This window comes from Thamnophis sirtalis, unplaced genomic scaffold, assembly GCF_051295495.1.
Source record: "Thamnophis sirtalis isolate CommonGarterSnake01/CBP01778 unplaced genomic scaffold, rThaSir2_p1.2 scaffold_3, whole genome shotgun sequence".
Classification (NCBI taxonomy): Eukaryota; Metazoa; Chordata; class Lepidosauria; order Squamata; family Natricidae; genus Thamnophis; species Thamnophis sirtalis.
Genome location: NW_028261383.1, coordinates 86393827 through 86465915, shown reverse-complemented (window position 1 = coordinate 86465915; position 72089 = coordinate 86393827). Strand labels below are relative to the sequence as shown.

The 72089-nt window shown below is 38.4% G+C and overlaps 1 pseudogene; it reads left to right on the top strand.

The window, feature by feature from the left end:
* The first annotated feature begins 31927 nt into the window (after positions 1–31927).
* Positions 31928–41881, top strand: LOC148048050 (uncharacterized; annotated as a pseudogene).
* Positions 41882–72089: the final 30208 nt, after the last annotated feature.

Genomic DNA, 72089 nt, shown 5'->3' with positions numbered 1-72089 from the left:
TGCATCATTTAATGTTCTCAATATTAATTTTGCTATTATCTTGGTGAAAATCTTGTAGATGACTGAAAAAAGGCTTATTGGACAAGAGTTCTTTAAAGCATCTTGGGGCCCTTTCTTGTGTAGAAGAATCATGTCAGAATTTTTCCATGCATTGGGTATTTTTTCCTCTCTGGGGCATCTTGAGTATAGTTTTGCTAATATTTTGTGTAAACTATGACTGCAGTATTTCAACTGTAATACAGTCATTTCCTGAAGCTTTGCCATTTTTCATTGATTTTATGGCACTTGATACTTCCTCCACTAGGATGTCTGGCATTTCCTCTTTTGTGGGTGTTGTTACTTTTGCATGATCTTGATCTCTGCATAGTTCTGATTAGAATTTTCCAATTATTTCTAACATTTCTAACTATCTTGTTCTAAACACAAAGCCACCTTTGTGTGTAGAATGTTTTGATGTGTTAATGCAAAAACTTTCTTTTTTTATTCATAAGCTTGCATTTTGCTGTAGTAATTCCTTCGTTTTCTTCAATTTCCTTTTTCACAAAATTCATGTTAAACTGAAGCATTTCTTCTTGGATACATTTTCTTAGGGTCTTGCAAAATTTAATATATTCCAGTTTATTAGTGAAACTTCTGGTATTCTTCATTGTCCATCATTTTTTCATTAAATCATCAGAGATTATTTACTGTAAAAAATGTTTTTCCAGTGGTGCTATAGATGTAGCAGATTCAAGGACATTTCTGACTAGGTGAGAACTATGACACTATTTCCTTAACATATCAAAAACTTTACTAGAAATACAGTTATCGAATAAAAGTGGAATCATGAATCAATCTAGTTTAAATGGATCAGGAGATGAAGCGATACTATTCAGGATGGATTATTGTTTCTAGGCAAATGTTCTAGAATATTTGAACTGAAGGCCAAAGTATGAATAGAGGAAACGTCTTGAGGAGAACCATTATTTAATCCAAGAACAGTTGATTAGAAAGCTATGTGACTTTGAGGTGGAAGAGTCTGGAATCCTTCTGAGACACAGAAGTGGACACATATATGAGTTGACTGCCAGAAGTGAAATTTGTGATACAAACTTTGTGACAAAAAGAAAAAAAAATAGACTTCCTGAAATTAGTTGAAACAGAAAATTGGAATAGAGGAGGGCCAAGAAAAACATTAGCTATAAAAACTTCACCAAACCTCAGTCAAGCTGCATGAATTAAATTAACATACATCAGTGTTCCTTAAAGATACTGTGATCCTTTTACCTTGGCATTTGGATTGATTTTATGACTTCTGTTCCCAATTTATCTCTTGATTCCTGCTTTCTCTTAATCTATTCATTTAGTCTTCTGACTTTGACCTTCAAATAAAATTTCTGATTACTGAAATGCCCTTTCTGCATTTGTTGTGAAATTTAAACTTCATGCAGCATACTGTAGAGTCTATCCTTCTTTCTCATCCATGTTCAACAGAGAAAGGAAAAAAATGCCAAACACATTATTTTTCTGTTAACAAAGCTAGAGATTACACTGGTCCAGCTACCAATGAAATCATTGCAAACATCCAAAGTAGGTAATCTATTTCAGATAACTGTCATATTGCACCATGGGATTTTATAGCAAATGCCATCTGGAACTGCTACAGTGTTGAGAAGCTTTCAGAGGAATAAGTGTTTCTCATCATTATATTCTATGAGGATTGAGAAAGGAATTTGCCAGCACTTGCCACCAGATGTCTAGAGTTCACAGGAGCTTTTCCAGCAATCAGAAGCATAAAGGACTAGATTAACTGTGAAATACACAGTAGAGTTTGTATCAAATTATTTCAACCCCTGGTGAAGGATTATTTAAGAGTTGCCCAAGATGGGGAGAATGGTATCTGGAGGTTTGCATAGACCTTAAAAAAAACAGAGTAACTCAGAATATACCAATATAATTTCTTAACAGAAAAGTAATGCAATATAATATACTCATAGAGCTAATCAAAGAGCAATTAAGCCAAACACCCTCCTGTCAATGCAGGTATATAGGAAGCTGTTGTAATAATAGAGGTCTTCACATAGCCCGAGCACAATTTTGCTTAAGCCACAACAAAGAAGCCAAACATTTACATACTTAAATGACTAAGCCAGAGCACAATTAGGGTTGAAACCTAGAAAGTGAAAGACAACCCTACATTTAATCCTGCACAGTGACTATCAGTGTGATATGGAAGTGATCTGGAACCAACAGAGATAGGAACCATAATGTTATTTCATGTAGCACACAAGCAAGTGAGAAACACAGCAGGATTCAACATAGGACTATGTTGCGAGAAAGTTCTTCAAAAGGAAGGGGCTGATGAAAAAGACTGAAAAGAAAGAAGGCTAAGTCATAATACTGCAATTATTTGGGGAAGGGGGCAAAGAGAACTGGTAGTTACTTGTAAAAATGGCACGCCACGACATTTGCTGTATTCCTGACCCTGCTCCTTTGATAATTTTAGCCATTTAGATCTGGCTGGAATCCTGCTAAGTGATAAGGCTAAATAAAAAAGATATCTTAAAAAGGAACTTCACAACGAAGCAGAGGACTTAAAGCTTATATAGACAAATCAATACAGTGGGAGCAGCACTTCCTGTCTCAAGAGGATGCTCAAAAATTATGCACAGTCCTGGGAAAGGTTTAGATTTTGATTCAATAAAAGATAAGCTTAAGCAACTTAAGAAAAGCTAAAAGTCAGCTAGAGATGTGAAAGGATTTGGTGGGTATGGTTGAACAAATTATTAAACAACTGAAATGAATGTCTTATCAAATATCAAAGGTCACTCAGATGACTGGTAAAGCATCTGACACTGCTATGAAAAATGAGCTTGATATTGGAAAACTTCCCCTCAAAATTACAGACATTAAATTAGATTTGATAGATGTCTAGGACCAGAATAGAATAAATAATTTGAGATTTAAAGGCATCCAAAAAAATGCAGAAATTCTGACTTAATTGGATAACTTATCTCCAAGATTAATGCCCTTTGCTTTAGCTTTCAGAGAAAGCTGTGCAACTGGCCTATTGGGCTTTTTCTCCCTAGGTTCGCCCGCAAATGCAAACCCAGAGAAATGACATAATAAGATGTGTGAATCCCCATGTGAGAAAGTGCAAAGAGCTTTTGACATGGAAGAGATAAAGTGGAACAGAGATACAAGACTGTTTTTGTTAGCCCTGTTAAATTATAGGGAAGGAAAGCATGTAAACTTCTTGCCAAAGAATTTTTTTTTAAAAAACAAACCCACAAATATTGCTTGAACGACTAATAAAACACAACCTTGGACTTCTAAAATCTTGTATTTTATAACTCTCCAAAAGATAATAAGATAAAAGATCATTTTGTGACTGGGGAAATATAACAAGATTCAGAAGTCTTACAGAATAAGTGCTCAATGTTAGTTGGGAAATGTGAGGAAAAAAAGAGCTAGGTATTTTATAGAAGGTAATAGAGAAGCACAATTGGCTAGAGCAGTGATGACGAACCTTTTCAGCAGTGAACGCCCAAACTGGAATGTGCATGCATATGCGCGTGCTAGAGCGCTGGAAACCTAAAGAACAGCTGGCTGACGCGCACATGCCTGTTTTTCGGGCTGTTTTTGGCAATTTTTAAGCTGTTTTCCAGCGCTCTGGTGCCTGCAAATATTAGATGGCTGGCCTGCCGGAAAGTAGCTGGTGATGGCGTGTGTGCCCACAGAGAGGGCTCTGCATGCCACTTCTGGCACACGTGCCATAGGTTCTCACAGGGCTAGGGAGTAGGAAGACCTGAGCTCAAGATAGCATCTCTCCTTTTAGACAAAATGGACGATTTATTTAATCCCCTAACTAAAACAATCTGGAATGATTTCCCCAGCCCCAGAGTATGATTGGCTCCAACCTTGTTGGCCTTTATTTTGGGAAGGTGGGGGAGCTTTAAGGCCAGGATGATTGGAGTTCAGAAGTAGATACAAACTGTGGGTCTCTGATTATCTGTTAATGATCGATTGGATTTAGATTGAAATGTGTGTTGGTTTTTGCTTTGTGTTGGATCTATTGTATGCTGCCCAGAGTCATGATGTTTGAGTGGGCAGCCATATTACTTAAATAAAGAAATGAAAATAAGTTAAGAAGTAGTTATTCACACATTGCATAAGGAAATGGTGCAGCAGGGTAGAGAGATGGGTTTGGAAGATGGGATAAGAATAGAGAAGGAATAGTGTTTTGAATGAGGATAGTTAGTCAGAAAATAATCCCTATATTTTTCTATCTGAAACCTATTTGCTTGTATGGAATTTGCTTGTATAGCTAGAATCAAAGAGACTGTGAGTTCTAGTCCCACCTTGGCATGAAAGCCAGATCTCAAAGGATCTAGTAGTGCTTTTTCCAATTAACACATTTTATTAAAAGTGTAAATGTGGTGTAATGGTTAAGGTGCTGAGCTAGAAACCAGGAGACTGTGAATTCTAGTCCTGCTTTAGGCATAAAAACCAGCTAGATGACTTTGGGCCAGTCACTGTCTGTCAGCTCAACCTGTGCGGTGACATAGATTTATTATTGAGGAGGAAGGAGTATTAGATATGCTCACTGTCTTGAGTTATCAATATAAATAATAAAGGCTGGATTTTAAAAAATCTAGATAAAATCTAAGAAATAAATGAAAAATAAAATATTTCTGATAAGCAAGACAGGAAGAAAATATACTATAAAATGGAAGAAGAACAGATGATTGCTTCTTTGAACCCGTGGTTAGCATAAAAACACATTTATTTCAGCTCTTTCAATCCATCTGTAATTATATTACAGGAAATATCTAAGTTAGAAAGGATCAAGAGCAAATAATTTGGATGATAATTTTTTGACGAAAGGACTGATAAGTCGAGAATACTGACCATTTTATTCAAGGCTAACAAAAAAGAGAGAGAGAAAATTCTGAAAGATAGAGAGGAGAAATTTATTTTTATTGAAGTTTTAAAATAAAATTGTAACACTGATTTCTGTAAATGAACCAAACCAGAATTAAACTGAATGCATGCTGAAAGTCATTAAAGATTTGAGTAGATTTGGCAGGAAAAATTAGATTCTAAAGAAATATTTCAACAGTAATGCATTTATATTGTTTTTCATAAAAATAGAAGACAACTTTTAGTATTTGAAAAACTGTAAAGTTTATGCAGATATATAGACTCATTGGTATTTGGGGAGCTATGTATTCCTTAATGAAAGGATTTACATATTACTCAGGCAGGCATCAATCTCATTCAAGGCTGTTTTGTATTTAGGCTTCAAAAAAAATTTCTTTCTGAATAAACTGCAGCAAACAGAAATTGTTCCAATGAATATTTCGGGTCATGCTCCATTGATTTTGGAGTGTTCCTGAAATGAAAGCATCCCATTTTCTCATTTGAATTCCAGCCAAGTGAAACAACATTAAGCTGAGGTTTTGACATTAAAAAAAACAAAAAGAAACAAAAATGCTGGGAAGCAAACATTGTTAACAGCAAGATAGGTCACCATGAAGAAAGTGATGAGTTGAATATATAAGCCAAATGATCAGGATTAAAAAGAATATTTATACAAGTGACAAATGTATTACATTCAGGAACTAAAAGCATATGGGTAGAACGTAACATAACAATATCAGTAAATATACTATATGAAACAATAAAAGGAAAAGAGTTTGGAATTTTAGAAACAGCTAAATTTTCTAGTTTATTTTTTATTTTTAAAGCAAAAATATGAAGTTGATAAGAATTCAGGACTATTAACAAAGAAATTAAAAAGCAAATGACAGAAGGCTTGTAAAGATAGTAAAATTTACTAAATGTAATATTATTTCCATACTAAATATATTAATAAATATTTTCTCACTTTTTTTCAAACATTATATACTGTATGCCTACAAAATCCAACCATGGAAAAAGTGTTTAAAATTTTCTTGGTATGATTGATCAAATTTTTAGTGTTACTAATTATGATTCAGAATGATTCTTAATCTTGAGTGGCATAAGCAGATTGCTCATTATCTCATTTATTGTTTAATCTTGTTACTGAAATATTAGCAGCAGGACACTGTGGCAAAGATTGCAAGAGCGAAAAAGGAGATTATAAATAAATATTTATTAAACCTATTTGCAGACTATGTAGTATTTACTTTTTCTTCTAGCCTTTCAGTCCAATACATTATGAAAGAGTTGAATGAATTGCAGAAATGCCAGGCTTAACTGTAAATTTTTAAAAATCATAGACAAAGTTTTATATAATCCTCCCAAAATAATATTTATGCCCAAATATATTTTACAATTTAGATTCAGAAACATGTATACAGTTTTGAAAATATATCTGAACATAAACATTATGAAAATATTACTAAATTTGTTCACAAATTTATTCCAGTTTGAAGAAAAAAAATGAAAATTTGAAAATAAACATCTGAACATAAATACAGGGTTAGATTGTGGCAGTAAAATGATAGCTCATTCAAATGTGGGCGTTTTTTTTTTAATCAATCTCTTCCAGTAAAAAATCAAAATAAAATATGTGATGATGATGTTATCCATTCAGTCATGTCCAATTTTTGGGGATTCTATGGGCCAGATCACTACAGAACCAGTAGTGATTTGGCGGCCTGGGTCGCTGGACCCTGCAGGCACCCTGGCTTGCCATGCCCCCCAACTGGTTTTCCGGGTGGCACCTATGGCACCAGCATCTTCTTTTTTGCTTCTGCACATGCACAGAGCAATTTTATTGCAGCACATCCATGAGCGAACCAGCAGTAGAGGCTGCCAGAAACCACCACCACCCCCAGGCCAGGTGTCTCCATGTCTTCCAGTCTTACTCTGCTTCTTTGAATTGTTCTATGCTCTGGTGCAGGGGTGTTAAGCTCATCTGGCCCATGGGTACTTAGATCTCTCCTGCAGGGCCGCCCTAGAAACACAAAGGGCTAGTCTGCTGTGCCTAAGCCAGCAAAAACGGAGCTTGGGAGGGCCACGTGCATGATGCCTCCTACAGCCCTCTGCCAGCAAAAACAGGCTCTGTTTTTGGCCACAATGGCCTCTTTCAGCCCTCTGCCACTAAAAACGGGGCCCAAGATCCATTTTCACTAGCAGAGGGTTACAGGAGGCTGTCGCAGCCAAAAACAGAGCCTCAATGAGTGACATTGAGCTGGCCACATCCATCCTGGCCCCCCAAGATCAAGCACAACCCTGATGCAGCCCTCAATAAATTCAAGTTTGACATCCCTGCTCTGGTGACTATCAGGTTTGATGGTGTCCAGCCACTGTGTTCTTTGGCTGTTCTTTTACCACTAACTCCTCCAATCATAATTGCTTTCTGCAATGAATTCCCCCCACATGACATGGACAAAATAAGTGAGATACAGTTTTGTGATAAAATATGCATACTATGGCAAAGAAAAATTAATATCTTTTACTTCTCAAAAATTAAAGGTTAATAGAAATATTCTTTATTTGACTCAGAAACTGGATGAGGGTATCCCAGACTTGCCTGAACTGCGAGGTAAGGGGCAAATCAATTTGATAAATAAATAAATTTTTATATTACCAAACAGCAAATCTGGAATATATTATTATTCCATTTACATGGGAAGATTGCATAAAATAGGGAAAGACACATAGAATACATACAAGGGTTAGATAAAACTATAAGACAAATGAGAGATTCTGCTTTTTCTTCCTAAGGAACTTATTTTAAAAAGTTAATCTAGCGAATAGAATTCCAAAAACTAAGTGTCAGACTTGGAGAAATCAACATCCAGCGTTGATAAAAGATCTCCCCTTCCATCTAAATATTCTTAATGAGATCTCCAGAAATTAATGAGCAATATAGAATTGCCCAAATTGGCATCACGGAGTGATGATAGCCTTTGTAGGAAAAGATGTTTCTATAAGGAAGACAGTGAGTCACATAAACTGTGTGTGGGTTTCTTTAATAAATAAAATAAACAGGATTGTGTTGGTTAACATAGCTCCAACTTAAATCTTTTTTTGAATAAAAAAGACAGTCAACATTTTATTGTCTTTAGACTTTGAAAAGTTAATAATTAGTTACTTCTCACAGCCTAAAGGAGTAATATCAAATGTATGTTTGTGCACAGTATAGTCTTTATTGGCATTGTATTAAAAAAATACAACGAAATTGGTTATGTTTATTATTATTGAAAAATATAAGATCTCCCTGTATATTTAAAAAAGAAAACCTTAGAATACAGACCTATGGAAACAAATCAGTCATATGAAATGGTATTAATTACCAAGGATTGAAAGGATTAGCCAGTTACATCACGCCTGATGGGTCTCCTTTCATGTGCCCAGTATTTTCCCACCAAAGTGGTACCTATTTATCTACATGCATCTGCATGCTTTCAAACTGCTAAGTTGGCAGAAGCTGGAACAAATTGACAGGAGCTCATTCTGTCACACAGCTTGCGCTCTCACATTTTCAATTTCCAAGCTGTTGTGCTTTCAATGGTCTTCTGACTCAGCATCCCAACCACATGAAATCCTGTAGCCTCACATCCAGTGGTGAAATTCAAATTTTTTTATTACTGGTTCTGTTAGTGTTGCTTGGTGGGCCTGGCAGGGGAAGGATATTGCAAAATCTCCATTCCCACCCCACTCTTGGGCCAGTCAGCGGTGGTATTTGCCAGTTCTCCAAAATTTCCGCTACTGGTTCTCCAGAACCTGCTGAATTTCACCCCTGCTCATATCCTGAAATGGTAAACAATAATGAGAAATCAAAAGGCTGTTTATCAACTTCGCTAAACATAGTTTATCAACTACGCAAGAACTGTGATGGAAGAGAGAACAGCCATGGCAGTTAACTCCATCTAGCATAATGCAATTATCTTACAGCTTACAAAATGTTGGAGGGTTGTTAACAGAATGGAACATTTTTTAATATACAATATATAAGAGATATGTGAAAAAGTTGTACCGTTGTGGAAGAAAATACTGGAAGAAGTAAGGGTTATAACTAAGCAAAGAGTAGAATATGTTCCAGAGTTTGAACTATTACATACTTTCAAAGGAATTAATGCTCAATTACATAATAGAGAACTTATCTTTTTTTTACTTCTAGCTGATAAATTAATAACTGCTCAACAGTGAAAATTCCTTGCTAATTTAGGAATTGAAAAAAAAATGCATAGCATACTAAAATATGCTCAATTTCCTTTCTTGAAAAAGCTACTGATAAAATTCTAGTAATAGGTTTATAGAGAGATGAATTACATTTTTATAAGATCTGAAAAGAATGTATGTGTATATGTGTTAATAAGAATAATAGTTCAAATTTGTTGGAGACTGAGATTTATGGTAATTACAGATTTATGGGAGTTATGAATTCATGGGAAGCCTGTGATTTATGGGAACAATGAATGAATTCTGATATGTGCTACTGCTGAATGATAACATTTTACATACATACATGCATGCATACATTTTCCATGCATATATGGAAATTCAGAAGCAGACACAATTAGAAGATCAACATGTTTTCAAGAAAGCCTGGGGACTGAGTTGTGACACACACACACACACAAACACACACACACATCTTTTTGTGATATTTCTTTGGTCCTTTTCCCAACATCAGCTCTTTGTTTACATCCTATTGTTAGATTTCAAACTATTTTTCTAATATACTGTTGTCTGCTGCCCAAGTTGAAAACTAAATTTAAAAGAAATAAATATTTTCTAAAAAAAATAATAACTCTAAAAACCTCGAAGACTAAGGCTAAATTGGAAGGCATTTTATAATGTATGAAAGAATCTACTTGCCTGTTACTAAGGATGTCCAAGCAGTTTTAAAGATTTAAAAGGCTTGTTCACAAAATAGGAAAGCTGTCTTAGTGGGATGAATAAAAAAGAACATGCACTCTTGGAGAAAAATAATGAAGGGTGACAACAAGGAATTTTTTAAAAGAATACAATCTGTCTGTGGCAAAGCATAATTTATTATTATTATTATTATTATTATTACACAATTGTATCACAGCGGCCAGTTGTTTCGCCGGATTTGGCATTGGTTACTAGTCGGGCCCCCACCGATGCTTTTCTCAAAGTCATGTATCTACTTTGCTTCCTTATTGTAGTCCTTTGCATTTTCCCACAATTCTTTCCAGAATTCAACTGTGGCCTGCTTTTTTGGTTTTTCACTTTTGGTGTCACCATTCACATTAAGACTTTGATAAAAACGCCATTGGTCTGATCGAAATTGCTGATTTTGTTTATATTGGATGATTTGTGCCTCATATTTTTCAATTTTTCTAGCTGTTGCTGTAATCTGCTGTTTTACAATCTCTACAGCTTCATTGATGTTTCTTGTATCCAATCTATATCTTCTGATTAGCCGATCTATGATTTTGTTATTTTTAAGCCGTTGCTCATGCAAGTTCTTTAAGTTACTAGCATCTGCCCTTAATTTTTTGACTTTTGTTCTAATCGGATTTTCCACTTTGGCTTTGATGCTTTTTCTGTTGTGTGACTAGGTACTTTGATTTTAATGCCTAGTTCATTAGTGACTATTACAGCTGCGCTGTACATTAACTGGTTCTTTTCCAAGAGGGATCCCGATTCAATTGTTGAAAACACTGCATTAACCATTTTCATGATAAGGGCCAAAATTTTCTTAGGCATAGATTTTAGTGATGGTAAACGTTGCCTTTCCTCATTAAGCAGAAAATGCTCGATGATCTTATCCTTCAAGTCTTTTTGTTTTTGAGTTAGTTCATCAGTTGGTTCAGTGATAACTGGTTCTAGTGGTGGTGGTGTTATTTCCTCCCCGAGAGCTTCTTCTGGGAGTTCTACTATAATGTCTTTAGTTGTGTCTTAAATATCAGTTATTTCCACTTGTGATATTGTTTTTTGGTTTTGCAATTTGCCTGAATTTCCTGAAGTTCAACTTCACTAAACACTTTATTCCATATAATAAATCGCCTTTGATCTGCTAGTCGTTGTTCACTAACATTTGAATCTGAATATTGTTGTTTCCATAATTCATACATTCACTTTAAATCACCTCTTTTTTCTGGCTCTGAGTTGTAGTAACAGGCCATTATGGCACGGTTTTCATCTGCACTATGTTTTTGTCATTTTGTTGGCTGGTCCACTTGTAGCCCCTTGTCGACGGATGTCCAGGGACCCCAACATCCGCCGCGGCCCTTGTTAACCCGCGGGATGACCGATGCAGTATAAAATTTTTATTTCTTTCTTTCACCATATTGCATGGGTTGGCGGGTTTTTTTTTAATGGGGCCAGGTTGCTAACCTGATCCCAACCCTCCTCCTTTCTCATCCAGGCTTGGGACCGGCAACGGCGGAGTATTATTATACAATTGTATCACAGCGGCCAGTTGTTTCGCCGGATTTGGCATTGGTTACTAGTCGGGCCCCACCCAGGGGCCTAGGATGTCGTAACATATTTTCGTAATATGCGTGCAGATCCAAGCAGTGCGGCTTTTTGCATTTGACTGATGGTGATTTTGTCAATTTTTAACTGTTTTAAATGTAATTCCAGTGCTTTTGGTATAGCACCCAGTGTGCCAATTACCACTGGAATTATCACTGCTGGTTTGTGCCATAGTCGTTGAATTTCGATTTTTAAGTCCTGGTATCTTGCGATTTTTTCATGTTCCTTCTCGGCGACCCTGCTATCACCTGGTATTGCGATGTCTATGATTGTGACCTTATTTTTCTCAACCAGTGTGATGTCTGGTGTATTATGCGCCAGTATTTTGTCCGTTTGTATACGGAAATCCCACAAGATCTTGACCATCTGATTTTCGGTGACTTTTTCAGGCTGATGTTCCCACCAGTTTGTTGCTGTTTTAATATTATAATTTTTGCACAAATTCCAATGGATCATTTGTGCTACTGAATTGTGCCGCAATTTATAATCAGTCTGCGTGATTTTTTTACAGCAGCTGAGTATGTGATCAACAGTTTCATCAGCTTCTTTGCAAAGTCTGCATTTGGCATCATCAGAGGATTTTTCGATTTTGGCCTTGATGGCATTTGTGCGGATAGCTTGTTCTTGCGCAGCCAGGATTAGTGACTCTGTTTCTTTCTTTAATGTACCTGTTGTTAACCATAACCAAGTTTGTTCACTGTCCACTTTATCTTTTATTTTTTCCAGTATTGGCCTTTGATCTGCTAGTCGTTGTTCACTAACATTTTAATCTGGATATTGTTGTTTCCATAATTCATACATTCGCTTTAAATAACCTCTTTTTTCTGGCTCTGAGTTGTAGTAACAGGCCATTATGGCACGGTTTTCATCTGCACTATGTTTTTGTCATTTTGTTGGCTGGTCCACTTGTAGCCCACTTGTCGACGGATGTCCAGGGACCCCAACATCCGCCGCGGCCCTTGTTAACCCGCGCGACGACTGATGCGGTATGGAATTCTTATTTGTTTTTTTCACCATATTGTATGGGTTGGCGGGTTTGTTTTTACGGGACCAGACGCCAACCTGACCCCAACCCTCCTCCTTTCTCATCCGGGCTTGGGACCGGCAACGACGGAGTTGTTGTTGTTGTTGTTGTTGTTGTTGTTGTTATTATTATTATTATTTAATCTTTGGTGAGATTCACAGCCTTTGGGGTTGGTTGGTAGCTCAACAGCTCAAGTCCTAACCAAGGACCTAGGAACTGTTAAGGTAACGTAGGAGAATATAAGCTGTTCCAAGTAGGGTGGTTTTTTGTAGAATCAGAATGTTCAAGTCTGATAAATTTAAAATTTCCAAATAGCAAGGTAGCCCTTTAGGTATTGCTCCAAGGGCTCCAATTACAATTGGGACAACACACAATTTCTTTTTCCACAATCACTCAATTTCAATTTGCAGGTCCCGGTACTTTGTGATTTTTTTCTTGCTGTTTATCTTCAATTTGTGCATCTCCAAGTATTGCAGTGTCAATGAACCATACTTATTTCTTTTCAACTATTGTTATGTGAGGTGTGTTGTGGGCCAAATGCCTGTCAGTCTGAATTCTGAAGTCCCCAAGATCTTGATTTTCTCATTCTCTAAAACCTTCTGAACCTGATGTTCCCAGTGGTTTTTGCTGTACTCAAATCCAAGCTTTTGCACAATTTCCAGTGAATGATTTTAGCAAGGCGGTCATGGCATTGTAGGTAGTCAGTTTGTGAAATTTTGCTGCACCCACTGATCAAGTGGTCGACTGTCTCGTCTTTCTCATTACAGAGGCGACATTTGCTGTTGGTGGTAACGTTGAATTTTTGCCTTCATGCAGTTTGTGTCTAAGGCTTGTTCTTGAGTTGCCAAAATAAAGCCTTCTGTTTCTTTTTTCAGTGCTCCTGATCTTAACCAGTTCCAAGTTAGCTTTTGGTCAGCTTTGCCTTCAATACTTTTCAAGTGTTGGCTATGCATAGATTTGTTTTTCCAATTTTCAGCTCACTTCTCAATTACTTCTTTCTTATATTCAGCTTTTGACTTAGTTGTCTTTAAAAGGCCTCCTTTATTTACTTCCTTAATCATTGGTTCTTCACTTTCCTGGATGTAATCATTCAAGCTGTATTTTTCTTCTTCCACAGTTTGTTTTACTTGTAGGAGTCCTTGCCCACCCTCTGCTCTTGGTAAATATAATCAGTCAACATCACTTTTAGGGTGCAAAGCATGATTCATTGTCATAAGCTTCCTTGTTTTTCTGTCCAAATTGTCCAACTCCATCTGGGTCCAGTCAATTATTCCTGCAGAGTATCAAATCACAGGTATAGCCCAGGTATTTATGGTTTTTATGATGTTTCCTCCATTCAATTTGGACTTTAATATCTTGTGAATTCGTCTAATGTACTTGGCTGAGGTTAATTCCTTGACTTTATTATGCATTAAGTCAGTATTATTATTATTATTATTATTAGTAGTAGTAGTAGTAGTAGTAGTAGTAGTAGTATATACTTTATTCATTAAACATGAAACTCAGCCAACTGAACAATTCAAAAATGCATGGTTTGCTGCCAGCGTCCTAGGTATCATCCAAGCAAATTATTATTATTATTATTATTATACAATTGTATCACAGCGGCCAGTTGTTTCGCCGGATTTGGCATTGGTTACTAGTCGGGCCCCACCCAGGGGCCTAGGACGTCGTAACGTATTTTCGTAATATGCGTGCAAATCCAAGCAGTGCGGCTTTTTGCATTTGACTGATGGTGATTTTGTCAATTTTTAACTGTTTTAAATGTAATTCCAGTGCTTTTGGAATAGCACCCAGTGTGCCAATTACCACTGGAATTATCACTGCTGGTTTGTGCCATAGTCGTTGAATTTCGATTTTTAAGTCCTGGTATCTTGCGATTTTTTCATGTTCCTTCTCGGCGACCCTGCTATCACCTGGTATTGCGATGTCTATGATTGTGACCTTATTTTTCTCAACCAGTGTGATGTCTGGTGTATTATGCACCAGTATTTTGTCGGTTTGTATATGGAAATCCCACAAGATCTTGACCATCTTATTTTCGGTGACTTTTTCAGGCTGATGTTCCCACCAGTTTGTTGCTGTTTTAATATTAAAATTTTTGCACAAATTCCAATGGATCATTTGCGCAACTGAATTGTGCCGTAATTTATAATCAGTCTGCGCGATTATTTTACAGCAGCTGAGTATGTGATCAACAGTTTCGTCAGCTTCTTTGCAAAGTCTGCATTTGGCATCATCAGAAGATTTTTCGATTTTGGCCTTAATGGCATTTGTGCGGATAGCTTGTTCTTGCGCAGCCAGGATTAGTGACTCTGTTTCTTTCTTTAATGTACCTGTTGTTAACCATAACCAAGTTTGTTCACTGTCCACTTTATCTTTTATTTTTTCCAGAAATTATTATTATTATTGTTATTATTGATATGCTGTCTGATTCTCAGTGTCTTTGGGCAGTTAAAGAAACTAATTAGCCAAGGGTGTTGTTGGGCTGTTGGTAACAAGGGACTAAAATAAATTATCCAGTAGCATATACAGATTGTTGTGAGCGCCATGGCAAAACCATGCAGCCTGTTATAAAAACATGGAATAAGTGGGAGCTATCCTTCAAACACACACACACACACACACACAGGGATGGAGGGAGGGAGGGAGGAGGGGAGGGAGAGAGGGAAGGAGAGTTTCAAGTCTGACACAGCATATGTGCAGGTAAACAGGCCCAATAAAACCTTGACGTCTTTATAAATAGGACTTGCATTTGATAGCAAGCAATAACTGGCACTCTTTTGTAATGGCTTCATTGGCTGTTCTGCAATAAATCTACTTATTAGATAGAGCTTTCTGTCCTTTCCTGCCTATTTCTAGCCTAACTCTCAAAAGAAGTCTGAAAGAGAAACAGAATGAATTCTTTGCATCTTTTTTCCTTTTACTACTGAAGGTCTAGGAAGATATCTGAGTCTGTATTGATTTTCTAAAGAAGAAATCCAAAAACAAAGCAATTGAGAAAACAACAACAACAACAACAACAACAACAACAACAACAAAGATAATCTAAGACTGGGGTCGCCATTCGCTGGGCTGCAGACCAGTGTCGGTCCATCGCCTGTTAGTCTGCACAAGTGGTGAGCGAGCGAGCAAGCAAACGAGCAAAGTTTAATGGTGGACAGGACCACATGGTTTGAGATCCTGGACGAAAGATAAAGCACATCTGGACATGCACAGGATCTAGTTGCATATGAAACCACACACACACACACACCTGTGGAAGACAATTTTTATTCTGAAACTGGTCCCTGGTGTCAGAAGGATTGAGAACTGCTGCTTTAACATATCTTGAAAGATGACATTTAACAAAACACTGGGTTCTGATGCATCTGCAAAGAGTTTTTAAAGGGCTCTAACATAAAATTGCTGAATTCTTAGTAAAAAAAAAAGATGCAATTTGTCCCTCAGATTAGGCTGAATGCCAGAAGACTAGAATACCAGTTTTTTAAAAAAAGAAAAACCAAGACACATCTAGGAAATTATAGGTTGCTCAGCTTAATTTCTATTCTAAGCAAATTGGTGAAAACAGTGGTAAAGAAGAAGAAAAAAGCCTAAGTACTTAAAGGAACAAAATTTGCAGGAAGAAAACCAGCATGGATTCTTCAATTATGAATTGTGTCTTATCAATCTTCTAGAGTTTTCTGGGTGTCAGCAGGTATGTGGACCAAGGTAATATTGCATATTTGGATTTTCAAAGAACATTTGGTAGTGGTCCCCTGCTAAGCAGCTCTTGAGTAAGCATAAGACAGAGGTATTTATGAGATGGTGTTGGAAGAAATGTCCTTCTGGGTTCAGTTCCAAATGGGGAGAAAAACACTGGAAACATGGGAGATGCTTGGAAAGATGGTTTAAGGGTAGACAGGACCACATAGTTTGAGATCCTGGGCAAAAGAAAAAGGACATGGAGTGAAGAAAGGGATATATTTATACACTCTCTTGGCCCTGGTTTAGAGTTTCCTGTTCCTGTACAAGAAATGTATTCTATTGGGTGTCAGACTCCCAGAGGGCAGGGTCTTAGCCAGAGGTGGGTTTTAAATCCTGGCACTACCAGTTTGCTCATGCTCTCATGCTCGTGTGATGCATGCATAAAAGCATTCGGGTGGGTGAGCGGAGCCTCCCGCCGCCATCACTACCGGTTCGGCTGATCAGAGCTGAACCAGGAACAACCCACCTCTGGTCTTAGCTAACCTTGTAGCCTGTCTGTGTCTCATGCTTGGTTGAGCCCTGCTGGGTGATGTATTCTTCCCAGGTGCCATGTAGTGAGATGGGTAAAGGGCTAATCCTATCATGTCCTGAGGCCCATGTCTTAATCCCATCACCCTGGAGCTGAAGCGGGGGCAGGGGCAGGGAGCTGCTTAGTCTTTAAAAATATGTTTCTCCTTTTCTCATCTAGGGAAATATAATATTCTGCCTTTTTTAATATTTCCCAGAATATTTCATTCTTCTAGGAGTGGGGGTGAGTGCTAACCCGCTACAATGAAAAAATATCTTTTTATGGTTTACTAATTGGTTAGATAACAGCAAGCAAACAAAGGAATAAATTGTTCTTTTTTAATGCAGGGAAGTAAGAAGTGGTCTTTCAAGGATTTGTGTTAGGATTTGTGCTTTTTAACTTGTTCACAAATGATCTTGATAAGCAGGGCAGGGTTAAGTAGATGGATGAAGTCTGAAATCATAGTGAAGATTAGCCCAATTAAGATGTCAATTTCATTTGATGCAGCTATGAAAAAGCTAAATTTGATGGTAGGGGACATTAGGAAAGAGATTGAAAATAAAACTGTCAACATGCCTTATATAAATCATTGCTACTTCCACATCTGGAGCTCTATATTATTCTGATTGCTGCATTTGGAAAAAAAGGGATAGAATAGACCTGAAAAAGCAGAGCAACCAAAATATTCAGGGAACATTAATATCTTCCTTATAAAAAAAGACAAGGGTTTTTTTTTAATCTTAGGCAAAAGACAGCTGTTCAGGGATTTAATCAAGGTGTATAAAACTTGCATGATGCAGAGGCAGCATAGAAGGGGAAGGTTTTCATGTCTACAATACCATTAGTCTAAGAAATACCCAAAAACCTATTTGCTTCACACAATGGCATTCTTCACACAGTGCAACCAATGTAATTAATTGCTACAAAGTGTGTCAGTAGCCACTAACTTGGATGGCTTTAAAAGAAGATGAAAATAAAGCATTTATGGGGCCAGATTTATCAGGAGCTATTAGTCTTGAGACAACATTGTTTCCTATTCATGTGATCAAAATTAAGAGCTTTGACAACTGGTTCATATTTCTGACCATTGCTGTGTCCCAAGATCATGTAATCACCTTTAGTGACCTTCAAGCAAAGTCAGTGGGGAAGCCAGATTCACTGAACAACTGGGTGACTGACTTATCAACTGCAGTGATTCACTTAACAACTGAGGTAAGTAAGATCATAAAATAGGGCAAAATTCATTTAACAAATGTCTCACTTAACAACAGAAATATTGGGCTCAATTGTGGTCATAGGTCGAGGACTACCTGCAATTGGAAAAACTGAGTCCTGAACTGTTCAACTTCAAATGTTTGGATAATTGTCTTATCCAGTCAAAGAAAATACATTAAACTTTGTGCAGCAGATGCCAAAAAAAATATTTATGTTCAGTTTTCCTTCATATTCAAGCCCTTCAAGATATTTTTTTTGAAGACAATTATTTTGGTGCATGGTAGTTTTGGAGGAAAATCAGCATCTTGCTTGACATGAAAACCTGAATAGGATAGGAAAACTGCAATTTTTTACCTCTCTAATTCTAATTTTATTTGTACTAAGATTCCTTAAACTATCTAGCTGCATTTGTGCACTTAGCAGTCAAAACACTGCCCTTCGGTATAATACACAGAGACCAAACCTCTTTAGTTATTGTTTATTTATTCATTGGATGCTGTTAATCACAATTGTTCAGTAGCTAAACGATGTTTTTCCTTGTAATTTGGAATATTGATTTATTTAATTTATGAATGTACTGTCATTTATTTGTTGCCTATTCCCATGACCTTGGTAGCATACAATAAAGACAATGAAACACCCATAAAATACTCATAAAAACAGAGCCAGTTAAAACCAATAAATACTGCTAATAACACTGCCACTGCAGTCTCATGTATTAATAATGATATCACCGAACATCATACAAGAACAAGACAACAAAATAATGTTTAACTATGCATCTTATTTCTCTTATCTAGAATCTAATTTGAATCGGATTTTGGAATAACACTCATAAAGACCAAGAACATTCAAATGGAATGTAAAAGAAAACAAAACGTTAAAATGGAAGTATTTTATAAAGCACTCAAAATGTTGCTTTCACTTCTAAGGGGAAAAAAAATCCTTGTGATACTGTGTCATTGCTGAAAGATTAGAACTGCTGCAATCTCAAATCTACAGATATCTTCCCTGCTGTTATTTTTTTTAAATGCCTTTTTAAAGGATGCTAATTGTTGTTCTTGATAACTGAATCCAAGATTGAATATGTCAAAGTAATTTGAAACAGTGCAGAGGCAGACATTTTCATTACATAAGTCAAGAGTGGAGCATTTATTTTTAGCACTAGAAAAGTGAATTGGTACTTTACGGAATTTTATGGTAAAATATGAGCAGGTTGTCATTTCAGCAGATGAAGAAAGCACAAGGAGTGAAATGGCAGGGAAAATAGATAACAAATCCCTGAAACATATGGCCTGTGCACTCTATCTTTCCACCAGAGACAGCCCAATAAAAGTTGAGGATAGAAAAGGCAAATAAAATTGATAATATTCCCTCCGAGAGAAATTCAAATAAAATGGGTGTGCTAAAAGTAGCAGTCCAATTTATGGTTTCCGTTTCTTTGCTGTTTTATGACTGCTCAAGTTATTCTCGTACATTCAATTCATTCTGTTGCAATTAATTCCATGGTTAAAAAAAATCAAGAGCTGAAACAGATAATGATAACAAAAACAAAATGAACCGATGGCCAGGTCAGTTCCTCCTCCCTCAAAAGTTGTAGGGGGTTAGGCAGGCTGTGACAATGGATCAAACCAATCCTAGTAACAGTCCAGGCTGCCGTGTGCATGCCTGTGTTTGTTTACTATATGTGTGGGTCAGTGGTGGGTTTCCATTTTTTTACTACTGGTTCACTCATGCACGCATGCATGTATGCACAGTCCAGGTGGGTGGGCGGAGCCTCCCACTGCCGCTACTACCGGTTTGCCCGATCCGGCCCGATCCGGGAGCAAGCCACTTCTGGTGTGGGTCTTTATGTGTGATGGATGATAGACAGGCCAACATATGATGATAGATGGATGGATGGATGGATGGATGGATGGATGGATGGATGGATGGATGGATGGATGGATGGATAGATAGATAGATAGATAGATAGATAGATAGATAGATAGATAGATAGATAGATAGACAGACAGACAGACAGACAGACAGACAGACAGACAGACAGACTGTAAAAAAGTACAAAAGTAATAGCTTCTCCCTTTAGCTTGATGAAGAGGAGCCTTTAAATTCTTGTTAGCCATCCTACTTTCCCATGCTTTCTCTATGAAGCTCAGAGTAGTGTCTCTAAATTTTTCTCATTTTTCACTCTCTCTCAAACCTAAAGCTGAGTGGGTTGTATGTGATTTGAGGACATTTATGGAGGAAGTTCTAGTTTCCAGAGAAGACAGCTAAAAGTCTATAACAATGCCATTGTGCACAGTTTGATTCCTATTATATCCTGAACAGGCTCAAATGCAAAGAATTTGGCCAAAAATCACCTCTTCTTATCTGCAATTCTTGTCATTGTGGCTCAATGGACATCCACATTGCAATGACATTTTAGCTTCAGATATCCACCCTCTACCCAGATCCTACATTCAGGATTACTGTGCACTTGGTAGATAGGTAGATAGATGATAGGTAGGTAGGTAGGTAGGTAGGTAGGTAGATAGGTAGGTAGGTAGGTAGATAGATAGATAGATAGATAGATAGATAGATAGATAGATAGATAGATAGATAGATAGATAGATAGATAGATAGATTATAGAGTGTATCTGATCTCTTCAACAAGCTTGAACAAATCTTTTATTTTAAGCTAACATTCTGCCCAAAATGAGTAGCTCATAATATTTGAATAATATTCAATGGCTATCGGGACACTTTTGAATAAACATATATATGTGCTTGGCTGCTTCTCTGAATCATTAATCATAGCTAAAATTTTAATTATAGGTTGGCAATTACCAACCCTCAATGACGACAATGTGCCTGAATCATAATTTTCACTTATCTGGAGATCCTGGACAGCTACAGGAATTTTGCAGATCTCCAAAATTAAGTTGAACTTAGATTCTGGACTGTTAATTTGGAATTGATTTTAACATCCAACTTCAGCATTTGGAATTTTTATTTTTCTTCTTTCCTTGCATTACATTGACTGTTTCTTATGGGAACCTTTAGCTTGTAGTGTCAGTGATCAAATGCTGGAGCCCATTTCAAAAATGAAAGCAAGAATTGCCCCTTTTTCACTGGAAGAAGAGAGACTGGGACCTGCATTGGGTTTTGTTTAACTATTAAAATGGTCCTGTGGTATTTGATTCTAATAGTTCTGTCACTGGTTCCAATTACAGAGTTTTTGTTCCTTTTGAATCTTGGCAACATTTGGTCTGAATGGGAGTCCCCATAGGGGACTTTTAAGGTGTGGTCCTAAGACACCTGAAGGTCCCTCAAGACATTCTCCATGGTCCATAAAATCAAAAGTGACATGATAGCAGTGTTCCAATATCTAAGGGGCTGCCACTAAGAAGAGATATAAAGCCTATTTTCCAAAGCACCTGAAGGAATGGATGGAAACTAATCAAGGAGAGAACCAACATAGAACTAAGGAGAAATTTCCTGACAGTTAGAACAATTAATCAGTGAAACAACTTGCCTCCAGAAGTTGTGAATGCTCCAATACTGGAAGTTTTTAAGAAGAGATTGAACAACCATTTGTCTAAAATGCTATAGGGTTTCCTGCTTGAGCAGGGGATTAGACTAGAAGACATTCAAGGTCCTTCCAACTTTGTTATTCTGTTAAATTTATTTACTAGCCTATGTTGAAATACAATATAATATTAAAATCTAATCAAACAACTGTGAGAAGTGGTAGTGGTAACAGGTGTATCAATTTCAATTTTTGTAGTCAAAGATTCTTTTATTACATTTTCATTTTCCTTTATACAATCACTTAAATACTGTGCAGTTAAAAAAAAGAAGCAATAAACAACTCATAACACTTCTATCCTACATACACCCTTCCTTCTACCCCTCCAACTTTCATTTCTCCCTTCCAACAATCCCCTCTTCTACTTCCCCTCCCTCTCAGCCATTCCTTTCTCCCCTTCCCACCATCTCACCCTCCTTACATTCCCTTCTCACTCCCTCTTAATTTCCCCCTCTTCTTTCCCTCTACACCTCGCTTCGGTGTATTTCTAGTATTCATTGGTCTATTTGTTTTGTACTAAAACAAAAGGAAAATAAAAGGAAAAGAAAGAAGAAAAGAAAAAAAGAAAAAAAAAGCAACAGTATCCAAGTGCATTCATTGTTCTGAAAATTGAGTCTATACTTCCACCCTCCCCCCCACCCACCCCCTGAACCCCCCTCCCTGATCCCCTTCCGACTTCCCAGGTCCCATTCCCGGCATCGTTCTTTATCAAGCAAAGTCTGGAGTATATTGAAACCAAATAGATTAGAAGTTACAAAATAATAAAAAATAATAAAAAATAAAGAACAAAAAAGAAAAGAATAATAAAAAGAAAAAAAAGGGGGGGAACCCCCCCCCAAGAAAGAGAAGTCAATATACTCTCTAACATTAAACTCAGCTTCTCATTATTTTTAAAATCTTAAACAATGTCTTTACCTGCTTCCGCATATAAATTCTATACCTCCCATCCTGCCTTTACCCGTGTCCGCATATATATTTTATCCTCATCCATTGCTCCTCTCATATTTACTCCACCCTCGTGTAGACTCTCCAGATAATCTTTCTTAACCTTGTATTCAAATAACAATTTATACAAAATTCTGGATCAAGATAATCTAATTGAACGTTCACTACCCTTCCATCTACCCCACGCACCCGACTCCATTCATCCCAAACCACAATCCAAGAAAACTATGATCTCCGCTCTCTTCGCCCCAAAGAATAGATCATGCGCAGTTTAAATTAAGATTCAAACAAGTCTTATATAAGTCCCATACAATATATGTCCAAATTCAGCACCGCTTCTTTCAGTCTCAGTATCTCTTCATCGGTATACAGCTTTGTCATTTTATACCAGACAGGAGTCCTGAAATTTTATTCAAATTAAAATTTTAAGTAGTATTTTAAAGGCATAGCTGGATCTTTATTCTTTACTCTTCTGCCCTTCCGGAAAGGGAAAGCAACACCCTCCACCTTGTAGCCACGTGTCCCGCTGCTTATCTTCTCCTTCTCCTTGTCTTTCTCCAAGTCCGGGTGAATCAGGAAGTCCCGCCTTCAGAGTTTTGTAGTAAAAATCTCGGGCTTCGCAAACAGAATTGAGACGATATTTTTGGTTCTCAAATGTGACTGTGATACCAGATGGCACTTCCCATTTATATTGTATCTGAGAATCTCTGAGTTTTTCAGTTAAGAAAGCGTAGTCTCTCCTTGCTCTTAATATTTGAGATGGTATTTCTTTAAAAACAATCAAGTCCTGTCTATCGATTCGCAGCCTGTTGTTGTAGAACTTCTGTATTATCGCATTTCTGGATTCTCTTGTGGTGAAATATATAATTATGTCCCTCGGAAGCTGTCGTTGTTTTGCTACACACGAGTTCTGGCGATAAATTTTTTGACTCTGCCAATCAAAGTTAAATCCCGGACTTCCCACCGAACGTCTGAAAGCTTCAAAAAAGGTCTGTTTCAAATTCTCCTGTTCCTTTTCACGCAATCCTCTGACTCTTATTGCAAACGCAGTCTTATTGTAATTTATCATAACGAGTTGTTTTTGAGCATTTTCAACTTCCTGTTGTAACGTTTGAATTTTAGATGTCAAATTAGAATTAGTTTTTTCCAAAAGTTCCAATTTGTCCTCCATTTCAGAAACATAGCCTGTCATAACAGTCATAACTCTGATCGTATCTTCCCTTGTTTGAGCAATCTTGGCGTCCAGTTTATCATATAAGTCCGATAAAAGTTGTTTAATTTCCTGTCTGAACTCTTTAAGGGTTTCAAAAAGAAATTCTTGCGTTAAGAGATCTCCAGTAGAGGGCGTGGGAGGCAAGGGCAGCGATTTTGTAACAATTTCTTGAGATGTATTATTAAGGAAATGCTTAGACTGCTTCGATTTGGGAGCCATTATAAAAAACGCACAAACAAACAAAGTCTCTGCTCCCCTCGGTTTTAAATGGGATACTATTTATAGACTTTTAACAGTTAATAAGGAGAAGTCTTCAGGAGAATAGAACTGATTGAGTGTGTCATATATCAAACGCAGAAGCTATAAAATCGCCATCTTGTAACGCAGCTGGATAAGAAAGCCTTTTACAAAATTGAAGCTGGTATTTTGAATAGTAATAAGAAAAAAAATTTACAACTTCAAGTTAATATTTGGTTTTGAAGCCATTTCAAAATTTATCTGCCTGCAGTTAATAAAACTCTATTGCCTGAATATGCAGCTTTAAGTAAAGAGGCTGAGTTCCCCTTTTATTTTGAAGTTAAGGCTTGGCAAAACTTTCAGTGAGTAAACATTGTAACAAGACCGTTCAGCAGATTCATCACCATTTAACTTCCAGATAAGCAAAGTTAATGAAGGAGTAACATTCTTGTAGAAATAAAGCTAATTAAAAAGCTTCTGCTGGCCTATTGTGAAACCAAAACATATGATAAGCAATCTCTTTTGTTTTGAATTCTTGTGAATTCTTGTGAGGATTAACAAAAAGTGTTCATTATTACCGGAGAAACCAGCCTGCTCAGCGCCATTTTAAAAGCCTCTAAGTAAATAATTTTTCGGAGGAGAAAAAGAAAAGAAGCTAAAATGTTGATAAACAATTATTGTGCACGGAAATGGATTCAGCTCGTGATAAGATTAAATCAAACAAAACTTTGAACTGAGTGGGGGAGACCTACTTTGTCCTGCACAAGGCAGTTTGAAGTTCCCAGCACGGACAGCCGTTCTGCCTTGGGCTAGCCCCCCTTTCCCTGCAAGCACAAAAGCTGCAAAAATCAAAGAGCATTTGCCAGCAAAACAGTTTCTTCTTTCCTTCTTGCCTGAAGGATAAGAAAACCTGATAAGACGTCAGATGGAAGATCCTCTAAACAGGTACGTAGCCAGGAATTCGGAGGCAGCTGATTTTTTTGCTGCCACCACCAGCAGGCTCCTCCCAGGAAGCTTCCTCAATTTCAATTTTTAATGGAGTAAATACTGATAAATATAACCCATAGAAATAAATGATGATAATCATCATTTTTAAAAGTAGGAAGGAATCTTGAGAGGAAAAAATGTTTATTGATGATTGGTTCATGCAAGTAGCTAGATTTTTTTTAAAATAGTATCTGACCTTTTCAATTAAATTAAACAAATTCTCTTTTTAAGAGAGATTGTGTTCTTGCTCTTAATTTTATTCATTGATGTATCAAATCTGTAAATTAGAGATTGCACTGTGAACTCTTTCTGAGCTACACAGAAAAGATGAAAAACAGAATTCCTGTGGTAGCCACATATGATTATTTACACCAGCATCTGAACAGGATCATTTTATGAAACATCAGCAAAATTATAACATTTGCAATGTGCTGTGTATGTGCTTAATGGAACTTCTATAATTGTCCCATTTCCATTCTTTCGCTCAATCCTATCAATATCTCAGATTTTGTATCATCACTGTGGCTGGGTTCATACCTCAGACCACCATGGTTTTTGTTTGAGCTGATATGTGGAGGAATTAAGCTGATTGTATTTTATTCAATACCATGATTAGCCTGGTTGCGAGGTATCCTCACTGCAGGATAACTACATTTTGATATATTACTTCTAATGAAAAGGAAGCAACCAATGAGCCTCTACTTGTAGCATGAAAACCTGAATATCTTCTTTAAACCCCTGAAACCAAAACCAAAGCCCCTTAAAACTCCAAAGTGGCAGAAGGATTACATGGGCTCAGAGGTGGGTTGCTACCAGTTCACACTGGTTCAGGCAAACCGGTAGTGGATACTGGGACTGAGTCGTCAAAGCAGTAGGGACAGCAGGTTGGCCATACCCCCAAACCAGTTCCCCGATTGCCCATGATGTTGCCAGCATGGTTTTAATTCTTTTTTTAATGTTCTGTGCATGCGCAGAATTATTTAGGGGCAACTGCACACACATGCGCAGCAAACCAGCAGTAATGCATGGGCTCCATCAGACATATGGGGGCCCAGACTAGGTGCAAAGCCAAGTTTTGGGGACTTTGCAAAAGGCCAGCAAAGTTAGAATTGACCTAATTACATGTGGAATGATGTTTCCTAGGACAGGTGCTCCAGCAGAAAGGGTCCTCCTTAGCCAACCTAGAGCATGTTCCTCTTGCCTGATAAGGTAGGACAAGTAGAAACAATTAGAGAGAGAACAGACGCCACAACTGTTATCCATATTATTCCAGGTCTAACTAGGCCCTGATTTACAACAATTTGTTTAATGACAGTTTAAAGTTATGACTGCCGTGGAAGAAATGATTTACCACCTGTCTTCAAAGTTACAACTATCATACCAATCCCACAGTCCCATGATTGTGAATTATAGGTGTGTGTGTGTGTGTGTGTGTGTGTGTGTGTGTTTGTTTGTACATATACATACATACATACACGATCATGGAACTGTGTGGTTGACTATACACTGGTATGTATGTGCGCGCACGTACGCAGTATGTATGTGTATATGTATGTATACCCCAGGTACCTACTTACAGTAATATAGATAGTTTTGCAAACTACGATCTGCAGGAATAATTACTGATATCAAGGAGAGTACTGTAATTAACCCAATTTAGCAGATGAGGAACATCTGTTAAATTTGGAAATAAACACTAGGTATAACTATAAGAGGCAATCAGCCTTGGCTGAACACCAATCTTAAAATATTAATCGAATCCCAAAATAGAGCTAGAGAACATCAGCATCCTAGTATGACGTAACAAGTATTACCCCAGAATGATGAGAGAGGCAATTGAAATGCATAATCCAAATAATTTCAATAAGGAGAAAAGTGATCAGTGGCCATAGCATTTTCCTTCATTGAACACAAGCAATGTAGGGGGATGTGACATCTTTTGCCAAATTCATTTTCAGATCTGTTCTGAAGAAGTTAACACAATGGCAAATCAATCCTCAGGACACACAAATATTCATATTCAGGGCTTCCCACAGCATTACCTGAAAGTCATTGTGCCAACATTTGATTGTTATTCTTGGAAAATATAAGGAGAAATTATTGACACAATGACTTCTGGTGAGGCTAGGAAAATATTAGAATTGAAAAACCAAGATACAAAAGCAATTCTACTGTTGTAAGTAAATAAACAAATGAGCTCTCCATTCCCAGCATCACAAATTTTCTTAAGTGGCTGACTGAATCCTTTATTCAACAGCAGCCTGGAAACCAAGATGTTAATGCAAAGAAATTCCTAAATTAAATGTTGGGAGACACAGACACAGATACATAACAGGCTGCTTAAACTTTCATCCCGTTTTCAGTAACTTTGAAGCAAATTTCATTAAAATAGATACATTTTTTTAAAAAAATACAAACAAAGAAGTGGGAGAAAAGGCTTCAACACACTCATGACCTGCTATTAGTCTGAAGGTACTGGAATTATTTTTCCCAAGAAGTATGCCCAACTTGGCTAATTTTTTTAGAAATGTCTCTGGAAATTACAGGAAATCCTTTGGACTAGATGAATTTGAGCTCTTGCCCAATTGAGAGCATTTTCTATTTGTTTTGTTTTTCTTCACAAATCAGTCTGACCTTCTGTTCCAGTTCTTGAATACTAAGGACAAATGTTGGCGGGGGGGGGGGGGGAAGCATTTCCACTCTGAATATTCAGCTGCTCAAGCTTTCATGTTAGTTGGAACACAACCCTGCCCAGGTTAATGCCTTCTTACACACATTGCTACACCATAATGTATTTTTCAAGTTTAGGTTCTAAACCAGATATTTTCAACGATTTGCCACCTGGAGAAAGCTGGTCCTTCATGAAAGAAGTGGCTCTGTCTGACTTGCTTAGGGACTAGCTCCTCATGGAGTAACACTCCAACCATCCTATGTCTCTCTTTCCCATTTTTTACCACCTGTCTTTCCTGGCTCACTTAATGCATACCCATTAGAAGAAGGACTCTTGCCAAGTCAGAAACCCCAAGTGACATAAATCCTGAGCATGGCAAATTATGCAAAGTGAAGCTGCATGTGCTATAGCAATAATCACATCCTATAATTTTTTTCTCTCTTCAGGAAGATGAAGAATACATTATAAATGAATCTGGATGAGGAGTGTATGTGTGTTGGCGAGCTTAACCAAACTAATGAAACATGCGTGCTCGTGCATCACTAGCATCACAGTTAATTATAATAAGCACTAAAATTTTAGGCTGCCTTGGTAGGTCCCGAGTGTTTGCCAATTAGAATGCAGAGAGAATACAAAGGGTTTCATTAAGGCAGATATAGAATGTGAGGACTGGGAAAGGTCTAAAGAAGCTCTCCCAAAATTAAATGTACTATTTACAGGACTGATTAGATTCACTATTATAATTCAAAACCAGTGAGAAGTGGTTTTTCTCTTGAAAATTAACAATATAACAAGGGACCATGGAGGTCTTCTAAGCCAACTCCCTGCTCAGGCAGGAAACCCTACACATTTCAAACAAATGGTTGTGCAATCTTTTCTTAAAACCTTCCAGTGTTGGGGCATTTACAACTTCTGGAGGCACGTTGTTCCACTGGTTAATTGTTTTAACTGTCAGGAAATTTCTCCTTAGTTCTAGGTTGGTTCTCTCCTTGATTAGTTTCCACCCATTGCTTCTTGTTCTGCCCTCAGGTGCTTTGGAGAATAGTTTGACTCCCTCTTCTTTGTGGCAACCCCTGAGATATTGGAACATTGCTATCATGTCTCCCCTAGTCCTTCTTTCCATTAAACTAGACATACCCAGTTTCTGCAACCGTTCTTCATATGTTTTAGCCTCCAGTCCCCTAATCATCTTTGTTGCTCTTCTCTTCACTTTTTCTAGAGTCTCAACATCCTTTTTACATCATGGTGACCAAAACTGGATGCAGTATTCCAAGTGTGGCCTTACCAAGGCATTGTAAAGTGGTGTTAACACTTCACGTGATCTTGATTCTAGGAGAGTCCTATCTGGCATACTTACCATAATCAAATTACATTTCTTTTCTGGACTGATATTTAGTTTTTGTGGCCTTGGTTTAACTCTTCTTTCCATTCTTCAAGGTTATTCCTACTTCCACCTTACAACTCTATTTTTATAAGCACTATTAAATTCCGGTTCTATTAACAAAATGTCTGCTGTCCAAATTCTAATAGCCACTTGTCATTTACTGCATAACATCTCAATGCCTCAGCCAGTGGCAGCAGATGGCCGGTCTTGTTTGGGGATAGAGGCTAAGGAACATAAGGTGTGACTAGTATTTTGATAGGAGACTACCAGCAGCATAAATTACAAGGCAGGGTGACATAAAAATGATGAAAGCTGTAACATAACATCATCATACAAATGATGTAATTTGTATCCTTACATCAAATACATAATGCAATGATATAACAGTGTCATTTACACAATGATATGATACCAATGCCATCAATTGCCTGCTTCCTGGTAGATGCCAAGGAACACATATATGACATTGACAAGATAATGTCATCACACAGATGCTGCAACTTTTATGTCTTATCATAGTTTATAACCCAGTTTGAGCCTTTGGAGTGAGATGGATTAGAACTCTTATTAATAAATGCTACAGATCCTAGAGTTTTTTGCTTGATATTTTACATCTCCCCCTTTTGCTTACCTTGTTCTCCGAGTTCTTGTTAATTTCTTTTGAACTGTTGGTGATATTTTGGACTTCCTTTGTATTGAAGGTGATGCTATTGTTTTCTTTGCTGATCTTTCCATCTCCCTCAAAGCTTCTCTGGCTGGCTATATCTGGCAACCCGAAAAAGTCAAGGGAAGAATTCCTTCAGAATATATATTATATCTTCCCTGATGAATTAAACTGAAATGATGAATTGAACAAGAAAATTCAGGGAAACTACAGAAAGTTGAAGGAAAAAAATGTACAATGAAAGACACAGTGACCTCTCTAAACTATCTCATAATGAAATACAGTAAGTGCTTTCTACTCATAAAAATGTCACCCAAATCTCTCGTTATTTGAAGAAATGTTTCAAACAAGTTTTCTTTCATCAAACTGAATGAAGATTGGTGTGAAAGTAATGCAGGATTTATCTGCATGTCACTGGTATATAGGTACGTGAAATACATTTTGAGCTCTTGGTCTTTCTGTCTTTCAACTGAAATCATTTTTCCCCCTCAGTTCTTCTGTTCACTTCATATATTTTTCCCTTTGGGCTTTAATTGTGTTCTACACTTTGTGGGTTTCCCAGGATATTTTACATCTCCTCTGTATGGGAGGAACTATTTCATGCTATTCATTTGATAGTTTGTTCCCTGCATCACTAGAATACACTGGATTAATTTCCTCATTATTATTCTGAATAGGGATCGTTTTTAAAATCACAGGGTTTGAATAGGATTCCGTGGTTATGAATTAAATAGGATAAGTAATAGATGGAGTAACTTTCACTTCTTGTATTCTAGGGGTGCATCGGTTGATGTGAAAATCGAACATCCACTTGGCAAGGCACTGGCAAAATAGGTTCATTAAGGAAGATTATTGCTTCAGTATTGGCTGCTATTGGAGAGCAAGCGATAGAAGGATCATTGATCTTGCTTCATGAGGCAATTCATGTGTTCTCTACTAAAGCAATTTACTGTGGCAACAATTAGAATATTGCCCTCAGGAGGAAATAGAGCCAAAGACATCACAAAGTCACTGAAGTCCTAAAGTTTCTGTTATAAACAAGAGCTTTTCAGCGAGCTCAGAGTTTGCAGACGGAGTGTGGGATTGGTTTACAACAATAGCAATAGCAATAGCAGTTAGACTTATATACCGCTTCATAGGGCTTTCAGCCCTCTCTAAGCGGTTTACAGAGTCAGCATATCACCCCCAACAATCTGGGTCCTCATTTTACCCACCTTGGAAGGATGGAAGGCTGAGTCAACCTTGAGCTGGTGAGATTTGAACAGCCGAACTGCCGAACTAGCAGTCAGCTGAAGTAGCCTGCAGTACTGCACTCTAACCAACGGCACTGGATTGTGCTTTCTTTGAATCATAATGTACATGTAGCCCTCGACTTACGGCCACAATTGAGCCCAACATTTTTGTTCCTAAATTAGACATTTGTTAAATGAACTTTGCCCCCATTTTACAATTTTCTTTGACACAGTTGTCAAGCAAATCACTGCCGGTTAAATTAGTAACACAGTTGCTCAGTGAATCTGGCTTCCCCATTGACTTTGCTTGTAAGAAGGTCACCTGACCCTGGATACTGCAACCGTCATAAATAGGAGTCAATTGCCAAGTGTATGAATTTTCATCACATGACCATAGGGATGCTGCAATGGTCACATGTGTGAAAAATGATCATAAGTCACTTTTGTTTAGTACTGTTGTACCTTTGAATGGTCGTTAAATGAACTGTTTAAAGTTGAGAACTACCTGTATTCAATAAGCCACATTGGTTGATTTATGCATCTAGTAAATCACAAATCGTCCTCAAATCCTGCTGAGCTACTTCATGCTGGCAGAGGATAATGGTGGACTATGATTTGGGGAGCATTAAGTGAAGTACAGTAGACTGGACACCAAGAGTTCATCCTCCAAGCAAGGTTAACCCGAGTTATGAGAGTTATCTCAGCTGTCCAGCTAGAGAAGCAGACTGCTGAGTTAGGCCACAGTGATATAGGAAGAAGTTGAAGGTATTGGTGACTTGAGTGGAAACACCAAAGGTGTTGGAAAGCAACGGTAAGCCAATATTGCATTTTATGCCAATAGACAGAAGGTTCTTGTTGTGTGGAGAATAGAAGGTGGGTATATTGCGTGCAGTGCCCTGAACTGTACAAAATAAAGTAGGCATATAATGATAGTGAAAGTAAGACAAAAATGTCCAGATAGTGGATGTGGCAGTACTGGGGAGAGCAGAAGAGAAGAGAAAGAACTAAATACCAAGATTTGCCAATAGAAAAAGAATGACTGTGGCAAAAGAAAGCAAAGGTAGTACCAATAATAATAGGCCCATTGCGTGTGATTCCGAAATAAATGGAGCATCCCTTGAACATTGTCACCATTGACATTGGTCAATTGGAAAAGGTAGCTTTTCTTGGAACAGTTTACATCTTTTGGATGATAACTTTAACACCATCAAACATCAACATCTGCCTGGTCCCAGGTCTTTGGTAAGGATTCAATAGTTAATAAAATGCCAAATCTAGTCTAAACATCTGGTTGACTGTGAGACAAATCATAATAGAAATACCTATAAATGATTCAAGGAAGATAAACAAAGATGGAAAGAGTACACTGAAATCTGTAACCACCAGGCTACAGCGCACTATTGGGGCACAGCCTGTTCAAAACCTGGCCACAGGAGAAATGGGCAAGCATGCACATGTGAAGCTCCACTTGTGAAAGCATTGGGCAAGTGTGCCTATGTGAAGCTCCAGTTGTGCAAGCAGAGGGCATTTGCACTTACGCAGAAAGGTCCACTTGTGCGAGTGGAGGGTGCTTGACCTCATGTACAAAGCTCCCCTTCTGCAAGCAGAGCTTTGCACATGAGCACAAGTGTGCGACATCGCTTGCGTGAGTGGCATGGTGCCTGCCATTCTCACACCAAGTTCCATTTGCGCAAGTGGAGGGCACACACATGCACTGCTCACACGAATGGAGCTGTGCACACATGCATAGTCACACATGAACTGTCACTCACATGTGCACCCCACATCGGGTTGAGCTGCTGGAAAGGTTTGGGACTGCTGCCTTAGATGTTATTCCCCATTTACTAGAGCCTCTAATGCTAGAAGATGAAGCTTGATCAGCCATTACCAAGATGGAAGGCAGAGGAATTGATGGAAATAGATGTAGAGCAAGGAAGAGAAGAAGAATCTGTAAAGTACTGACCAAACTATGAGAGCACATTTTGAGAAAGGCACGGTGGCCAATAGATAGGAAGAGGTAAATCCACATAATAAGGAATCTAAATATCTTTCCAAGTCTTTTGTGGCTGCTCTCCCAAATTACAGTCTGCAACAGACTTTTGACTTCTCCTTTTACTGTTAATGGTTGATCTTAAAAGGCAGAAGCTGTCTACCATTTCATTATCTTCATTGCCAGTTTTAAGGCTGGTTCTTGTAACTCTAGTCATTAGTTTAGTCTTCTTTGTATTTAATTCTAGTCCTATTTTTTCATTGTACTCTTTGACTTTTATTATTAGAGTTTGCAGATACATATATATATATATATATATATATATATATATATATATATATATATATATATATATATATATATATATATATATATATATATATATATATATATATATATATATATATATATATTGCATTTTCAGCTCACAGAGTAATGTCATTAGAATACGGCAGGTTATTGATGTTTCTTCCTCCAATTTTCTAACCGTGCCCATCTTTTCCCAATCCATCTTCCTGTAATTGATTCAGCATATCAATAAGCAAGAGGATACAGCCTTGTCTCATGTCTTTGACAACCTGGGCCCAGTCTTTTTCACCATGTTCTGTCCATACTATGACTTCCTGACCTTTAGTTTCACATGAAGATTATGAGATGTTCTTGAATTCCCATTTCTCTAAGTGCCCAACTCCCTGCCCAGTGCAGAAATCTACTGCTATGTACCCTAGATGGCTGGTCATACAGCCCAGCACCTCCAGTGCAGACACCTGTTCCATTGTCAGAAATCAATTATTTCAAATTTTCTACAATATTCAGGTGAAGACTGTACAGGTAGTACTTCATTTACAAGCACAACTGAGCCCAAAATTTCTTTTGTTAAGTGGGAATTTGTTAAGTATGTTTTGCACACTTTACGACACTTTTGCCACAGTTGTTAGTAGTAGTATAGTCTTTATTGTCATTGTACAAAATAAATACAAATTCGGTTAATACAACGAAATTGGTTAATTGTTAAGTGAATCACTGCAATTGCTAAGTTAGTAACCTGGCTGTTAAGTGAATCTGGCTTCCCCATTGACTTTGCTTGGGAGAAGTTTGCAAAAAGTGATCACCTGACCTCGGGACACAGCAATGGTCATAAGTATGAACCAGTTGCCAAGCATCTGAATTTTGATCACATGACCATGGGGATGCTGCAAAGGTTGTATCTGTGAAAAACGGTCATAAGTAACTTTTTACAGTGCTGTTGAAACTTTGGACAGTCACTAAATGAACTGTTGTAAATCAAGGACTCTCTGTATCTTTGTAATTTAAATCGATTTTTGTCATGTCATCTGGAACATCTCTGAACAATCTGTTTTGTGTTCTACGTGACAGATGTTCCCATGTGGCTATAGGTCTGCACAATAATCTTATGTCTATCTCTTCCAATGTTTTCTATAAGTTTTTCCTTCCAACCCCTTCCAATCTTGGTTGCTCTACTCAGGACACATTTCACTTCGTCAGTGTGATTTGTATAATGTAATGCCCAGAATTGGACACAATATTTTAAATGCTATCTAACCAACGAAGAACAGAGAGGAAGAATATCTTCTCTTGATCTAGAGTGGGGGTAGCGCCAAGGTGGCGCAGTGGTTAAATGCAGCACTGTAGGCTACTTCAACTGACTGTAGTTCTACAGTTCGGCTGTTCAAATCTCACCGGCTCAGGGTTGACTCAGCCTTCCATCCTTCTGAGGTGGGTAAAATGAGGACCCAGATTGTTGTTGGGGACAATATGCTGACTCTGTAAACCGCTTAGAGAGGACTGAAAGCCCTATGAAGCGGTATATAAGTCTAACTGCTATTGCTATTGCTATAGTCAACCTTTTTATACCTACCACCCATTTTTGTATCTCTGTTAGTAGTAAAATTTTCTAACCGCCCACCCGTTCCAGAGTAATGGTGATTTTATGAAAACCTATGAAAATGTTTTTAAATAATGCTATGAATTTTTTTTTAAAAAGTCAATGAAATTTTTAAAAAAGGAAAGTGCTTCAATATCGGACAAAACCCCTACCGCCCACCATGAAAGCTGGAACACCCACTAGTGAGTGGTAGGGACCAGGTTGACTACCACTGATCTAGAGTTCTGTTGATGCAATATAATTACAATAGCACTTAGAATTATATACAGATTTACAGTGCTTTCCAGCCCTGTCTAAGCAGTTTAAAGTCAGCATATTGACCCCAACAATCTGGGTCCTCATTTTACTGACCTCGGAAGGATGGAAGGCTGAGTCAACCCTACGCCTGGTGAGATTCGATCAGTCAGTTGGCAGTCAGCAGAAGTAGCCTGCAGTGCTGCACTCTAACCACTGCGCCAACACGGCTCATAAAATTGCCTTTTCATTAATTATGCAATAATTAATTAATTATGTATTCCTTAGTCTGTCCTGTTTCATATTTTGCCATGACTTCATTCTGACGCTTCACTGAAGGACTATCAGAAACATTTTTCCACATGATTTTCTGATGTCTCAAAAGTATTCTGACAGATTAGTAAAACAGGGCTTACCCTTGCGGAAGTCAGGTTAACGCTTCTTCGGCATGACTTGTCTTCTGATGTGCCTGAAAATCTTAACGTTAGTAACACTTTCTACTGATTTATCTAGATAATCTGACTACCCCCTAATTTCCAGGGGAGCATATAAAAATCCTTTAGATTTTAGTTTTAAGCTAGGAAGATTCAGGGTGACCCAAACAAAGCCTCCTCTACTTATAAAATTACTGAGTGGAAGATACTCTCTTTGGAAACAGATGCCTTTAATGAGCTCCCAGTGGGCCGAATAATGGAAAGGAACACTGAACACTATTATATACACCTAAGTCAGTCCAATTTCTTTTTCTTCACAGGTCTGAATAAGTAATTGAAAACAATTTCCCAAGTACCTTAAATATTGATATGGCAATACAAGGAGGCAGGGAACAGACGGCATACAGTAAGAAAAAGATACCTTGCTCTCATGCAATTACCCATGTCATTTTCTGGACAATTGTGTAGAAATGGTTCGACAGACTTTTCCTTCAGGATATATTTCTTTTATATGTCTGCCTATCCTGCCACTGTCGGATCTCCTGATTGTCACCCATTCAAGTGTTAACCAGGCTTGATCCAAGTGGGCTGCTGCCAAAGCCAACTAGAGATTGCCATCTAGTTAGGGATTTAATTACTGTTGAAAGAAATGCACATCTGGGTTCAGTTGCAAGTGAGGGAAAGACACTGGAAACATGGAGACTGCTTGATAAGATGGTTTAATGGTGGATAGGACCACATGGGTTTTTTGATCCTGGGCAAAGAGAAAAGGGCAGAGATGCTGAGAGTGCCTGGGCTTTAAGCCCTCTCTGGGCTTTCGAGTTTGAGCTTATATTCTAATTGGTTGTCAGACTCCCATGAGGCCATGCAGGGGTAATTTTGTAGGTTGTCTGTGTCCCAGGCTTAGTTGAGCCTTGCTGGATGATGATGTAATGAAGGAGCTTTGGGCATTTCCTCCTATAGCTCTGTTTAAAAGAGGTAGATCTTTGTTATGTAGAATAGACTGGCCCAGGCTTTAATGGCCCATTAACAAAGTTGGGTTGTGGGGGGACTGAGTTTCTGTCTCCCTTTTAGGGGAAATACTCTGTCCTTTTAATATTTCCTAAAATATTTCATTTTTCTAGGAGAGGGGTAGGTGCTAACTTCCCACACTACAAAACATAGATCCCAAATGCAGAGAGATGAAGCTCTGTGGGATGGAGGAGAAAGGAAGGTGTTTTTTTTTAAACCACCTTTTTAAAAGCACATAAAATTCTCCATTAAAGTGCTGTAAGGACAGGATATACAAATGCTTGATTATCATACCAGAGAAAGCTTCAGTCTGGATCAGACTTCACCAGTTGGTTTTTCTACTTTTGTCTGTGGAAAATTAAGCATAGCCTTTGTTTCCCTAGAATTTGGAAGATATTTGGTAACTGGACTCGATTTTGGTATGTGAAGCCAATCTTCTGATATATTGAGCTTCCCTTGTTTCAGGTTTGGCATCCTGCCAAGAGTCACAAAGGGGGCATTTGTACATTTCTATCTCGTTGCTTTGAGTCTCAGCTGGCTCCAGGAAGTGAACTGAAAGCACTTGAATGTAACCTTCTAAACTCTTCACTTTTTAATGCATACTACTTTATTTCCATGCCAAAGCCAACACTTTTTTTAAAATGAAGGATAGGAGGCTGTGGCAACTGTATTATGAAATGAGTATGAAAAAAGGTGCATTATGAAGTTAAAAAAAAACACAGTATGAGTCAAATGCCTTCCTCTCACTAGAATGCAGTATGAATTCACCCATAAACATGATCTTGGTTTTTGCATAATTCAAACACCTTTAAATATTCTGCTAGATATTCCAGCTGCCGTAGGTTACTGCAGCATATTTCCAGATAGATAGATAACTGATTAGCCTTTTTTTTTGCCAGCCTCTGTTAAGCTATGCATCCACTTGCAAATATGCTGCAGTATCCTGGAGAGCAGGAATATATTGCAGAATATGTAAATGTATTTCAGATACTTGCCGTATAGAGATCAGTAAGGATACAGAAAATAATTAATGTTATGTTTTCTCTATCTCTGTAGCAACTTTCTAAAAAAAGGAGTATAAAGTGAAGTACTGAGGGTTTCACCTTTAATTACTGCATCATTATCACCATCAGTATGACATCGTATAGCCATTTCAATCTGCTTTCAAGTTGGAGTCTCTGAGAGAACTACTAAATCTGGTTTACAATAATCTGAACTCAAGAGTTGTATCAGTTAGTTGTATTAGCGGTAGGTAATAAAGAGTGGTGAAAACAAAGTTTAACATACCTCTAATATGATGTAAAATAAATAAATCTTAGAATAATGAATATTATGCCTAGTCCCATAATGTTTTATTTACAGAAGTAAGACAGTGATCCAAAATATATACTTAGAATAGCCTTGTCCTTTGCGTTCAAAAAGAATCCAGTTGTGTTTGAATGTTGAGTAGGACTTTATCTCTTTCCGTGGCATAAATTATTCGTACTTTCATTTGCTCCTCCAGATGACTCATTATGACTTCCTGACTTTCTATTTCTTGTCCTAGGTTCTAACAGGGAGCTTTAGCAATTAAAATATTAATTTAGGAATGGGTAATACTGTTATAATATATTTAATTATCCTTCAGTCCCACGTTAGTTAGATAATATTGAGAAATCCAAAACTCCCTTTAAATTATTACCAGTGAGTTACTACTATTACTTATAATCTAATGGATACCTGTCCTAAAACAGGCCATAATGTTAAGTGGCTTTCCCAAAGGTGCTTTTTCAAGCGGCAACTGACTTTATGGTTTTCTGACCCAGATGATGGACCTGGATGACTGAGAATCTTCGTAGCCATTAAGTGGTTTTATATTTTCTACAAAAGAAAAGTAAAATAATGGTGAATATATGCCTATCATAGGGTTACATATGCTACAGTCAAGACCATCATAGCCCCAAGCTGCAGTGTCCAGTGTCCTTTGTCTCAAGTCATCAATTGGATCAGCAAGCATATCAAGATAAAGGACATTGGACAGAACAGCATGTGTGTTCTTGGATACAGGCCAGTAGCAATTATGAAAGGGTTACTATAGTCTAGTCCACTGCTCACACCTGGAAGTTTTCTGGTTGTCTCCTCTCCAAATAATAAACAAGTTTGGCACTGCTTAGTTTTTCACTCCACACATGATTGCCACCTACTAGACAGAGAGACTGGGTATTTATTTATTTATGTATTTACTTTTTGCATTTGTATTTTTTATAATACAAAAACTGAAGTTCAGCAAACAATGCAATATCCAATTTCAACATTAAGATGTGATAATTTGTATTTGTATTTGTATTTATTAGAATTTATAGGCCGCCCTTTTCCCTGAGGGGACTCAGGGCGGCTTACATAAAGTAAGGAGGGGAGGATACAGACAATGGACACAAACAATACATAGAAGTAAAATAGTAAGCAACATTCATTCATCATTCGGGTGGGGACAAGTCATCTTTATCCCCAGGCCTGACGGGCTAGCCAGGTCTTAAGGGCTGTGCGGAAGGTCTGGACGGTGGTGAGGGTACGAATCTCCACGGGGAGATCGTTCCAAAGGGTCGGAGCTACTACTGAAAAGGCTCTCCTCCGTGTAGTTGCCAGTCGGCACTGACTGGCAGATGGAACTCGGAGGAGGCCTAATCTATGTGATCTAATTGGTCGCAGGGAGGTAATTGGCAGGAGGCGGTCTCTCAAGTAAGATAAGATAAGAACAACAACTAACATGACTTGTGTGAATCCTCTCTCTTTTTCCTCTCTGTTTCATTTTCAGAAATAGACATGCTAATTTTGAGTTATCGTTTGATTCTCTAGCATTTCTGGTGGCTGGTTAACTTGTAGAAAACCATATTTCGGAGGGGGGGGGAGTCCACATTCAGAGACATAAAATCCATTCATGCTATTAAACCCGTTTGTTCATTTTCAGAACTTTTAGAGTTCAATGCTTCTTCATTATATGAAGTGTACATTTTTAGCCTTTTTGATTAGAAGGCTGCAATTTGAACAGAATGAAAACACTGGTATAATTCATCTGCCAGAAACATTGTTTACAAGAATCTCCCCTGGATAATAACATCACATCAGATTCTAAATCTTACATGCTGTGCTGGTAATGAAACATGAGAAGTAATAGTATTTTATATGTTTAGTTTCTCACCAACTATCAGTGCTGTTGGCTGAAAATCCCTTTGCTTATGCTTCCTTTCTATCTGCATAAGAGTGTGCATCCATGCTCCCTATGCACACACATCCCTCATCCTTGAGCTGCTACAAGAATTCCCAATCTTCTCACCTGCATACACTCATGCACTTTTCTGCTTTTCCCATCCAAATATTGCAAATGGTTGCTCTTTCTGTTTATTCATAAGTGCAAGCTAGGAGTTCTCCTAAATAATTGGTACTTCCCCTGGATGCTATCTCTTTAAATATCTCCTGTTCTTCATTGACCTTGTTGGCAGTTCTCTATGTATTCCTTGGGCCAGGCATTAGTCATCTGTGTTCATTTGATACAATAACACAGAATTTAGTAGCTGTGGTGGCTCAGTGGTTAGAATGTAGTATTGCAAACTAATTCTGCCAACTGCCAGCCAACTGCCAGCTGTTTGATCCTGTCCAGTTCAAGGTTGACTCCGCCTTCCATCCTTTTGAGGTGGATAAAATGAGGACCCAGATTGTTGGGGGCACTTTGGTGACTCTGTAAAGTCAGTGCTTAGAGAGGGCTGTAAAGCACTGTGAAGTGGGCATATAAGTCTAAGTGCTATTGCTATTATATTGGACACAGATGACTACAATGCCAAGGTGAACACTTTTCTGAAGGACACTGCTACATATGAGACTCTGAAGACAGATCCTATCAGCAGTTACAGGAAAAAGGCGATTGATTTCCTGCAACAACTACTGAAGGACAATGCCATCAAAAAGCCACAATACTACCGCCTTTACCCTGGGGAAACCACGCCATGCATATATGGACTCCCCAAAATCTACAAAGAGGGAAATCTACTCAGGCCAATTTTCAGTAGCATCAACTCCATTATCTACAACATTGCAAAATATCTAACCATCCCATTAGCCCCTCAGATCAGCAACACCACCCCTCACATCAACAATTCACAGGACTTTGTTGACAAGGATTTGAAACTAAACCTTGATCTGGATGAGACTGGTTTCTTATGATGTGACTTCACTCTTCACCTGCATTCCAACAACTGAAGCTGTCATGGTAGTGAAGAAACGACTGCTACAAAACAACACATTAGATGACAGAACCAATCTCAGCCCAGAGTATATATGTGCCTTTCTGGACCTCTGCCTGACCACTACTATTTTAAGTGCAATGAAGCTTTCTACAGACAAAAACACAGCCATGCCATGGGTTAACCTGTATGCCCTATAGTGGCTGATTTCTACATGGAAGAGGAAGAAACCAAAACCCTAAACTCCTTCATAGGAATTCCATCCACTCACCAGTGTGTGGATGATATTTGGGTCAAGATTAAAACACAGGAATTGGAAGCTTTCACCAAACACATCAACACTGTGGACAAATACATTAAGTTCATTCAGGAAAATAGTCTGGTCTTCCTGAACTGTGCACTACACATTAAAGAAGATCAAAGCCTTAGCATTGAAGTTTCCAGAAAAATCCACACACAGAGATCAGTATTTACATTTTGATTCTCATCACCCATTGGAGCAAAAATAGGAATGACCAGAACCCAATACACCAGTGTTGCCTACTAGCAAAGTTGGAAAAGGGAAAGAACTAAAATAACATCAAGGACACCCTCAGAACTTGTGGCTTTCCCAACTGGGCCTTCATCAAGTAAAAAAAAATATCTCAACAGGAGCTCCTCCATAATATGCAAAGAAGAGAACAACAAACAAAGCAATGTTGTCATCCCATAAGTTGCAGGGATATCTGAAAAGCTCAGAATTTTCAACCAATACAATAGGCATATACACTTTAAACCCCAAAATAACACTAAGGCGGAAAGCTTGTCCACCCTGAGCATAAAACACTCAGACACAAACTGAGCAATGTGATGTATGCAGTACAATGCAATGAGTCATGTGCAGATATATACACTGGAGAAATAAAACAACCACAAATGCATAGCACAATACTGGAGAACAAAGCCATCAGGACAAAATTCTGCAGTCCATCTGCATTTGAACGACAAAGGCCCCTCTTTTGAAGACAGTGAAGTTCACATTCTGGACAGAGAGAACCACTGGTTTGAAAGAGGGGTCAAAGGCCATCTATATTAAGATTGAACAGCCCTCTCTCAGGTGAGGGGAGGGATATGACACCACCTATCTCCTATTTACAACACAGTCCTTTCAGTAATTCCAAGAAGATTCCACACCCATTTGCACTATTCAGGTGACCCTGAGGGCACAAATAAACCTCCAAATAGCCTCAAGACTCTAATGACTGCAAAGAATATAAATTCTTCCTAAAACAAAAAGGTTCAGTTGCTTTTGAAAAAAAACACCTTTGGGACAATTCAAGGTATAAGGAAAAAAAACCTAAAATATCTATACAAATAGATGGAAATAATAAAACATAAATCTTAAATGCTTTACTAGGAAAACAAAAAACAAGCCTATTCTCTTCAGTGACCATTTGAAATATAATTTTTTTTCCCTTAAGATATCCAAGAGGCGAAAACTGAGATACCAGTAGCAAAAGCAGAAGGAGAATCCTCTCTCTGTCTTGGCACTTGAAATCCTTTGTTAATAGTTAACCAAGCAGCAGGTGTACTGAAAAATATAATTTTCCCAGCGCACCTGACAAACATAAGTAATTTTAGAAAAATTATATTTTCTAGATCCCCTTGGTTCATTGTTACAAAAATGATTCTACCACAAGAAGCAGAAAAGAGAAATTAGAAAGAGACGCTACTGTAGTCTTATTGTCTGCATAATTCAAAGGATGCACTGCTGGAGTATTATTTTAAAAAATGCCAGGGAAAAGGAATGAAATAGCACACAGGTGAATTTGTAAAAAAAACAAAACCATAACAACATGTAAAGTAGGTAGTTGAGGGAAAGAAAAACAGTGTGCTGTATGTATTGGGAGAGAGGAGAAATTCTACTGGATGTGTGAACCATCAGTCTTCTATTTATATAGGATATGTGTTATAACCCTTGTACTATGGCAGCATTCCTGAAAAAGGTAGAAGGGAGTAGGGATCATGCCAACCATTGACTCAGCTGGAACCTGATAAAACTGCCAGGCTAGTCTATGTCAAAGAACTTCATCAGCTGAAACAATCTTGAACTGAACACACTCAAAATTGTAGAAATAATCTTTAAAACTAGGATATGTTAAGTATATTGATATGGAAGCAGAAATACACCAATGAGAGGAAGAGTGGAAAACAGAAGGGAGAAGAAAGATGGGAAGAGAGGGATAGGAGAGAGGGTAAGGGGCGAAGATGAGGAGGATGAGGATAAGGAGGAGTGGAATGTAGAAAGAGGAGAAGGAGAAAGGAAGGGGAAGTAGAGTAGGAAAGGATGATGGAGAGAAGATGGAGTAGGAGAGAGGTAGAAGAAAGAGGTGTATGCAGAGCAGAAGAGCTAATAATGGGTTTTTATTTTGGGGGACATTGATGACAAGAGGAACTGATGTAATCACTATTTAATACTATATGATACTGACTATGTATAGTATACATGTGATCGTATATTATGAAAATGGAAATAAAAATGTTTTTAAAAAATTGAAAAATTGAAAAAAAGAAAAAAATTGTAGAAATAATCATAGATTTTAGGAAAAGCTCTCATATTCTTCCACCTCTTACAATACTAGGCAGTATCAACAGTAGAGACCTTCAGGTTTCTAGGTTCTATCATATCTCAAGCCTTAAAATGGACACCTAACATCAAAAACGTCATCAAAAAAGCACAACAAAGAATACTCTTCCTGCGCCAACTCAGAAAAGTCAGACTCCCAAAAGAACTTCTGATACAGTTCTACAAAGGAATTATTGAGTCTGTCTTTTGAACCTCTATAACTGTCTGGTTTGGCACTGCAACCAAACAGGACAGACAGAGACTTCAATGGATAGTTAGAACTGCAGAAAAGACAAGTGCTACCAGCCTGCCTTCCATTGAGGACCGGTATACTGCACAAGTCGAAAAAGAGGGCTGTGAAAATATCTGCAGACTCCTTGCATTCTGGACATAAACTGTTTCAACTTTTTCTCTCAAGATGATGGTATAGAGCATTGCACATCAAAACAACTAGATACAAGGACAGCCCCCCCCCTCCATGCCATCACCCTGCTAAACTACTAATTTGCACAACACTGTCAAACTAGTAGGGCTGTATTACTATTACCCTTCACATCTTTCCTATTACCTATTCCTTATCTTCTTATGACTATACCTTTGTTGCTTGTATCTTACAATTTATATTAATTGTTTTATTTAGTATCCTAGTATGATTTCTGTTGATTGCTTATTTAGTATCCTATGACTATCACTGGATGTTCTGTCTTATGATTTCTGATGAATGTATCTTTTGATGATTTTGATCATGATTTATCACTTGCTGCTTGTATGTACACTGAGACAAATTCCTTGTGTGTCCACTCACACTTGGCCAATAAAGAATTTTATCCTGTCCTGTCCTATCCAATCCATCCTATCCCAAAGAACTTCATCAGCAAAAACAGAGAGGAGCCATCAAGGTGATGTAAAGGAGAAAAGAGCAGGAAATGTGTCCAGAGGTCATATTTGCAATGGGTAAGGGTGAATACATAACAATATGGACCAGCTCTGTCCTTCAAAAATGGTTGCTTTTGGCACCTAGGCAGTGTAGATATGCTCTCTGTCCTGTTTGCTGTGATTCTCTATGATTCTCAAGCTCTGAATGAAGCTCTTGTGCTTGCTGACATCCAGTCTGGCCTCTTCTCTGAAACCTCTTGCTTGTTGATATGCAGTCATTGCTCAGGGGAGGCAAATGGATTCCTATGAACAGATAGATCTCTAGGGAGTGTGACTGCTCCCCAGGCCAAGGTTATAGAGCTCCATCTGCTTCTTAAACCTCATGCACTCCCCTAACCAATATGGAAGACTCAGACTTCATCCTTGAAAAACAATTATCCACCAAAAACATCCATAATCATGTCAAACTATTGCAGTCATTTTTCAAAATACACAGTTTTGATTAGGGAACATTTTACACAATACCAAATTGAAATACTCAATCATCAGGTTTGACACGGACCTGACAATATTATTTTGAGGATCTGTTCCTGGCCCAGGACATATTTTGTGTACCATATGGCTTTTTGTTCTACTTTAGGGAATGTATGATTTCACACCCTACAAATTTACATTTCTAACCTATGAAGAGGTGGAGCTTGGAGTGGCTTTTTAAATATATATATATATAATCATGGAAGGGACACTAAGAAATAGCTGTCAGTTTTCCATGTTGAATTTGCTGGTTTCTGATAAAACATTCTGGTTTTGCACATATTTATCAAATATTTGGTTAAAGGCACATGACATATTTGCAAAATTTGTGGCAGTTTCCCTGAAAAATGCATGTGTCATCTTGTAAAGCTGGCTCATTGCCTTAAGTACTCCAAGTATGTTGCAAGATGATGAAATGACTTAGATGGCAGATGGCAGTGTTGGAGAAATAAAACTGCAGCACAAATTATCTGAAATGTTGTTCTACAAACAGTTGATGGAGTCCCACTGATAACAGTGGCCAAGTCTGCATTGGGCCAAATCTGAAGCTCTTTCATTAGAGAAAAAACTGAGTTTCCTTTCATGTCAGAAGGGCATGAAAAAGTTTAAAGCAGGTGCAGCTCAATAGCAGAAAGGGTGAAAAAAATCAAAATGGTGATCACTGTTCTGACCTGTTCTGATGTGTTTGATATACCCACTTCCAGTGGTGGGATTCAATTTTTTTTACTACCGGTTCTGTGGGCGTGGCTTTGTGAGAGTGGCAGGGAAGGATACTGCAAAATCCCCATTCAATCCCCATTCCCTCCCCATCTCACTAACCTGCTTTCCAGCTTCGTTCTCCTGTTCAGGGCAACAAAAGAAGATCAGCTGGGAGACAGTAGAGGTGGAACCAGCCTATTTGCTGGTTCTCCAAACTACTCAATATTTCTGCTAACGGTTCTCCAGAACCTGTCAGAACTGGCTGAATACCACCTCTGCCCTCTTCTTTATGTGTGTCAACAATGCATGACTGCAGATACGATATTGTTTTTCTGGGCCTCTCCCTAGGTAGGGACACTGCTGCATAGCACCTTGTTAGCTTCCTCGGACAGTTTCCCCAAATCATGTTGGCTAATTACAATTATCCATTCTATCAAGAAAGCACATTTTGATGTGTTTTTTTTTTAAATGGCTGCAGAAAGGTGACCCAAATATAATGTTAATGTTAAATATATGTAGTGGCTAATTACAAAAATGCAAACGAGACACCTATTATTGGTTCAAATTCCCTTTCTATTTATAGTTTTCCTTTATTTAGAAAATGAGCATTTTCAGCTGACATTGAAATACCCCATTTACAGCATTATATTCTTCTGAAAAATCAAACTATATGAATAAAGGCAAGGCCCAACTCATTAAAAAGAAGATATAGGTTGGGCTGTCATCTTGCCACAGATCATTCCTTGCTTTATTTCCTTTAATCCAAAAACTGTTGAAATATAATTGCCATACATGGATAGGAGCATATCTGTCCTATATATAGTGAGTTAATGCTGTATGCCTTAGGACTGCAATCCTATACGATGGGAATTCTGGGCTAAATGTGCACCATCTATTTTTGTAAGAATCCAGCCAAAATAGCTAAACCAGGGATAGGCAACTAATTTCCCCAAGGGGCTATATGAGTAACTGGGACTATTGTGGAGGGCCAAACTATCATGCCCAAGTGAGGACAGAATACAAACCAATAGGCTGAACTTAATTCTGCTCAATTGTATGCATTGCATACACTTATTTACATTTGATTTCTAATTTCCAATTGACCTCCAGCAGGCACGATATGGCCTGGGGCCTATAAAATGCCCAAGTCTGAGCTAAAGAATGGTTCGGTGTATTATGTGAATTCACACAATCAATTCAGGATAAGTGTATTGTGCAAACACAACTAGCAGCTGGGATCTGCAATTACAGAGACATCCCTCTCAGCTAAAAATCAAGTCAGCTGATATTCTGTGTTCCTGCTAGGCAGTAGCCTTGCTCCCAAATAGAAGAAAAATTAATATTAGTCTGTTGGTTCCCCTCTTTTATCCCAGACAGTTTACTTCACCCATTATAGTAGCTTGCTAAATGGCTTGTTTCCAAGCAAAAGGCAGACTGGAACATATTGGACCAGTTGCAATAGCTTCAATTCCCATGTTTCAGTCAGAGAGACTGCCAATCCTCTTTTTCAGGACTTGATTTCCAGCAGGAGTGACTTGGAATCATCGTAAGGCTTGTTTGCCTGCTGCCCTATTCGGTCCTTCATATTTTAAGAAGAAGGAATCAAATATACCATCCTGCTTTGGTAGAAAGATACACATATGATACAGTTTTAAAAATAAAGCATCTTGCTTTCAGAGTTGGGCTTCCAGTACTGTAAGAAATGCTATGATGTCTTAAACTCTAGCATGATAATGGGTATCTTTTCAATTACCCCCTAATTTCTTGCACAGACTGAAACATACACACAGCCTATTATTACCTTGTGCTGCTCCTATTAAAGAACAATGCCGCTAGGAGGAAGGGGAATGAGCTAATTTTGTTACCTTCTTGCTGTAAAGCAACACTGATAAATGTCAGGGAGCAGAGACACGGAACATTACTTTCCAGAGATGCAACAGCTCTCTTCCTGCTGAGATTTTTGGAGACAATCCAAACCAGGTCATTACCTCATTCCATCACATGTCAAGGGATCTGCTGCAGGAGCCAAGCCAGGCTGCCTAAGTGCAAACTTACACCCAAACCCAATCTGTCAGGCTGGCAGAAATGAGGTCTAGCAAAATGGCATTTCAGGCACTAGAGAACACAGTCAGCTGTGCAGGAGGAACAATGGAAAGAGAAACTCCAGTCCTCCCTCTTCTCCTTCCTAAGGCTGGCGTTCCCTGGTAATCACGGATAATGAAAGAGGGTGGGAAGTGGAGGCCACAGAGCACGTTTGCTTCTGGAGGAAACAGATTGGATCAGAAGAAAAAAGATAATTTCCTCCTGCATTAATGGTCTACAAAATCAAGGAATTAACGATAGCAATAGCACTTAGAATTATATATCACTTTACAGTGTTTTACAACCCTTTCTAAGCATCAGCATATTGCTCCCAACAATTTGGGTCCTCATTTTACCCACCTCGGAAGGATGGAAGGCTGAGTCAACCTTGAGCCTGATGAGATTTGAACTGCCAAATTGGAGGCAGCCAGCAGTCAGCAGAAGTAGCCTGCAGTACTGCACTCTAACCACTGCGCCACCGGAACAGTGAACGGTAACAAGAAAAACCTTCATTGAATGAATGCTGTTTCCCCCATTCATGTGTCATTATAAGCCACAACAGTTTCCTCCAATAGTAAGATGGACAGCCTATGAATTTAATAAATAAAAATTCACTACTACCATTTGGGGGCAATTTCCAATCCAAGGATGTTGGATGTGTATTTATTCAGACCTAAGTCTCAATTTATTTCTTGATTAAGTTTCAAAAAAAGTGGTCATGCTATGGCTAAATACTTAAAAGGAGGCCCCAGTGAAGTAAATGGGATTAACTTGATAGTTTGAGTAGATAACTCAAAAGATAGGGTTGCATTGTAATGTCTTACATCATATCCTAAACCACCCCAAAGGATTAATGATCAAATATACCTATCACATTTCTCCTTTCCCTGACCCCTTGCTATATAATTTTTACTTCACATTCTATTTGCCTTGTTCCAAATTCCTATATAATTTCTATAAACTAAAAATTGTAGTCATTCCAGTTTTAAATAAGAGTCCCATTCCTAGTTTGAAATGAACCTTATTACAGAGAGAAATAATTGTCTGTGCGATTGTTCGCTTTTTACAATAACTTCATGGGTTGCATAAATGCAACACTGGATTCATAAATTGTCCTAACTCTAAAGCAGTTTATTTGTTCTGGTTTAATGCATCGTTTAAAGGCAAACATTGTGTTTTGTAAACTATGATTTACTGCAATATATAGAAGCAGACAAAATGCAACTTTCTTTGGTTCTGGATTTTGTAGGAGCAGGAGTAGCAGCAAAGGCTAGGTAAGAGAGTGATAAGAGGAAAGCAGCAAGTGGATATTCTAGGAAATATCATTTGAATGTGATTCTGCTGGAAATACATGGTCAGTACTACTACATTTGGGTTACTTCCAGATAGGGCTTTTATCTTGTGATCTTTGTGTCACAGTCATGGAATTTTACAAGAATCCAATAAATTTATGATATTACCTAATTGGGTTTTGAAATGTCTGCAAGCAAATAACTAAGCTCAAGGACCACCAAGGACTCCACAATCCAATAAATTGTTATCCATTCTCTAACAAGTATCGTGCTCCAAAAAAAATGGGTTGTGTTAGATCAAAAGCCGACTGAACTAAATAAAAATTAAGTCAAAATTAAACTAGTTAAATGCAATTAATATAATTATTCCCCATATAATTAATCTCCCTCCTCCCATAGTATTAAACACTTAAATATTGTGACAACCAAGATCAGGGAGGCCACAAGTTATGCATCCTTGTAGAACATAATCATTTTTTTTTTCCATTATGGAGTTCTCCCAACTCTTCTTTATGCAGTAAAATGCCACTTATTTTGCAATTGCTATCATTCTTCATTACCATTTCTGATTAGTCTACTCATTGCAATTTTAAAATAATGTGTAGCTCACATGGTTTTTCATGATCTCAAAAAATACACACCAAACGATACTCTTCCTGATACTGGAGTTCATTTTCATAATCCAGAGGTGAAATGACAACACAAAACAAGCACCAAAAAAGAACAATGCCAGAAATGTTGTAGGACCTTTTGACTCAGCTGTCAAAAAGCTTTTGATAAGTTCTTGGTCTATGACCTTTAATGAGCAGGTTACCTCCAAAGGAAAGATTCAAGGGAGCAATGAGTCATGAAATTGCTTGACCATGAACATTAATCCTCAGTTTATAAATGGGATCAGATAACACATTAAGCTGAAGACCACATTAAATTTTTAACTATGATTGATTGCACAAACCACAATTGATAGGGTTCGGCTACTTCTATCAATACAGAATAGTTTGTATACAGGCAGTCCTCGTCTTACAACAGTTCATTTAGCAACCGTTTAAAGATACAACTGTACTGTAAAAAGTGATTTGATCGTTTTTCACACTTACGAACGTTGCAGCATTCCCATGGTTACGTGATCAAGATTCAGAGACTTGGCAACTGACTCATATTTATGACGGTTGCAGTGTTCTAGGTTCATGTGATCACCTTTGGCCATCTTATGACAATCAAAGTCAACAGAGAAGTCAGATTCGCTTAACAACGGTCTTACTAACATAACAACTAAAGTGATTCACTTAACAAATGTGGCAAGAAAAGTTGTAAAGTGGGGCAAAATTTACTTAATAACTGTCTTGCTTAGCATCAGAAATTTTGGATTCAATTGTGGTCATAAGTCAAAGACTACCTGTGATACAACAGGTAAATAAACACTAGGCAAATACAATTTGTATAAATAGGGTTTCCAATCTGTTGATTGCACTGGGAAATGTGGTTGTTTATACTAAGAGCATCAATTTACACACTCAAACATGCACACGCACAATTGGCTGTGATTTATTTCAATCAGTGCTGTCTTGGTTTATAGGGGAAATTAATTCTAGTCAAACAACAGAGCAATAACTTCATGATGATCAACTAAGTGTTAGTTGACTCAAACACAGGCATTGATATACTCTAAATTTCAGATTAGAAATCTCACACCTGTTGAGGTTATTCAAATAGAAGTCATCCAGAGCTCAGACTGAAATGGAGCAGACAGGTTCTCAGAGTATGTTTTTTTTAAAAAATCAACATTTTTGGCCACAACAATGTGATCAAAGATCCACCCGTTTTTATATCTGTAGATGAAATTATCATGACTTAACCTTAACCTTTCTGACAATATCCTATGGACACCCCCACATCAGAAAATACAAGAGAATGTAAGCAGTAAGCAAGTAAGCAGTTCTAGTCAGGTACAAGTTGGATGCAGATTTGCAGAGAAAATAAGGGGAACGGGCAGAATTACTTATTAAATGTCATCTCCAATCAGTTGAGTAATTTTTTTTTACCCCTATTCCTTTTAAAAAGATAAAATAAAATAAACTCAATTTAGCATATATTGAGGCATAGATCCTGCTGCTGTCCATGCTTTGCCTCAACCTAAATAGAAGACACATTATCATTTTGCCTTTTGAAAAATAAACTCAGATCCCTAACTGATGGCGAATGGACTTAATGAAGCCGCCTAGTTTTATTACAACGTGCCGAACTATAAATAAGCAAAGCCTTCTAGATCTCTTTGCAGAATACTCTGAGCTACAAATTAAATGACCACATTTTAGCTTGGCATGTGGTATATAAACTCAGCCACTGAGTTCTAATTGCACAAGATTGCAACTGCAAATGATACTGTCATTGTATTATCCCAACATAATAACCTCCTGCTTGTAATCCACACAGTGGGGAAAAAAAATCCTTATTCTGATGTGCTATCTTTTTCATCTTTCTCATTTGAGGCACTTATGGCTCAGAACATATACTGAGCATATATTGAAAATGATATTGCCTAGTGTTAACTGCCAGCCTGGAAATAACTATATAATGAGATGATATCCTTAAAAGCAAAATTCTTAAGATGTGTGCCTTAATTATTATACCAATGGCAGATTGGGCAACATATATCCGCTGCCTAGGGCAACAAAAAGAGGTTACAGTAATAATAAATGAATAGGTGTACGCCTGTGTCTAATTGAAGTTTCCCATTCACTTGATCATAACTTTTGAAAACATATTCATGCATATTTTTGAATATAATAATATATGACATTAAATGTGTCCTAACATGCAGCTCCAAAGTACCGTATACTGTAATTGCAGAAAAGGGGCAGCTTTGTTTACAATTAATCAATTGCATACTTGTTTAACAAAGCCTTCAACTGTTTACTGGTAAAATTCAGTTGAACACTAAATAGCAGCAAAGAGATAGGATTTTCTTTTTTTTTTTATCTTTTAAACAAAGATGTATTTTCATTCTTTACAAAATATTCTTAACCCACTTTGAACAGTTCCCAAAGTGGATTCCAATTTTCAAAGGATAAAGCAACAGAAAAGGCAGATTATTGTGTAAAAGGTAACTAACCAATGACATCCCGTCCTGATGAAATCAATAAGATCAAATTTTACTTTAATTAGCTTTTTTAAAAAACTTTTTATTAACAAACATGTAAAATACACACACAAAAAAATACACCACATTTACACAATACAATACGAACAGGAGCTTCCTGTTCTTTCTAATAGCAATTATCAATCGATACTGCTCACCTTATATTATTTCCCTTTCTATTGTATTTCATTTGGATTTCACCATTCTTAACCCTCTTATTTTACTCATAACTATTATATTTTTAGTTTTGTTATATTCCTTCATTGATTCTTGTTTCTTTCCTCCAGCCACCTATACCATTTATCCCATATCTGGTAGAATTCTGATTCTTCTTTTCCCTGGATTTCTTTAGTTAGTTTGTCCATTTCAGCACAATCCATAACCTTTCTTATTATTTCATCTTCGCTTGGAATTAATTTGTTTTTCCATTTCTGGGCAAAGACAATCCTTGCCTCCGTAATTATATGTAGTATTAAATACTGGATTTCTTTTTTGTATTTCGCAGACATTATTCCTAATAAAAAAACTTCAGGTTTCCATTCTATTTTAACCCCTATTATTGCCTCCAACCAATTTTTGATCCTTTTCCAAAAAACTTTAGCCTCCTCACAGGTCCACCATAAATGGTAATATGGTCTGTGTATTGATTCGCATTTCCAACATTTTGGGGAAGTATTTGTGAAGATTTTAGCTAACCTTGTTGGTGCCAGGTGCCAAGAGATAGGATTTTCTGTGTCTCTTTGCGACCATCTAATGACTGCCCAGAGTTTTTACAGTTCAGATAGATGCTTGGTAAGCCCAGAAGATGGCTATATCCTTTTACACTAGTGGCTGGTTTTCATGGCTTCTACAATGTCAGGATTGGCAGGAGGTTATGGGCATAACAATCCCAAATTCATCTGAATAGCCTTAATTTAGGAAATGCTTGTATGGATCATTACTGTCTGTACCGCTGCATTTTGCATCAACTGAAGCTTTCAAATATTCTACAAGGACAGCCCCATGTAGAGCACATTATAGTAATCTATATTTAGAAACCAGAGCATGAGTGACTGAGCATAGAGCATCCTGATCCAGGAATGGATACAATTGATGCACAACTTAAAGCTGTGCAAAGACTCACCTAGCCACAACTACTTTCTACTCTTTGAGCAGGAGTTGTGAGTCCAGAAGAACCCCCAGATTGTGCACCAAGTATTTTCTGGTTAAATGTGATCTCACTCAAAATCAAAGATGGCCCCAAATCCCAAAGCCATTTAGTCTTGCCAGGGTTGAGCTGTAGCCCCTTGTTCCTAATCCAAACCCCTAGAACCTCCAGGCACCAAGACAAGATGTTTGGCAGCACTGCTTACTTCACCAGGGGCAAAGATACACATCTGGGCATCATCAGCATGCTGATTATATCTCACACCATGGCTAAAGATGATCTCACCCAGCAGTAGGAACAGAGAGAATGTTAAATCTGTAGTATCCCACAATTTAGAGGCTGAGGGTGGAACCAAGTGAACTAACCAACCCATCAACATGAAGTGAAACCTGTCACTGAAGAAGGGAACCAGCAAAATACAGTGCTGACCATTTCCACCCCCCACCGACTCCCAGCCAGTCCAGATGGATACTGTGTATACCATATTATAGCCAAACAGAAACAGCAGGTGATGACTATCAAGTGCCAGGGAAATCAGGAGATTCAGGCAGTTCAAATGAGTATAAAGATTTATTGCAGCCTTAAGCTCTCTACAAAAATCTGAGCTACTAAGGGTCAAGGGAAATGAACAGGAGTCTTCAAGGTGGGCTGGACTTAGATCTCTTATGGGCGTGCAGTGACTCATGACTGATGACGTATTTGACCTCTCTCTCAGGCTCAGCCTGGCGATCTCCTAAAGTGATCTCTTGAATTATCCATTTTCTTCACTAGGAAAGTGCCAGCACCATTTCAGAGCCTCTTAATTCTTTTGAACAAATTTTTAAGATCAATGGCAGGAAGCTTTTAAAAGAACAAAAACAAGCTCCTTAAAATCCAGGTCTCAAACATGACAGGAACACAGCTTTGGGGATCATCACCTGCAGATTCATGCCTGACCCAGTTTCTCCTGGCTATTTCATTCAGGAAAAAATGAGGCAGTAGGAAGGGAGGAAAAAGATATTTAAGGAAATCAAATCTGCCAGACATGCGATGTTTATTAAAGCAGGGCCCTGAGAATGTATTAGAAAAGGGAATTTGTGGTCCTCACTGCCACTGTTGGAACACTGTGATGGAAAGAAGCTTTCTTCTTTCTCTAGAGCTGCATTTAGTTTTCAAGGCCCCGGGGAAAAATATATTGCCATTCATGTCTGTCAAGTTCGCATCATAAAAGAGCCATTATTTCTGGTGTTCTTCCAGTCCACTTAAAATGAAGCAGTCATTTTTCTCCCAATAAAAAAATATAAAGCCTATTTTTATGTTTTGCTGGCTGGAATTTAGAAAAGAACAAAAGTCCTCTCCAAACTGTTTTCGTAAAAACATGTTTTCTCAACCCAATTCTTTTTTTCATTTTCCTAAAACCAAAGTAACCTAGTAACTCCGCATTTTCCAGAGCAGTGAATTTCTAATTTGCAGAAACTCAAGGCAAACAATGTATTGGTTAGATCTACTCTGGGCGTCTGTTCCTGGAAGCAGAATGCTGTGCTAGACATAAGCTGGATTCACACTTTATGCTAAAAGTGGATTTTTAAACATGGCTTGTTGGTCAAACCATTGTGATTTGCAGATAATATGTCATAAGGGATGAGTTCAAACTTGAAGATAAGCCAAAAGCAAATAACTAATATCGTGCTTTGCTGGCTGAGATCCCAACACAGAACAGAATGAAAGTTAGTATGTTAATCCAGTTTTCTCACTTACTTTCTACTCCTTTCAGACAGGTAGAGCATAATCCAATGATAAGAATCCCAGCCTTCAAAACTAACTTGGCCCAAGACGTTATGGTGCTATGGCTCCCTGCTCCTATTATAGCATAATTCTTTGTTGGCACTGCCACATCAAAAGACAGTAGACCACCTAAAGGAAGACAGGTTAGGAAAAATGAATGAAGAATGTGCAGTGTGTACTTGCACTCTTTTCTGCTATCCTTCAGGGATTGCCAACTTTCCTCAGGCCCAAATGAAGGGCTGTCAGAATTTATCAGCAGCATATTTTAGAAGGGAAGTTAAATGCCCATCATCACCACCAGTACTGCTTTTAGAGTCCAGATTTTCTTTAGCAACACTTGAAGAATGACTACATTCAATGGAAATAATTTTCCCAAGAAAATCACATTGACACTTAGGTTCACTCCACTGGTTAGTGACCTATAGTTGGAGTCATTCTAGCCACCCCAAAATCAAACCTGGAAATGTGTCATCGGCTCTTTTTTTTAAAAACAAAACTCTATTATTGGGCATCTCTGCTTTCCTAGAATAGGATTCATGTTCACAGATGGTGGCCTTGACCCTCAAAGAATTGGGCTGTAGCCTGTAGCAGATTCTGAGTTATTGTTAATGGGTGTGAGTCAGAATGCCAGCTAGATTTTTTCAGTGATGAAATCTATCACCAAAAGGAGACTTCTGCCCCTCCCCCTCCCTAATATTTCTGTGGCTTGAATTTTTCTACTCAAAAATATGATATATATTTTTTCTGGTTCTGGTTTTCATTCCATGGCTCTGAAGCACTGTTATTGTGCAGCTCACAAGTTCTCTAGCAGCTTTGCCTATAAATCAGGCATGCTTTCACTGCTGCTAAGACCATTAATTTTAATTTTTCCCTTATGCCTTTATAACTACCATTAACGGGTTGTGAATTTGGTGCTTGCAGGTTTGTCTATTGCCTGCAAAAAAAAGGGGGGGAATAAACACTGAACTAAGAGGTGTTCAGCAGAGATTATAGAGTTTACGGTCCTTTTATGTTGCCTGATTTTTGTTATTCCCAAAGCTGTCAACTGAGGGGGGGAGAGTAAAATCAGTATAGTTAGTCCACTGTGCAGTCCTTATCTTCGTCTTTCAGAATAGGAGCCACTTCAGGATGATTATCGTCCCCCACTGCTCGTGAAATGAAATTGGCCCTCCTGGAGCTTTCAAAGAGAATGGGAAAATTGTTTTCTTGAATTTACATAAAAAGTCCCTCAGAGCGATGAAAAGAAGTGACAATCCATGTGTCACCTTTTTTTTGCCAGTTAAATTGGGTAAGGGATCCTCCCCCGCCTCTTAATTGAATACTATAATTAGGCTTCGCTTCTTTCCTGTGCATGCTTTTTCCCTTCCTTTCTTTACCTGTCTTCCTATTTTAACTTTCATTACCTTCAACCCATATTAGGTTTTGGCCATGTTGTTTTTATTTCATGTTAATGTCAACAATGACATTTCGTCAATTCCTCTCTTAAAATGCAAGAGCTGAGATTTGAGGAACCAAAGCTCCTATTTTTATTTTCCGAAGTGTGTCTACTTTAAATTGCCTTCCTTCTCTTTTTTTAAGGTACACAATGAACAAAATGATGAATACAAATGATGAATACATTCATTTACGTTAGTACTAAAGAAATGAATGGAGCATGGATGCTGCTGTGGGTTTATTTGATGGCAAAGCTGGAGGAACTGACCTCTTCCAAAATTCTCAGCTGAGGGATTTCATGCTTAATCTGGATCTATAGCAGGAGTGTCAAACTCATGTCGTCACAGCGGTGTCACATGACGTACCATGACTTTCCTCCCTTTGCTAAACTGGGTGTGGGCGTAGCCAGCGTGTGATGCATTCAGCCAGTTTGCAAGTTTGACAGCCCCGAGCTACAGTATCAAACATTTTGATGCAAATAGGAATAATTTACCCTTCTTGGTCTCCAAAATAAACTTGCAAGTGCTTATATAGCCTTGCCAAAGTTCTGAACACTTGGCATATTTACATCTACCCCTTGGTTCAGCTCAAAAATGTCTGACCAACAGTTTTTCAAGTAAACTTCCACATGACCCAAACTTCTTATCTTCAGCTCACAGCCACGCCCAACTAATATCATATTTTTCTGATCTGAAGCTGATGTTTTCATTCTCCTGATCTGAGCCTACTATTTACAACATGGCATTTTGATGACATAATAGGCAGGTGGATCTAATTAGCTCTTATAAGCCTTTTTTTTGTTGTGGGACATGGTCCACTCCAGTTGCCACCAGTAGATAATGAATCACAACCAGGTTACTTGCTGGGGATAAGGCATGACATGTCACGTCATAGGGGAACCTGGGAGGAGAAATTGTTTCAAACTTGTAGAGATAGAGAAAAGGTTACGTAGAGGCATGTGCAGCACACTGCCATGACTTTGTAACTGTTTACTTCAGATGCCTATGAGCTCACCTAATTAGCAGCACCAGGCACCATCAGGAACTATCAAGACATACGAGGCTCTACCATGGCTGGGATGTTCTTAAGATTGACAAGGAGAATACATCAATTACAATGCTGTTGCTATATACTCTTTGCTTTGCTTGTTAAAACTGTATAAAAGAATAAACTCTGTGAAGGCAGACAGACATTTTTGGATGAACCCTGCTATGACTGGTTTCTGAATCCATCACAAACTCTCCTCTCAAAACCTTTGTAGAACATGTCAGCATGTAGGTCAGAGGTGGGTTCCTACCAGTTCGGACCAGTTTGGCCAAGTAGGTAGTAACCTGGCCAGTCACAGCCCCAAACTGTGAAATCCGTCCCTGAGCAAACCAGCAGTAACAGAAGCTAGAAGCCACCCATGATGTATGTTAGCTATTCAAAGCAATCCAGACAAGAAGCATCAGCTAGGAGCAACACTCCCCTCCCTTACTTTTACTCTCCCCAAAACTAGAGAGGATTCCTTCTGAGATTCTTATTCTACCACCAACTCTTCTTTGGATTCAGATTTTCTTTATCAGGCCATTGTCTTAGCTCTGTTCTTTCTCCTGTCTCCCAAGGTCATTCTCACATAGCAATACAAATGGGATGTGGCTTTTTTTAATTCAGTTAAAAGATTGGTATGGGTGCTTGTCTTAAACACAACTCTGGGCAGCTCACAATAACAATAAAACAGGGTAAATACAAAACCATAAACCATAAAACCATAAAACAAAATCATAATCATCAGCTCTCACAGACCTCAATATCAGGTTCTGACTGCACTCTGGCCATCTGTCAAACTTTGCTTGTAACCTCAATCCAGCCCTTCTCAACCAAATAGGAAGTTTATAGCTAATGTATTTTTTGCTAGCAGAGCAAAAAATAATCACATTACCATAGCTTGTCAATCTCCTAGAATGGCAGTACTGATCCTCTTCGATAATGAGGCAGATTAAAGACTATCTATGAAGGCAGAGCAAATTTATACATTGTGCACCATCTCAGAGGTGGAAGGCAGCATGCTAAACAAGCTGCTTGGATGTGTCTTCAGTCACCAACAATGTTAAAACTTCCTGCACTGGACATTTGAGGCCTAATAAGTTAATGTCTTTGTGCTTCGTCGCTGCTACTGTAAGTGGTTTTCACTGCAAGGGTTGATGAATTTTGTTTCCACTGTTGTTTTGTGGCAAATGTTCATAGCTTTTTATAGCAAACCAAGTTTAAACATGAAGAATATTATTTTATTAAATTTGAAATGCAACAGGATGTTTCAGCTTCTCCACTTGATCAATTCAGATATTTTTATCTCCACAGAAATGCTGAGGTTTTGGCTTTTCAGCCAGGAAGCAATACTGGAAATATCTAGCTTAACAAAATTAAATGCATGGCAGAATTATAACCAAATATTCCCCTGACTTTGCACTGTTACATAAAAGGGACATTCCCATAAAATTCTATTCCCTTCACCAGAAAAGTTAGGTGCTTCTGAATAAGTTAAAGCAAATTGCTCCCTGATATGTATAGGAAACTATGCACTTTAATAATTAAATCAATATTTCATTCATATATGTTGTCCTTAAAATGATCGTATCTATTCAGCTCTAATAGGACTTAGATGATCTGAAGGTCATTCACTTTCATTTGATTTTTGAAAACCTAAAATCCGGCAAATTGCCAAAAATGTCAGAACAAACTCTGTCCAAAGGCTGCTTTAATTTCTTTAAAATTAAACAAGAAAACGTCATTTTATTAATGGAGAAAGATTATAGATTGCCCCTCTTTCGCTCTCATTTCATATAGCAGAAATTGGTGGCTTCTGCGGAAAATAAGAAGCCACAACAGTGAGGGTAGACTTTGGCAATGGCACCAGCCTCATTGTTAGGCTATGCAAGCCATGCATTTTAACTTGCTCCTTCTCTGTTGAAGTCCTGTTGTTGAAGGCATGTATTTCTACGTTAAGGAACTCTCAGAGCAGTTAGTGCTATTCATATTCATATTCTCCAGTTTATCTTTTATTTCCTCCTCCATCTCTTCTTGACTCCTCATTCTGTGCCTTTCCTTGTCATCCTGAAGAACATGCAGCCCTTTCATCATCTGTTTTTTCATTTTGCCTCTCCTTGCCACTTTCTGACAATGTTTAATGTCATCTCTTGACTGTGACATTCCCCCTTGTCCTCCCAAGTGGCGTATAAACTGACAATATTTTACTTTTCTGTATTTTATTTTTACCATGATGCAGTATAGTGCTGTTATCACCTTAGAACAGTTTAGAATCACTATCAGCTTCTCCACTGAGTTGAGGTTCAAATTACTATGGCTGACTGGTGCAGTGCAAGCACAAAGTGAGTGGCAGAAAGTGCGAGGGTTGGGTACACTTACCAGAGCAACTTGTGATTTTCCCTGGTAACCATATGAATCAATGAGAATCTTTTAACCTCCTACATCCAACCTCATGTCTGTAGAATTCTGTTAAATGTTGTATTTAGGTAGGTAGGTAGGTAGGTAGGTAGGTAGGTAGGTAGGTAGGTAGCAGTGGTGGGATACAACGGCCGTACCAGTGCCTGATGGAAGCACCAGGTATCGTTCCATTACGGTGCTCCGGAGGGCCTGCCTGCCCACCTGCCCTTCTTACCTGTATTTGAGCCGCTTGGGGCTTTTGCGCATGTGCATGGAGCATATGGCGCCTGTGCGATGCTCCGCCCAACAGCTGGAGCATCACGGGCAGTAAGTAGGCATACACACACTGCAGGTGTGCACGTGGTGGACGCCCGGCCCCGTTGCAGCATACCAGTTGCAACAGGATCTGGAACCCACCATAGGTAGGTAGGTAGGTAGGTAGGTAGGTAGGTAGGTAGGTAGGTAGGTAGATAGATAGATAGATAGATAGATAGATAGATAGATAGATAGATAGATAGATAGATGATAGATAGATAGATAGATAGATAGATAGATAGATAGATAGATAGATAGATAGATAGATGTAGGTTGGTTGGTTGGTTGGTTGGTTGGCTGGCTGGCTGGCTGGCTGGCTGGCTGGCTGGCTGGCTGGCCGGCCGGCAGGTATTTTAGATGATAGATTGACACACAAAATTATATAACTTGCACACACATCACTGTTCTGGGTATTAGGTTCTCTACAGCAAACTTCAGAATGATCCAGAGATGTGAATTAAGTATCTGTGCCACTGGCAGAACAGTTCTTGCCAGGAATGGCACCATTTGATTTAAACCCACATAAGCACAAATACATTGTAGATTCTGTTAGATTACGTAAATAATTAAAATGTGCTGTATTTGAAATGTAGAAATATTGTATATTAAACATTGCAATAAAACAGCAAAATACTTGGATGTCTTGGTATTCTTTTTCCTCTTCCTCACTACTTTGTGTTAATCCAGAGTTACAACACGTATTCCACATTTTTGCAGAAAAGCAGCATATAACAAAAGAATTCTTCCAAATATCACGGTACTCTTTGTTGAAGGGGTGGGAGTAAGTAGGTGGGTGGAAGAGACAAGTATGCACATCACTTTTCTGTTCCAAATATAACAGCGTCTTTTTTTCTTCAAAGGTCTATCCAAGCATGCCTCAAATTTTATTCTTCAGACAAATTGTAATAAACATCTTTTCTTTTTATTGTTCTTTTCTCTTTCACTTACAAAGCATATTTCTGTCAAAAAGTTTTCTACTGGGGTTCTGATGGGGGGAAAAAACAGACCTTTACAACATTTTGTCCAAATATGGAATGGGAAATTGGTTGCTAAATGTAATAAAAGCAGCATATGAGGGTAGTAAAATTTGAATGGGAATAAATGCAATGCTTTGCAAATGGTCCCCTGGTCAAATGAGGTAAAAATGTGTGATGTTCCCTGAGTTGGTTAAAGAAAGCTGATGGTGATATTAGAAGTGTGTTGATTGGGTTACAAACAATCTTCCTCCTTCATTAATGACTGGAACCATGCAATCAGGACAGAGTGAAACCATTACAAAACAGTGCTCCTAACTCCTAACCCTTGTAGGTGATCCAGAAGGATACCATGGTTGATGGTATCAAATTCATTTGAGATATCTAAAAGCACCAGGACAGTTCCTTTGTCCCATTCCCTCTTTATAAACCAAAAGAGCAATGAAGTATAGCAGTTTCCATTCAACAGCCAGGGATCCCTATCAAAATAAACAAGAGGTTCTGATTAAAAGGGAAGGATGAAAATTGTCTAACACTGTAACATCAAGAGATGAACCTCAGGTGGGACTCTACTGTGACTTCCTTAAAGCAAAAACTACAACTCTCTCCTTCAGAACACTCAATTAAACACTCAAATCCTATCATTTCTCTCTCTCCGTCTTGCTATCCAATGAGGCATGGGTCAAGCACACTGGTGACAAAATTCATGCTGCTTATGACCCTCTTCATTTTCTCAGAGGCCACAAGGTTGAAAAAAATTCCTAGATAACTGTGTAAGGCTATCTCATGTGCCTTATTTGCTTGGCTAATGTGGAGTCTAGAATAAAGACAGTCCTTGGGTTACAACCTTAATTGGGGCATGAACTTCCACAACTAAGCAAAGTGATCATTAAGCAAAACATCATGTAACAGACGGTTCAAGCATTTCCAGTTGTGGATCCAATTGTGGATTCCAGTTAATCAGTGGAACAACTTACCTCCAGAACAGTGGTGGATTTCAAAACTTTTTATAACCTATTATGTAGGTGTGGCCTGTTTTGTGGGAGTGGTTTGGTGGTCATGTGACCAGGTAGGTGTGGCCAACTTGGAAAATGTGGTGAAACTCACTTAACAATATTCTTGCTTAGCAAACAAAATTTTGTGATCATAAGTCTCTCTCTCTCTCTCTCTCTCTCTCTCTCTCTCTCTCTCTCTCTCTTTCTCTCTCTTTCCTTCCTTCTTTCCTTTTGTCTCTCTCCCCCTTTTTCTTTCTTTCTTTCATCTCTCTCTCCCACTTTCTTTTTCTTTATTTTTTCTTTTTCTTTATTTCTTTCTCTCTCTCTCTCTCTCTCTCTCGCTCTTTGTCTCTCCTCCCTCTCTCTTTGTCTCTCTCTATCATTGTCTCTCTGTGTCTGTCTATCTCTCTCTCTCTCTGTCTGTATCTCCCTCCTCCCCCCTCTGCGTGTCTGTCTGTCTCTCACTCCCTCTCTCATGTATGCCTCTTTCTGTCTGTTTGTCTCTGTCTGTCTGTCTGTCTCACTCACACACACACACAGACACACACACATACTGTGGTCAACTTGTTGAGTGTTCCAATCAAATTTGAAACACTCAACAACTGGCTTGTATCTATGCTTTTTTTGCAGCATTCTGCAGTCATAGGACCAAAATATATGGTTAAAAGTACCTGGCAGCGGTGTTTTCCCCGGGGGGACTCCACAGAACATCCCAAGACTGATGCCAACACCTCTGCCCTCTTCAAGGACACGTCCTCTTCAGAAGGACAAGGCCTTGCTGGTCTCCCTCGCGTTCCTTGTCTTCCGTCCACGGCCCCATGCAGTGGAAAAGATAGGTGTGCACATTCCCCACACAATTACAGGCTTGGAGAGGGAAGCCTCTGCACAAGCCCAGGCAAGTGAGAACAAGTTCCCGCCGTTACAAAGGATCCAGGATGAGGGACAGAATCTTCACCGTGGGACAGTAAAGCTCCATCCGCCAGAGGCAGAAGGACCAAAGCCCCTACCCCAACTGGCCCTTCTTCCCTCTGAGGGTGAGGGACCCAGCTATCCTGCTGCCTCTAGCTTCCCTCTGAGAGTCTCCGCTCTCTGGGGCTGTAATTGTGCAGGCTGTGCATGCGCACCTATGTTTTCCACAAGAGGTCATGGATGAGCTCTGGAGTCACTCCATGCCATGGAAAACATAGGCGCACGTGCACAGCCTGCACAATTACAGTCCCGGAGAGTGGAGACTCTCAGAGGGAAGCCAGAGGCAGCGGGGCAGCTGGGACAAGGGAATGCAACCCATGCAGCATGTAAAACAGCAAAAGAAGGAACAGGAGGAGAATTTGGCTGTTTGAAAAGCCCCATGTGGAACTCCTCTCCTGTTCTTTCTATTGCTGTTTGTACACGCCGTGTGGAGCATGCTCCCTTGTCTTTCACAGCCATCTCATTTCCCATTGGGGCAGGGATTCATGGAGAGGTACTGAAAAGATCGATTTCTTCCCCCCCCCAATTGGAAACAAGGTGGCTGTCAAAGACAAAAGACCATGACTCACGCGGCATGTACAAACAGCAAAAGAATGAACAGGAAGGGAGTTCGGCTACAGGAAGGGAGTTCGGCTGTTTGAAAAGCCCCATGTGAAAGCATAGATCCATGGAGAGGGATGGAAAAGATGGGTTTCTTTCTCCTCCCCCCAATAGGAAACGAGGTGGCTGTGAAAGACAAGGGAGTATGACCCGCGTGGCTTGTTCAAACAGCAGAAGAACGAATAGGAGGGGAGGATTCATAGGACAAGCCCATGGGTGCAAGCCGCTCTCTCCTCTGACAGCTGCCTCGTTTTCAATTAAGGGGGTGGGGAATCCATGTGATTTCCTCCCTCTGTGATTCCCCACCCTCCCTCCATGTGCATGCCAGCCAAAACCTCCTGGAAGGCTTCTCCTTTCGGGCAAGCAGGGGGGCAGGCCAGGGGAGGGACCGTTCCGGTACTGGGCCCCCGGAATCCTCGGTATGGGAAGGCACACTAAATTCTTTCAACCGGTATGCACGTTCCGGACAGAACTGGCTGAAACACACCTCTGCTCCAGAAGTTGTGAATGATCCAATACTGAAAGTTTATAAGAAGAGATTGGACAACCATTTGTCTGAAATAGCATAAGATTTTCTGCCTGCGCAGGGGGTTGAATTAGAAGATCTCTAAGGTCCCTTCCAACTATTTAATTCAATTCAATTCAGTTCTATTCCATTCCATTCCACTCCACTACACTACACTCTACTCCACTCCACTCTATTATTTTCTTGCTATGCCTCCCAGAGACAGGAAAAGGAGAATATGTCCTATTTTGGCTAGTTGTTTGATAATATCTCCCTCAAAGTCAGCTTTACATTATTATCTTCTGCAATAGCATAGATGTCAGAAAATTCTCATATGAGCACCCCAAATCTGGCTGAGATTCGAACCCCACTCTCTTGGCACTGTCTTCTTTTTAAATCCAAGTATGCATTCTCATTCCTCTGGGTACCTTGCAGGTAAAAGAAACTTAACAGGTGGGTCACTTAAATGCTTCTTGTAGATGGAGTACAGCTTAAGGGAAAAATAAAAAGAACATTTTTGGGTTCATAGTTGTTCCATTAATGTAGTACCCTGTTTCCCTGAAAATAAGATCTCCCTGGATAATAAGCCCAATTGGGATTTTGAGTGCATGTGGTAAAATAAGCCCTCCCCTGAAAATAAGCCATGCCTGAAAATATTGCAACAGCATCCATGAAGTGACCAAGCTCACTGCCTCCTGCACCTCAAAAATAAGAAGACCTCCCCAAAAATAAGGCCAAGACCCTGTCTTATCTTTGGGAAAACATGGTACTATAGAAAAGCATTACAGAGGAGTGCCCTTATTTTGTAGGATGTCAGTGGCACTACAATATTAGAGGAATGAATAATAGAATAGCAGAGTTGAAAAGGACCTTGGAGGTCTTCTAGTCCAACTCCCTCTTCAAGAAACCCCTTGCCAGGAAACCCTATACCATTTCAGATAAATGGTTGTCCAATCTCTTCTTAAAACTTCCAGTGGTGGAGCATTCACAAACTCTGGAGGCAGTTGTCTCACTGATTAAAATGAATGCTAATACTTATTATTTAGTAGAACATTTTGAGCAAACTAATGGTTTCACATATATCGTTATTATACTTTTGGTCCTAAAGTTGTAATGGGAATACACAATTCTCCTCCTATGTGTTGAATTCTAGGAATTGTAGTTCCAACACATTTGGAGGCTATCTAGCTGGTAAAAGCTGCTGAGGGCCACCTATTGGCATTAGAGGCAGGCCAGCTGGTCACTATTTGTAATGTTTTAGTCCCTGAACCCATCAATTCTTCCAGAATAGCTCCTTGTTGTTCACTCCTCTGGTCTTTTAAAGGGAGCCAGCTAATTTGGAATTCTTCTCGAGTCTCCTGCTGCTTCTGGGCAGCTGCAGAGCTCAGCATGAGTTAGGGTTGTGCTGAGACAAGGCAAGCAGGCCACATAACTAGCACTTTTTCTACAAAAGAAGGTAAACACTAGTTTGCTCTCATCAGTAAGCCCTGCTTTGTTCCTTTCTCCCACAAAACCTCAAAGGGACTTTTCTTCCTATTCTCAACAGGAGAAACCAGTTTGGTGGAGACTGAAATCAGTTTTGTACATAAAAGTGGAAATGAGATTCCCCTTATTTATAACCTTTTCTTACAACAGGAGAACAACTAGCTGATTTCCAAGGTAGCTGCAGTTCCTCCTCCTCCTCCTCCTCCTCCTCCCTCCTCCTCCTCCTTCTAACTTGAACATTCATTTTAATCATGATAAAGGAATTTGCATGGATTTTTAAAGTCTATTCTACTAAATAATGGAATTCTTATTTTTTGTGTTAAATCAGCTACTTTTTAGAGAAAGCTATTCTTTTAATTCAAGGATACATTAAGTTGTCACATGTCTATGCTCCTGTAATCTGAGCATCATCTCACAAACAATTAGCTTGGCTTAATAAATCACTCCCTACTAACTAACTAAACATTAATCGTTCATGCTCCATTTGTACCACTTTATTTGTCCATTTACTCACATCCCATTTTCCAACTACCATTAACATCACATGACAGAAGCCTATTTCATCATGCTGTATCTTGTAGCTATTACAAGAGACTAGCTGGATAAATTAATCAGATATATGACTATAACACACAATCATTTGGCAAAAGTAGAACTACTGTATTCTTCATACTTTAAAATATCTTTAATACAGAAATAGCAAAGTGATCAAAGAGGGGAAAAAGCTGTGGTTATGAACAACTTTTACTACTTTAACTTGAATTAGGCAATTTTAAGAACCTACTCAAATCTACTAAAAAGATGGGTATAAACAATGTTTATAAAATGTATGTATGCTTTGAAAGTGAAGTGTTTCTAGATATGGCTTTTCTGCACAATTCATAGGAGTTTAAGGATTTTTCCGCCAATTGTTATCCTCCTGTGTTTTACTCCATTATCTGCAATTTACTTGCCATAGATAATCATTGAAGAAGGAAAAGATGGAATAGTTGTAGAAAGTATTTTGGGTAGCAGCTCTTGAAACTCCATGGATTATAAGATAAATATTTACAGTATCTATACAATTCCTGGGCAGGGGACATTAGTTGAAAATGTAATAAATCTTTTAGAAAGTAGTTAAAATAACAGTACACAACTACAATAGCCCCTGAAACAAAGCCACCAAAAGCTCACTTTAACATAGTACTTTTGGGGAAAGATGTTTGAGAATAACAGAGTCGGAAGGGACCTAGGAGGACTTCATAAGATGGAGGAACCATTGAGAAGGTCCCCACATGCCTTGATAAGTTGATAAACTCTTCTTGAGATGTTATAACTAGATGGAAAGATTATATTTTGGTTGAGTTTGAAGGGCATTATGGATAATAATCAGCATTCTCAATTGGGCTTTGAAGCCTATTGGTAACTACCTACATTTGATTGAATTCTATGCAGTTCTTATATGTATCTATGGATATTTTATGTATATACACATAATCATACAATTGTGGTAGCATAAAATTCTATTTAAAAATACATAGGTATTCAAAATAAGCATAAGGAAGGGAGGAAAATCAGATGGAGCCTAGTAACAACTTTTCTAACTAACAAATTGTAAAACAGCCTAAGCTTTTAGATAGATACCGTGTTTCTCTGGAAATAAGACAGGGTCTTATTTTCTTTTGATCCTTGAAAGAAGTGCTTGGCCTTATTTGCGGGGAGGTCTTATTATTTTTGAGGTATAGGAGGTGGTGAGCATGGTCACCTCATAACTGATGCTGTGTTTTGGGGGAGGACTTGTTTTGGGAGGAGGGATTATTTTAGTCCATGTGCTCAAAAGCCTGATTGCGCTTATTATCCAGGGAGGTCTTATTTTCAGGAAAACAGGGTACATAGGTACTGTATACATACAGTAGGTATTATGATAGTTATGTATAGATTCATACTTAGCCACTATGCAACTAATGAAGTGAGCTACCATTCCCAAAATCTTGTGCCTTTTAATAAAATTGGTCAGAAAAGAAAGTACCAGACTCAACTGATATTTTTTTTGCCATTATACAGTAACATGGATCTCCTCCTAGTATGTCCATAACGTACTCTATTTTTTTCTCTGTTGATAGTCAACAAACATTGTCTTAGCAATGTATCAACAGAGATGCTCAACAAACATTTGTTAGGGCAAATACTCAACTTTGCTAGGCCAGATATCCCACAAACATTGCCCTAGCAAAAGCTCAGAAGACTAAACCGCTGGTCCCGGTGACCAATCCAGATTGGATCCTGAAACATTGTCCTAAATTATTCAACGTTTACTCCACCCACCATCTTATCCATTCTGCTATTATAGATTATATACAGAGTGTACTGTGTCCCAGCATGCTCAAATTAAGTCCCAATGACAACTATTTAGTCTATGTGATGTATAAAAATGACTTACAGAGTCATGTTGATTTGCTAAGTACAATACTTCAGAGAAATGCAGACAATGAATTCTCCTTCCTCAACTTGCTTGGTTGGCACAGGTCAGGAATGTGCAGTGAACTCTAGCAGCCTGCCAGGGCTGACAACTGGGCACTTAGCTCAGCATTTAAAGTAAGGCAACCCTGAGAGGCCAGGCAGAAGCTGGTAATTATATAAGGCCCAAATATAGAAGAAGTCTGATTAGCAGGACAAAACAGGGGTTCCTTTGTTTATTTTAAATTATGTGACTTGCATCTGAGGTTAATATTATAGTGTTCGTGTAATTTCAAGCCTCGGTATTGTAGAAAATCAAAATTTGTCACAGCTTACTAAGCCACAAAAAGGAGATTTCAAACTGCACATAGTGTGGGCTTTGTTATTAGCCTTGGTAATATTAATAAACAATAATCCTTACATTATCTTACTTTTTTAAATTCTAGCATATTATTACAACTACAGATTACAATTAGTAACAGTAAAATCATATGAATCCTGCCTTCAGGAACTCCAAAACCCCTTAAGATTCAAAGGACTTTGAGAACATGCCAATTTTTAAGAGCTTCCAGAAGGCTGAAGGGTAGTTTCTATCCCTTACCTTTAGGAAAAGCTGTTCCAGTTCAGAGAAGACCCCACAGTGAATACCCACTTCCAGGAACCTGCCATTGTACCTCCTGATAAATATGGACCTTTGCCAAGCTTATTTCATGCTCTCAGATTCAGCAGATAAAGTCTCAAAGATAACCAGCACCCAAATCAAATAGAGTTCTATAGGTGACTAGCTGATAACCCGGCGTTGCCCATGTATTTATTTATAGTGGGAAAATGCCTGGACCAAACGTTGGATTTTCCCTTACCAGAGGGAGCCCCTTTGTGGAGTACTGTGAAGCCATTACCATAGCAACTCCACTGCGCTGTACCGTAGAAACCAAGCCATTTTAAGGCACAATAGGCTGTATCTTAACAGAACACTCCCCCCAAGGGGGTGTTAGGGGTGTCTTACCCCACAGTATTTTTTCCAGAGAGTAAATCATCTGTGTTCCAAGTTTGATTGAAATTGTTTTTTTAATAAAACGTTTTTTATTAGATAAACATTAAAAACATTGGACATAGTGCAACATTTCTGGCATAAATGTTTCCATGTAGTGATTAGATCTTACAACAATTATATTTTATATCCATTACATAAGTGCATGTAGTCAGTCAATTGATCCTTTATTTTATATAATTAGTAATCATACAAATACATATCCAATTCCTACCTATCCAACATTCTTAACACCATATTTTCCAATTCTTAACTTGTCTGTGTTTTTCTGTCCCATCCTTTTTCCCTCATTTCTAACCATTGGTACCAATTGTTCCAGATTTCATGATATTCCGTCTCACCCTTGTCTTTGAGCTCTAGAGTCAGTTTGTCATCTCTGTGCATGTCAGTATCTTATTTATTATTTCTTGTTCCAAGGTAGTCTCCTTATTTTTCCATTTTTGTGCAAAAACCAGTCTTGCCACCATTAAAATATGCAGCATTAAATAAAGTCCACCTTTGCCATGTTTTTCTTTAGTGATCCCTAGTAGAAATAATCCTGGCCTCAACTCCATCCTTTGATTTAGCATCTCTTCCAAATTATTTCTTATTTGGTGCCAAAAAGCCCTAGCTTTCGGGCACTTCCACCACATATGGTAGAAGGGTCCTAGTGCAGCCTTAAATTTCCAACATCATGGCGATAATTTTTTGTTAATTTCAGCTAATCTTGTGGGTGGGATATTCCACCTATAAAAGTTTGGTTAAAATTGCTTGAGGCATTCAGAGTTATGCTGGAACACACACACACACACATACACACTTACTTATATACATATATAGAGAACTAGTATCTTGCATTGCACTCATTAGTAGTCAATACAACTCCCACAGCAATGGTGTTACATGGCAGTATAAGACTTTCCAGTGGGTATATGTGCACATATGTGGGCATATTGTAGCAATTGGGTACTCTTCAAAAACAGTCCCCTATAATTGAATTACATTAATCTATTGGAGATGACAAGGGCCTGGATTTATAGGTGAAGATTTTTAGTGCCTCTTGTTCTAAGTAAGTCTGCACCTTCAATTGGTCTTTGTGGCCTTCATTTGTTATTCCCGCAAAAGTCTGGGAAGATGCCTGAACAGTGGATTTGCTTTCCACAAGGAAGCATAAACCTGTTTATTTGGCTATATCATAGCCAAATACGATATAATCTCAGAATCAGTGGGCTTCTAAATAATTTGTTAGAGGTGAATCTGAGCCAGTTCCAACCCATTTAGGCTTTTGAAGATTGTCAATGTTTAGACTGGGTCAAAACTTCTACCACATAGCCCATTCTGTCTACATTCTGGAGATATACAACTGGTTATTATCCACATATTGAGAATATTTCAACCCAAACCAGTAAATGGCTTCCTCTGATTGTTTCATTTGAAGATAAACAGGCTAAGGGTTGAATACTGAGAATAATGAGCCCTCAGACACTCAATACAGAGTCCCATGAGGGCCAGTCTTCTCCCTCACTGTGACAACTGATTGAACCCTCCCATTCAGGAAAGAATAGAATCATCAGAATTCTCTGCTTCCAATTCCCAGCCCTCATCTGATACCATTATGTTACTAGCAAAAACCATAGACATCTAGCAAGGCAAGAATGGTTGTGCTCCAGAGGTGGGTTGCTCCCGGTTCAGCCTGGATTGGGTGAACCGGTAGTAGCGGCAGTGGGAGGCTCCGCCCATTCTGCGAGCGCGAGCAAACCGGTAGTTAAAAAAATGGAAACCCACCACTGCTGTGCTCTCTTTCATCCATGTCCTGCCATAAATGAGGGAGACCTATGTGGTTTCTGTCCCATGCCCATTGCCCAGGCCTGAATTCTGAGTGCCATGAGTCTGGATGCTCTACTCTGTTTCTTCCAACATGTTCTGTTAACTATTGTCTCATTATCTTTTCCACATCTTTCCTCCAAGAGAGGAGTTTGGATGTAGAATAATTGTCCAAATATAAACAGATCTTAATTTTTTTAAAGATGTCTGAATGCCAAAGACATTCGGGCCCGCAGATAAAGCGAGTGCTGGCACAATGCCTACTGAAGAAACATCTTTTGCTGCCTGAAAATAATTGGACATTGAGAATCTTTTTGGCATGTTCTGAGAGCATCAGGGAATATTCTACCGTGATGTACTTTTCCTTTTAACTTTTATAGGCAATGAGTGTCCTTTTGAACTCCAACCCTGAGAATCAATTAACTGACAACAAGCCCTTTACAAAAGATCACTCGGGTATCTCCTTGCCAATGGGCAGAACATACAATTAATTATTTACATCAAGAAATGAACTAATTAATCCCTTTTGAAACAGAAATTAGAACCCTTTTCTCCTTACCAGCTGAAGAAAGTTGGAACAGAAAAAGCAATCAGTCCGTCTGAGTGTTTCTCGCATTACTTGTTATATATCAAATAACCATGAAGTCTATCAACTTATATTGGGACTTTAGTTCTCTCTTGTTTTTAAATTGTAGCTTCTTCTTCTGCATTTGAAATCTATAACTCTGGAAAAAAGGGTGTGATTTCATGGTGAGGACCTACTGAAATCACCAAAATGTAAGGAATTAATTGCCCAATTACATATGATTTAGTGTGTATTATTTGGATCAGGGATTCCCAAGTACTTGGCCACACAAGTAGTGGGCATACACATGAAACCATCCCTTCTTCCCCTCCCCCCATTTCTGCCACCATTGCCGCCACTGCCCATTTGCGGAGCCAGAAAGGTTGAGGACTACTGAGTTAGATCATTCCAATTTTATTTGACAGCAGCAATCTTTCCCGATAACGTGATTTATAAGACTTCATGAAATTTCTGTCCATTTAGACCTTGGTAGCCAATACTTTTTGAAGTAAATTAATGTAGTCTTTTTGGAGGTCAGGATGTACCCAGGATCAGGTATTTAGCATGAAAAGCAATAAAATATTTGGTTAGGATTGCATTTCATATGTGAATGTCACATTAATTTCTACATAGAAAAAATGTTTTATTTCTACGTATGCCTTTTCTTGCCCCAGATGGTTGGATATGACTCCCATTCACCTTCCTTTTGTCTTGTTGTATTACAAAATCAGCTAAATCATTCTTGCCCAGAACCCAGAGCAAAATAATCCAGCATAATTCCA